We start from the raw sequence: 72,089 nt of genomic DNA on the forward strand, positions 1-72,089 counted from the left end.
GTGCCAATTATTGCTTCTCCTCCACGAACCTGTACATTCTGTGGGAAAATGAACAACTATGCTATCCATTGTTTTGAAAAGAGGACACAAATTTCTAAACTTCATAAGTTGCTTCTTTCCACTGTCAATGGAATAAATAGTTGATCGACTACTGCAGTGAATCGCATGCCCACAGAATACTGGAAACCTTATAAATATGATGTCTTTCCTAATAATCATCAAAGGGGTCAAGTGCATTCTAGTGGTATAAATTATTGTGTCGCTGATAAAAGCATTCCCTGTGTTTATAAGGCTGTTTCAGGTAAATCTAAGTCTATAAAATGGATCCCTCTCCACCTTGATCTTCTTGAACCAGTAGCAAGAGGTCCTAGATTTAGTCCTCAGAGAAAGCCTTCTGACGTATATGTTTATCAAGCTGTGTCTTTTTCTTCTGGGATGAATGTCAACCGAAGAAAGGAGGAGAACACAAGGATCAAGATGTCAGATGACATGTACAACTCAATTCTCAATGATCAGAGTGGGATTAATTCTCACTCTACTACCTGATTCCAGGTATTCTTTTCCTTGTTCCTAACTCGAGAGGTGCAAGGATAATAGTTGAGAATTACTCAAGTATGTTGTATATTTTTTTGTTTAAGTTTTTTCCTTTTTGTGTGCTGACGGTCCACAAACGTTCACGCCCTCATCTTATGAGTTCATAGGGTTTCCAAAACAAGAGTTTCTTTCTCCTGTTTACACACACATATTTATTACTCTATATTGTGTTTTTCCATCCCTAACAAAAATTATATGGAGAACTCTGCAGAATCTCAAGAGATTGTGCATCTTGTTATGGAGGAAGACACTCAAGGACGTGAGTCAATTCAAGAGCTGGTTCTAAAGAAGATGCTTGAAACAAAGGATCATAACTCCTGGATTGATGATTCCGTCAAGGATTTAACCCATTTTCAGAACAATTCAAAGGTCGAGTTTGCAAACCTTCAATTGCAAATTAACCAACTATTGGATGGTCAGGCCAGAATCCTTGCTAATCATAATCTTCTGAAACGGAATCAAAAGAAGCTCATCATGGACTGCGTCAAGGCTAGACAGCTTGCTCGGGTTGTTGATCGTAAAGTTGGTGTTCTAACTCACTAACATGGTGTATCTACGGTCAATAAGGTAAAGGAAATCAGTGACACCTTCTTTGATGGATTCATTGAAAGATATGAGATCCTCAGTGAACTCTGATTTTCTGTTTATTTTCCTAGTAAATCTTCTATTTTTCTTTTTTTATTTAGAAGAATAACTAGAGTTTGGAATAGCCATTATTGTGATTACACATAGCTATGTCCAACATTTTCATCTTCATGTTTTTAGATTTATTTGTTTAAATTCTAAAAAATTGTTTGGAAGATGATTTTTGTAGTATTAATCTTTATGGTTTTATATATTGCAATGTGTTATGGGATATGCGTGTTTGCGTCCGTGAACTATGATTGTCCCATACTTTGTCAAAAGTAAAGTCTTTCATAAGTCGCGTATTGATAAAAGAATGAATGTAATTTTGACAAATACAAAATTTAAGCCTATTATGTCAATTATTGATGGAAGATAGGTTAAAATCTTTTGTTTACAAGGATTATGTCTATTGTATATCGTTATGTAAATAGTGATGGAAAATAGAATGAATCCTTGTGTATTCCACAGTATTGATCTTCCCTGATCCATAATCTTTTATGTATTACTGTGAGGCTCCGTAAGTTTTCTTGTGTTGAGCACTAACGATTGAGTTGATTGTATTAACTTAGTTGTTTCTCCGTGAGAATCCTTAAAGATTGAGCATGACCAATTAAATTGATTACTTTTTGTGGTTAATTTGGTTGTGTATTCCAATTAGATTAATTGTGATTAATATAATTGAGTATTTTTGAGTCTCCATAAGTTCACTTATGTTGAGCACTTCCGATTAAATTAATCATAGGTACTTAGTGGCTCTCTAAAAGAGTCACAGAAATGATACCTGCAAGTGCACAGGGTCTGTTGTAGTGAGTGTGCAAGGCAGGGTCGAACCACAGAGACTTGGGTGTGAATTGAAGTAATGAAGCAAGTGACAGTTAACAAGAAAAATCAGTGGCAGTGAATAAGAACAGTGAAACAAAGACAAACAAACCAAGGCTGTTAGCCAAGGGCAGTGATAAAGAAACAAAGGCAGGTCTTCCAACTATGTTCTTGTCCCTTGTTAGTTATCAGTCAGCTTCTAGGCTTTCTGAATAACTAGATGACAGTTGCGGTTCAAAGCCGGCTGTTCATCTAAGGGTTGGTCTAGAAAGGAGGCTAAAGGCACTAAGATGAATTCTAAACCTTGTGGTAGTTGGGGCTCTCACACTTCAACTACCCGCAGAGAAGCTTGCTTAGTGTTTTAACAACCTATAAGGATATTCAATCCTAGACAATTCAAGCACAACAAGATCAGAGCATGGATAGGATAAAAACAATTGAAGTTTACAACATCATTTAAAATAAAAACTAACCCTTGAGGCACTGGCTATTCCAGTCCTCCTGGGTGAAGCACTGGCTAGTCCAGGCATATCCCATTACAACACCCAAAGACCCCTATTTATACATACAATGGAAATCCCAAAAAATCCCCAATTAACAGCAAAATTAGGGTTTGTAAAAAAATACAATTAAACCCAAAATTGGTTCACCTAACCTACTGATAACAACCCAATCAATCAACCCATGCTTCAATTAGACGTACAATCATGTTCCCCCAATTATCCCCAAATTATGAAATTAGGGTTTATAAGAAATAGAAATTAGGTTTACCTAATCACTGCAAACTCTTGATAGCTCTCACCCATGCTTCCTTACGATCTTCTGATGCTTCCCACGCCTCCAATTGATCTATATCATCAACTAATTTCACCAACTCACTCTTAGGGTTCAGTGGTGAGAGAATAGGCGAAATTAGTTGTTTGAGAGAGATTAGAACGTGATATAGGTGATGGGTCGAGTGTGTATGATGATTTGAGAAGAGATGGTGGTGGTTGTGGTGATTGATAAGGAGTTGGTGGCGGAGCAGGTGGTGGTCGTGGAGTTGCAGAGGAGAAGAAAGGGGGAGAAGAAGGAGAAGCCGATAGTTTTAGGGTTAAGGTGTGTTTGGGTTAGGGTATAGGTATTTGGTGCTTAGGTGTTGAGCGGATGCATCAAGTCTCGATGATACGCGAAGCTGAGCCGTGGGATGCGGAAATGATAGATTGATTTAACGGCTACAAGTGAAGAGTCTGGTATCGACCGTCGGATGCCTGATACAACGAAACTGACGGCTCAAGATGGAGTTAGGTGTTGTAGTGTTAGACAGGAGCTTCAGACTTTGATGCACTATGATGAAGCGACCGTAGGATGCTGAGATGATCCAATCTGACGGCTGAAGATGAAGGCGGGTATGGATATTGGAAATGGGTTTGGGTGAGGGTTTTGGGCCTTGGGTATGCCAAGCCCATATCTTCTTTAAGGACAATTCTTCCTCTTCAAGCCCACTTCCAGTTGATCCGGCTCTTGTAAACATCATTCTTCGCTGCCTTTCTGCGGGAGTCTTTGCCGTTTCTTTGTTCTTTTCGCTCCGTGAGTTAACCAGGCTTTATTTAGTACCTAAAAATGCAAAATTAATTAAGAAAAGTATTTATTCTTGAAAACAATGAAAATACAGAATATGGGATAAAATATAGAATTAATGCACAAAAGATGAGTTAAATGCCAAGAAAAATATATAGAAATATGCACTTTTTAGCACTCATCAAATACCCCCAAACCTGAATTTTACTTGTCCTCAAGTAAAACAAAACTAAGTAAATCCTACCTATACCACTGTCGCTGGTCTCTCGAATGCATTTAGCGTATGCACTAAGCCTTTTAAACCACTAAGTGTCCCTAGTGGACGAGTGAAGTCTCGTGAAGGTTTGCTTAGAACGTACCTACAAAGTTCTAGGACAAAATATAAGCTCAGATTCCATGAAATGTGACATGTGCAAGACAGTAGAAGCTCACAACAAAATGGAGATGTCAATCTAGCTATCAAAGGCACAATCCTAGCACTGATAACAAATAAAGACATGTGATAAGAGTGTAAAGTGTATCTACACATGTGTAAAGAAAGATCGGATGTTATGACTACTAATCACCAAGAGATAGTTTCTCAGGCTAAGAACCGAGGTCGAAATCTAGCTAGTTGTCCGGAGTTTACGAGAACTGTGAATGAGTTGGAGGTATTTCACAATTTCTCGCGTTGTACATCAATGGCGTACACCCTTCCTTGCTTACTAAAACAAAAAATGACTCTTATTTACATTGACTACTCTCTTTTATTTTTGGACAAGAGAGAACTATTTTCTTTACATGACACAAATGGAATTCGATAAATACTTATTTTTTTTGTATTTTTTTTTCCTGATATTTTTTTTTTCTGAATATACATCATATTATTATTTTTTTTTATTTTTTTTTAACAAAAAGAAAGAGTTTAGTTTTCAATTATAGCATGTGATCGTGGTATCTATACCATACCCCCAAACCTAAACTAAACATTGTCCTCAATGTTCCAAAATATGAAAAGAATTATAACATACGAAGAGGATTATGGTGAGTAGAGAAAAAGGAAAGAGAATACCCGATTTGACGGCGAAAGCAAAATTAGAACTCCGTTATTCAAGGCAAAAATCCAACATATTTCAGTTAAGAGTCACATTGGATTAGCAAAATATGTACAAAAGAAACAAAAGATTTAACTAAGAAACTATCTACTAGATTCTATACAAGAAAATTTGGTTTTTAATGGGATTGGAATTTTTGGGAAAAATTTGGTTTTGTCGGGAGACATTTGGTTTTGATGGGAAAAAGAAAATTTTTGGTCTTTAGGGAAAAAGAAAATTTTGGTTTTTATGGGAGAAAGAAACTTTTTGGTTTTTTAGGGAGAAAAGTTTGGTTTTAAAATTGGGAGCAAGCCCACATTGGCGGCAAAATACACAGCCCACTAGGAAATTTGAAAACAGCCCACAACTGCTGTGCAAAATGAAGCCTAGCTGAGTGTGAAGTGAAGCCCAACGAATCAGTTTGAATTGAGCCCAGCAAAAGGTTTTGAATAAAAGAGCCCAACCGTTTGGGGCAAAGCTTGGTCTGAAGCCCATATGGGTTGTTTTTTGAGCCCAAATTTGTTTTAAAAACTTTGATTCTTAGGCCCACTGTTGGTGAGTAAATCTCATCGTTGGTTTTTTGGAATTTTGAAAGTTTGGCCCACTCGAAGTTTGGTTCAGGCCCACAGTTCAGAAACAAGCCCAGAGTTCAGAAACAGTTGGGTTTTTGGGCTAGCAGTTAACTGGAATGCGAGGCACAGCTGGGTTTTAAAACTTTAAAACGTTTTTCAAATTTTTGGTCTGGGTCTAAGCTCACAATGTAGGGGTTTAAAGTTCAGTTGAGTCTAAGCCCACGAATGGTTGGAGCCCACAGTTTAAACAAATTTCAGTTTGAGGCCCAAAATGTAACTAAGTCCACAGTCCAATTCACAAGCCCATAATCACTTTTAGAATTTACACATCCCAAAAAGAAGTGCAACTGGGTTTGAAAATGGTTGTCAACTTTTGTTTGGGTCAAGCCCACAGTTCAGGCTTACTCTTGTAGCACAGCCCAGCTGTTCTGTTTTAGTTGCACAGCCCAGTTGGGCTTGGTTCACAGCAACAGCAACTTCAGCAAGAGCACCAGAGGCTCATCAGCAACAACAAGAAGAAGAAAAAGCAGCAGCAGTAGGAGGCAGCAAGACAGCAGCAGCAGCAACACAGAAAACAGCAGCAGCACCAGAGGCTGGCTGTAGCAGCACCTGTTGGCTCAAAAGAGAAGATCAGTCTCTTTGAAGAAAATGGGTGAGGCCAAGAAGCAATGAGGAAAAAGGGCAAGCAGCACAGCAAGAAAATAACAAGTATGCTCAGGCAGCAAGTTTCAGACAAGGCAATGCTATAGGTGCTAGGCCACAGGACAATGCTGCAGATGAAGCAAGGCTGCAGAGCATCATGCATACATGGCATGGCAAAGCTTCAGGCAATGAGCAAAGCTGAAGAGCAAGGATGCAAATGCAAGATGCAGATATGGAGAAGATGCAGGCATGCAATGATATGCAAGTGACAGATGCAAGTTATCATGACAATATGCAAACTAGAGATGATGCAGGTATGCAGATATGGATGCAATGGATGCAATGCTTACAGCTAAGATGCAGATGCTAAATGATGCAGATATGGATGCATGAGATGCAGAACTACAGTTACAGCTAAAGCTAAGTTACACTAAGAGCTACACTAAGTTACAGATGCAGTTATACTAATATAGCTAAGTTATACTAAAACTATTACACTAATATAGTTATACTAAGTTACAACATCAAAACACTAAGTTACAGCTACAACAGGCTAAGTTACACTAAGACAGGTACACAATTTTTTTTTTCTTTTCAACTACACAGCACCAGTCCCCGGCAGCGGCGCCAAAAACTTGGTGGCTCTCTAAAAGAGTCACATAAATGATACCTGCAAGTGCACAGGGTCTGTTGTAGTGAGTGTGCAAGGCAGGTCGAACCACAGAGACTTGGGTGTGAATTGAAGTAATGAAGCAAGTGACAGTTAACAAGAAAAATCAGTGGCAGTGAATAAGAACAGTGAAACAAAGACAAACAAACCAAGGTTGTTAGCCAAGGGAAGTGATAAATAAACAAAGGCAGGTCTTCCAACTATGTTCTTGTCCCTTGTTAGTTATCAGTCAGCTTCTAGGCTTTCTGAATAACTAGATGACAGTTGCGGTTCAAAGACGGTTGTTCATCTAAGGGTTGGTCTAGAAAGGAGGCTAAAGGCACTAAGATGAATTCTAAACCTTGTGGTAGTTGGGGCTCTCACACTGCAACTACCCGCAGAGAAGCTTGCTTAGTGTTTTAACAACCTATAAGGATATTCAATCCTAGACAATTCAAGCACAACAAGATCAGAGCATGGATAGGATAAAAACAATTGAAGTTTACAACATCATTTAAAATAAAAACTAACCCTTGAGGCACTGGCTATTCCAGTCCTCTTGGGTGAAGCACTGGCTAGTTCAGGCATATCCCATTACAACACCCAAAGACCCCTATTTATACATACAATGGAAATCCCAAAAAATCCCCAATTAACAGCAAAATTAGGGTTTGTAAAAAAATATAATTAAACCCAAAATTGGTTCACCTAACCTACTGATAACAACCCAATCAATCAACCCATGCTTCAATTAGACGTACAATCATGTTCCCCCAATTATCCCCAAATTATGAAATTAGGGTTTATAAGAAATAGAAATTAGGTTTACCTAATCACTGCAAACTCTTGATAGCTCTCACCCATGCTTCCTTACGATCTTCTGATGCTTCCCATGCCTCCAATTGATCTATATCATCAACTAATTTCACCAACTCACTCTTAGGGTTCAATGGTGAGAGAATAGGCGAAATTAGTTGTTTGAGAGAGCTTAGAACGTGATATAGGTGATGGGTCGAGTGTGTATGATGATTTGAGAAGAGATGGTGGTGGTTGTGGTGATTGATAAGGAGTTGGTGGCGGAGCAGGTGGTGGTCGTGGAGTTGCAGAGGAGAAGAAAGGGGGAGAAGAAGGAGAAGCCGATAGTTTTAGGGTTAAGGTGTGTTTGGGTTAGGGTATAGGTATTTGGTGCTTAGGTGTTGAGCGGATGCATCAAGTCTCGATGATACGCGAAGCTGAGCCGTGGGATGCGGAAATGATAGATTGATTTAACGGCTACAAGTGAAAAGTATGGTATCGACCGTCGGATGCCTGATACAACGAAACTGACGGCTCAAGATGGAGTTAGGTGTTGTAGTGTTAGACAGGAGCTTCAGACTTTGATGCACTATGATGAAGCGACCGTAGGATGCTGAGATGATCCAATCTGACGGCTGAAGATGAAGGCGGGTATGGATATTGGAAATGGGTTTGGGTGAGGGTTTTGGGCCTTGGGTATGCCAAGCCCATATCTTCTTTAAGGACAATTCTTCCTCTTCAAGCCCACTTCCAGTTGATCCGGCTCTTGTAAACATCATTCTTCGCTGCCTTTCTGCGGGAGTCTTTGCCGTTTCTTTGTTCTTTTTGCTCCGTGAGTTAACCAGGCTTTATTTAGTACCTAAAAATGCAAAATTAATTAAGAAAAGTATTTATTCTTGAAAACAATGAAAATACAGAATATGGGATAAAATGTAGAATTAATGCACAAAAGATGAGTTAAATGCCAAGAAAAATATATAGAAATATGCATTTTTTAGCACTCATCAGTACTCTTTTGGTTAATTTAATTGAGTATTTTTGGATTCAAATTCATACTCGTATGTGGTTTATTATATCCAAAGAAATCCTTATTTTCTTTTGAAATTAAGGTCACTCTCGTTGTTCTTTCGGGAATGACATCAAATGGGGGAGAGTTGTTTTGAACTTGTGCTTAATTGCCAAATCATTGTGGGGAGTGTGCGACTGTGGAATATTATAGAGTTTATCTTGTATCTTTATAAACTCCTTGATGAATGCATTTAGCTTCGAATTTATGAGTGCATCTAAACAAGTTGATATGTGCTTCCTTTGGTCATAAAATGTCTCTTATGGAAATTTCATTAGGATCCCGTTCTTGTACCTTTGCCAATTTTATTGACAAAAAGGGGGAAAATTAATATGTAGTTCACACTACAAATACATATGGTTTTCGGATCATTATGTACGGGGGAGTGGTTTCCATGTGAGATGGAGTATTGACTAAGGGGGAGTGATGATATCACCATAGTATTGTTGTCAAAGTTGTGATACAATTAAACTTTGATAGTGTGCAATGATACTATGACACTGTATAACAATGATCGAGAACTTTGTTTTCTCATTGTTATAGCTACGGATTTTCAACAACGATGATGCCGAACTTACAACCTTTGGGATCATTAGAGTACTTGGAAGTGACGAAGATTTCGAGTAATGTTGAAGATTAGGCATGTGGAATAGGATCTACAAAAGTTTATGTATTTATTTTTGTATTCCATATGTACTAATAGTTTTGTCACTAAAATTGACAAAGGGGGAGATTGTTAGAGAATTGCTCGGTCGACCTCGCATGCGTTGCTATCTCAAGCATGTTTGTCAATGTTAGTGATCAAAACTATAAGACTTGATTTCTAGTCTACTATAGCTAAGGTCTCGGACTAGGATAGAAAGTGTAGTTGAGCTCAAGAACTCCATGGCGATAATCATACAAGACGAATGACCGTTCAAGTAACTAGTGGATCTTCATCGACTAAAAAGTATGTGGAGACTTGAACTTATTTATCACTCAAAAGTCTATCTACTCTATCTCCTATCTTGAGACAAAAGTCGTTTTGCTACATAGACTTTGATTATACACATTTGCTATTTCGAGCCGAGTTTATCTCGCCTATCTATTTCTCGAAATATGCGTTGGTAAGCTTTCTCTTTGGTCAAACTTATCTTTACCTAGTGACGAAAGTCATGTTATGTTTCAATCACTTTGAAAATGGATTTGATGACGATAGTCGATTCTTTATGTCTAACGATTATTATAACATTATAGAAGAATGTTTCAATGATTGAAATGAGAGTTTAGATTATATAACCAATGGTGGATATAAGCATTGTTGTGGAAACACATATATGTATAAGTCCTTATTCCTTGAACCGAAGTTTGCGAACTTTGTTGATCAAGAGAACCGGAACAAGAGTCGTGAACTCAGTCCGCGAACTGGTGGCCCGAGAAAATCTACTGGAGTTTGAGAACTCCTTCCGGGAACTTAAGTCCGCGAACCCAGTCCGTGAACTTGAGTTAGGTTATATCTAAAGATGATTGTTTGTGAACTCATGTTTATATAAACTAAGGAATGCAAGTTTGCAAACCGTGGCTATAAAGTTCATAAAACCGATTCGAGTGAATCAAATCGTTTTTGCCTCAATTGTGTCTTGTGTAGTTACATAAGATTTCCTTGCAATTGAACAACTCTCTAACTAGTTCATTTGAGTCATTTTAACTAGTTATGGTGAAGAAGAGATTGGTTGATATGAAAGTACTCATATGGCTAACCATTTGGTTAACTATTATTGAACCAAAAAATGTACATGTTTGGGTACGGTTACACAAACCTAAAATCGTACATTTCACTTGTGTGTAACAAGCTAGGTTTTTCGATCTGTTGAAAGATATTAGCTTGAATCTAAATCAGGTTTTCATCTAACGGTGAATATTGAATGCTTTATTACCAGGCTAACATTGATTGCAAACCCTGATTTGAAAGACTATATAAAAGAGAACTCTAGCAACTGGAAAACCTAATCCCCACACCTTCTGTGTGATACTAGTTACATAGCTAGAGTCTATTCTCCTTTAACCTTTGGTTTCTTCTTCCAAACCAGGTTAACGACTTAACGACTTCATTGGGATTGTGAATCCAGACCGATACTACTTTCTCGTAATTGTGTGATCTGATCTTGCATATTCTATCGTACGAGTACAATCGCAAGGATTGGCTTGAGATTAATATCTCCGATAGGCAAGATATAAAAGTAATCATAAACATCTTCGTCTCATCGTTTGTGATTCCATAACATCTTGTTTCGCCGCTTCGATTAAGATTGTTGTGAGGTGATTGATAATACTAGGATGTTCTTCGGGAATATAAGTCTGGTTTATCAATTGGTTCCTTTTCACCTTGATTTATCAAAAGACAGAACAAAAACTCGTAGGTATTTCTGTGGGAGACAGATTTATATATTACTATAGACTTTTCTGTGTGATACAAATTTGTTTATTAAAGTCTTTGACTTTGGGTCGTAGCAACTCTTAGTTGTGGGTGAGATCATCTAAGGGAATCAAGTGTGTAGCATCCTGCTGGGATCAGAGACGTAGGAGCATAATTGTCCCTTGGATCAGTGTGATATTGATTGGGGTTCAACTACAGTCCATACCGAAATTAGTTTGAAGTGGGCTAGTGTCTCTAGCGGCTTAATACAGTGTGGTGTTCAATCTGGACTAGGTCCCAGGGTTTTTCTGCATTTGCGGTTTCCTCGTTAACAAAATTATGGTGTCTGTGTTATTTCTATTCCGCATTATATTTTGTTATATAATTGAAATATCGCAGGTTGTGCGTTGTTCAATCAATTAGAATATTCGACCTTTTGGTTGTTGATTTAAATTGATTGACACTTGGATATTGGTCTTTGGTACCATCCAAGTTATCTCTCTTTGATAAAGACTCGCAGACTTCTATTTGCTTGAGTATAGATCAAATCGAGAGATTGAGATATTGACTCTTTGATATACTTTTATCTAGATTGAGTCTGACTATCTAGTTGATTCTCTAGAAAGTATATTGGAGTTTGTCCATACATATTGCTAAGCGAAATATTGGGTGTGGCTGTTAGACCCCCGCTTTTTCACAAACTATTTTTCAATCAAAGCGATTTTCAAGTGATTAAAACTACTATGACTTCGTCACTAGTAAAGACGATCTTGTCCAAAGCGAAAGCTTACCAACACATATTTCGAGAAGTGAAAAATATTATAACCCCTTTCCTATATGGGTTCAATATGTAGAAGCCCCATAAAATGGATCGTACATTGTCAACTCCATACTTTCAGAAAATTATATTACTAGGCGCAAAATATCAAATTTGCTTCAGATCTGGCCTATAATTAATTATTCCGAATTTTAATAATGACAAACTAAACTTTAGTATTTATACAAGAGAAATATCAGAAGATATTTTTATTTTCTATTTCATTTTCTCTCTCTGTCTAAAACCAGAACTGCTCTCATAGATTCATTTTCTAGGGTTTTATCCATTCGGTTGTACAAGATCTAATTCTTCTGATTTGATTTCATATTGATTAGCAAGCAAATCGATCTGTGATTAGAAAGAATCAATTATGTATACATATTTCCATCCGCTCCTTCTATACCTTTGTAATTTCATAGATCGATTGCATCTGATCGAGAGACAGATCATATGGAAGACGAAGAAGATTTGTTTGATATGAAAGAAGATCAACTACATCTGAAGATTCATCAACAGAATCAAATCGACCTGCAGGTAAGTTTCATTTATCATCATATTTTAATTTAATTGAAGTTACCTTGAAATTATGAATTTCAACTGATTTTTCTTTATGAACTCATGATCAGAGTTTAGATATGTTATAGTCTAATATTTATCTAGTTATTTAAGATGAAAATATTAAAAACATATACAATTTCTTTTTTCTAGGTTTCGTTAATTGAAATCAATCGATCTCTTTATCTTAAATCTCGATTGAAAATCGGCTTTAGATTCGAAATCTGCGGATCATCATCTCTATTACCCATCTATTTGTTACGAGCTTCATATACTTTGACTGAATTGCTCAATTTTGTGCAGTTTACTTCTGATTATATGTAATTTGTTGTATCTCTGTGAACGAAATTGAATTTGTTACACTAGTACTATTTATTGGAAATTAGTGGTGGTGAGATTAAATTTTGAGCTAAACTAATTGGAGCTTATTGATGGAATTTTCAGAAGAAAGGATTGGAGATATGGTGGTGACTGAGATGTAAATGCACAAGATAGCCGTGGATATGAATGGCTATAATGTGTTGTTATTTTAGGTTCCATTTGTTGTTTTTTGTATTTCAGTTTGATTTTATAGGGTTGATTAATAGTGGTGGTGATATTTTTGATAGGGAGGTTGAATAATAAGTGGATAGAATTGAAGGAGAATATGAGAAGAAAAAGGATGAACCATATTTAGTTTCTGGTGCTGGTGTTGGTGGTGTTCACAGGTAATTAACTTCTTTCAAGAACTGAATCATGTATCTAATCTGTAGTTTCTGTTTCATTTTTTATTATCAGTTTATGTTCTCAACAGAAATCCATTAGTGATGACGAATTTATCGATTCACAATGAATACTAGTTGAATAGAACAACAAATAATCTCATTAATATCTGTGGTTATAATTTGTAGCCTCGCAAACTAAAAGTTGTTAAGGTTCACTTAAATTGTTTAAATCATGTGGTTTGAATGTATCATATTGAAATTGTATAAACTTTATGGTTTGAGTTTACTGTTATTTTGTTCAGAAGTTGATTAACATTTCAATGTGATTGAGTTTCTCATTTTGATGATGGTGTATAACATGTGTAACTTGTGTCTACACATCCAATTAGCTTGTGTAACTTTCCTTTACACCTCCACTATATATTCCAACTTTTAATTGAAGTGAACCTTAACAAATTTTAATTTGGGATAATTGCTGATTACATTGATGTGTATTTTCTAGTTACACATGCTTCGAATATGTTTGAATACCTCTCTATATATTTACCGCGTATGCATGTTGTTATTTACTTGTTGAAATAGAAATATATGAGTTAAAGTAAACTATGATAATACGATTGAGTTGTGTCAAATAGAGAAGGAAGTTGCAGTCTTTGGTTGTAGAAACCCTGAAGAGATCTCATGGGCTGAGACTGAATCTGGATACATTATTGAGCCAACTGGAGTGTTCACTGACAAGTACAAATATGCTGCTCATTTTCAAGGTTTGATATCATCCCATACTTTTTATTTTCAAACCTAAGTTCCTATTGAGAAATGAACTCCTAGTTATACTAGTCAGTTGCATGTGTAACTGAAGTATATAGTATTATAGGAATTGGTTTCTTTGAGAAATGATGTGTTGATATGCATGTGTAACTCCTATTTACACATGATATATTCATGTTTAAATCTTAATCACACTAGTCAGATGTATGTGTAACTTCTATTTACACTTTTTCATATGCATGTGTAACTCGTAGTTACACAAGCTAAAACTAAAAAATCTTGCAATTATTTATTTTACAGTACTATGATTCAACTTATTATATGATGCTCACAGTCCTCTTACTATAATATATGATGTACTATGATTCAACTTATTTTATTACTATGAAATGGTAAATTGGCACTGTAGATGGTCAATCTGATAGCATCGTTGCGAACATTGAGAAAAGGGTTCGCTTATTTATTGAGAAGGTATATCCTATAACCCATAAATTCATCTTTATGACAGTGCTGAAGTTCTTTTGTGTATATTCTTATGTTTATATGAACTTTATAATATATCGTGTTCCCTTTTCGTCTTTTATGAACTCTACACATTAGATATAGCGATATAAGGTGATTCATGCTAGTATAACTAGATGAATGGATATTGTGCTCTATGCATTGGATTTGTTCTGCTAGTATATTTTTCACAATAGGTATACAATCCAAATTATGAATACATGACACACTTGGCCAAATTATCTTTATCCATGTTTTTCATACTCAGTTACCCTTTCTTAGTGTATTTTTCTTTTGATTGATCGAAAAACTGTGACGTTATGCTTTAGGTAACTTAAGCTTGCAAGTTCATGATAAATGGCATATTCCATATGCAAGTGTAACTCCTAGTTACACTAGTCATATGCATGTGTAACTGAAAGTTACACAAGCCAGATGCATGTGTATCTCCTAGTTACACATGTTATATGCATGTGTAACTCTCAGTTACACAAGTCAGCTGGTGTGTAACTGCTGAGTACACATCATATTTTATTAAAAGATGCATGTGTAACTCCCAGTTACACTACACAGAGTATGTGTAACTCCTAACTACACTTGCTTAGATAAGTCATTAAGTATCTTTTTATTATATTTGTTATTCACCTTGTAATTGTTCTATACTTTTGCTTCTATGGATTTTTTTTTCATCCAACCTAACTCGTGGATGTTTATTTTGTTGCAGATACGTAAGCATTTTGGAATTGAGGAAGATAAGAAGGGAAGATAACATTTTTATTAGAAGATCTCGTAGCTTATTTCTAGGATTTCGTTTTACGTATTTCGTGTTTTAGCTCGTTTATTGTGTTCAATAACAATTGATAAATAGAGAAATTTTTGTAGATGAGATTATTGTTTCAAATACTGAATACAGGTGTGTAACTTCTAGATACACATTTATTATGGATGTGTAACTTCAAAATACACATGCCATATGCATATGTAACTTTTCGTTACACATGCCATATGCCCATGTTAATTGTTTCATGACGTATGAATGTGTAACTTTTGCGTACACATGCCATACAGATGTGTAACTTCTCGTTACATATTCCATACGGATGTGTAACTTCTAGTTACACATTCCATATGGATGTGTTGGGAGGTGGTGGTGGTGGGAGGCGGTAGGTGGCGGTGGTGGTTGGTGGTTGGAGGTGGTGGTGAGAGGCGCTGGTGGTGGTCGGAGGTGGCTGGCGGTGGTGGTCGGAGGTGGTTTGACTGACGGTGGTGGTCGGAGGTGGTTGGCGGTGGTGGTCGGAGGTGGTTTGACTGGCAGTGGTGATCGGAGGTGGTTGGAGGTGGTTGTGGTGGTCGGAGGTGGTAGGAACATCATAACATAATATTTTAATGATTTTGGGCCTAAGTTTAAATTTTATTTAATTATGGGCTTGACAAGATGCATAAGGGTATCAAGGTCTTTTAATATTTCGGGGCCTAGATTTAAACTTCTTTTAATTAAGGACCTCATATTTTGGGTTACCCATGGGTGGGGCCGGAGCCTAATTTTCCCTTTCATAGATAAGCGAGATAAAATCAGCTCGAAATAGTACATGTGTATAATCATAGTCTATATAGCAATACGAATTTTGTCTCAAGATAGGAGATAAAGTAGATTTTTGAGTAATAGATAAGTTCAAGTCTCTACATACCTTTTTGTCGATGAAGTTCCACTAGTTCCTTGAGTAGTTATTCGTGTTTGCAAGATGAACACCGTGGAGTCTAGAGCTCAACTACACTTTCTATCCTAGTACGAGACTTAGATATTAGTAGACTAGAAATCAATACTTATAGTTTTTGCAACTAAACTTGACAAACAAGCTTGAGATAGCAACGCTTGCGAGTTCGACCGAGCAGTGCTCTAACAATCTCCCCCTTTGTCAATTTTAGTTACAAAACTATCAATACATATGGAATACAAAATAAATAAAGTTTGCAGCTTCTCTTCCACATGCATGATATCCTTGGTTCTTCAACATTACTCGAAATCTTCGTCACTTCCAAGTACTCCAATGATTCCAAAGGTTGTAAGTTCAGCATCATCGTTGTTGAAAATCCGTAGCCATACCAATGAGAAAACAAAAGCTCTCAATCATTGTTATATAGTGTCATAGTATTATTACACAACATCAAAGTTCAATTATATCACAACTTCGATAACAGTACTATGGTCATATGGATCACTCCCCCTTAGTCAATACTCCCTCTCACATGGAAACCACCCCCTCTTACACTAATGAAATTTCCATAGAGACACTTCATGACAAAAAGAGTACATATCAACTTTTTAGATGCAATCATATAGCCGAAGCTAAATGCATTCATCAAGGAGTTTATAAAGATACAAGATAACTCCTATAATATTCCACATCCGCACTCCCGACAAAGGTTTGGCAATTAAGCACAAGTTCAATTAAGAACTCTCCCCCATAAAATGTCATTCCCGAAAGAACACAAGAGCGACCTTATTTTCACAAGAAAAGAAGGATTTCTTTGGACAACAAAAAACCTCATAAGAATATGAATTTTTATCCAAAATACTAAATTAAATTAACCACAAGAGAACCCATGATTAATTTAATTGGAAATGCTCAACATAAGATAACTTATGGAGCCGCACAGTACATATATAAGAAATATGGATCCGGGAAGATCAATAATGTGGAATAGACAAGGATTCATTCTATTTTCCATCACTATTTGCATAATGACATACAATAGACAAAATCCTTGTAAACAAAAGTTTTATCCTTTCTTCCGTTAAATAATGACATAAAGGCTTTAACTTTTGTAAGTCAAAAGTTCATTCAATCTTTTATCAATACTTGCACATCGACATATGAATGACTTAACTTTTGACCACGTATGGGACAATCATAGTTCACGGACGCAAACACACATATCCCATAACAAATTGCAATATATAAAACCATAAAGATTAATACTACAAAAATCATCTTCCAAACAAACTTTAGAATTTAAGCAAATAAATCTAAAAACATTGAAGATGAAAATCGTTGGACATAGCTATGTGTAATCACAATAATGGCTATTCCAAACTCTAGTTATTCTTCCTAAAAACACAAGAATAAAATTCTCATAAGAAGATTTCATAGACATTAAGACCTTTGAAAAATTCTTTATCGTCCCCGAACTCCTTGTCATCAACAGCCATGGGAACATATGGTTCTTGAAGAAAGGAGTCAATTCCAACAAACCTTCTAGGCTGAAGATGTCGAACCAGGGCCTTCTGAATTTCAAGAGATCTCAAGACACAAGCCTTTATTTGTTGAATATCCTTTCTTGTCTCCTTCAACTCTTCAAGAACGTCAGAAAACTTCTGAGAATTTGAAGGAACAGCTCTTGGCTTCCTCAGATTCCTTCTTTTTCTTTTCAAGGTTGGAGGTAACATAGATCTTTCTTTTTCCTTCGTGATTGATGGTTTTAGAGCATAGCTCGGTTGAACCCACCAAGCGTTGGTATGTCAAGTTTGGTTGTCATATTTTAGTTAGTAAAACTCATTTTAAGAGTTTCTTTATTATGTACTAGAGTCAACTTCGTATAAGTTAGCTTGAAAGTATTAGGATATGAGACATTGCAAGTATTGCGAAGACTTGAAGATGTCAAGAAGCAAGGAGCTACAACGACAACAATCATCCTTCCACTTGAGGTTAGTGATATTTGACTTGAACTGTTTCATTCCCTAACGTATCTTTCAAGTCGTGCATATCGAAAGCAAAACTGCGAAGCATATTTGAACTCTAGATAGACATAGTATTAAGGAATACAATACGAGGTTTATTGCTTAACCATTAAACTTTGTAGATAAGACATCTCCATAATCATTTGAATGCTATTGTGATTGTGTATGGGTATGAGGTGAGGATTTCATCCTAGGGAACAATTTTGTACATCTTTTCTAAGGAAGTAAGTTCATAAACTTGTTTGTGAACCAAAAAGGAAATTTCCAGGTGTTATTGGTTTTTTTATTCATTGCTTATCTTATGAACAACCAATATGCGTAATTGAGTATAACCGTTCACAACTTGTTTGTGTTCTTGGTAGAACTATTCACAAAGTCCTGACTTATGTAGTGGTATGAGTTTTATTAGTGAAACCGATCTTAAGTAATCACCTTAGATGGTATGATCGGGTTTGTGTTTTGTATGACCAAATTTGGGAAAGGGGAACCGATCCTAGTAATAGGTGCAGTACATCACAAAGGGAAATCGATCCTTGTACGTGGTGTAGCAAGGTTTATATCATAAAGGGAAACCGATCCTATGAACATGTGCAACACGTTTTTAGGCAAAGGGGAACCGATCCTATGGACATGTGCAACACATATAAGTTAGATACTATAAATATTTGGGGAACCGATCCTAGTACCTAGTCAACTGAATTTTGGAAAGCTAGTGTGACTATGCACAGTACTCACATGGAGGTAGAACCGAAAATTGTTTTGGTAGAACCGTTAAACCCATGATTGTAATTGAATGTTTGTTTGATCAATCGCATAGTTCTTGAAAGTCAGATGAACCAATTCAAAACTTGTCTGGAAGTGTGGCAAATCGGTCTCAAGGTTGTAAGTGTGAAAGGGAACTTACAAAGTAAGGATATCGACATACTTTGGACACGTGCTGTGAATGTTTATTTCTTTAATTGTTCAAAGTTATTCCTTAATAGCTAAAGGAAGAAAACCCAGGATCCAAACATAAGTAAGTTAAAAATCTTTTAATTAAGGTTATTAATTTCATTTTGTAGGAAAATATAAGAATTAGTAATGTGCATTTACTAATTAGATTTTCCGAGAGATTTCGATCATTATTTTTGGACAGAGCATTTTTAGGAATTATGGAAACCGAATTTGTGCTTTAATGAATATCTTGGGAATATTTTCGGTTTTGGAAATTCCTTGGTGTCCAAACTTCCTTGTCTATAAATACTTGAAGTTTGCCTTTCTAGCAACCTAATCCTTCATAACAACAGACTTCCTCTTTGTTGTTGTTACTGGTGTATCCGCCTATTGGGAGAGGAGAGTTACCTAATTAGGCGAAATCTCTTACGGCCGCTCAGTTTAAAGTCTTCTTTGGGATTGAGAAGCTCTAGCGTGTACCGTTGGTGGAAACTAGATAATTACGGTTTATATTTTGTTTTCGATTGATTTGATTGACTAACGGTGGTTGAAATCTGATTTCACCTAGTTTGTTTATGCTTGAGAATCTTCTCTTCTGATATAAGATTCACTCAAACTAGTTCAGAGTTTCGACAGGGATCTTTAGACTGTTGTTAGTGCTAAAGACGATCTTATGATAATCCATTCTTAACAGACTCCGTTCTGTGCATGATTGATCACAAGAGATTCAAGTGATTGTGTGCAGGTTTTTATTGAAGATCTAAGAAGATTTGAAGACGGAGAAGATATTGAAGATTTCTGATTTGTGGGTTCATAATATTGGGTATGCACAATACTTGTTTCGGTAAAAGAGGATCCAATTAATAATCAGTTTATCCTTGTGGTAGATTGGATTGATTAAATGAGTAGATCGGCATAAACACAATTCTTTGGATTAAGAGTGTTGTTGGCTTAATCTTAAACGATTACTTCGGTAATTGAACATAAGATAGATCTAAGGACCTGACGAAGGAGTTTATGTTAAGATAAACAGAAGAGCCTTTGTTGGTTGAATAGAGTTGATACCAAACAGATTTGTTGTTCCTTTACTGTTTGGAATATGAACCAAAGGAATTGATCCAAGTACGTGGCTTATTTATAAGTTAGAGGCGTGGGAATACAGACGGAACTAGGTAAACTATAGGTTTAGTTGCTTGGTCTCAACTATACGAAGTTGGTGTAATTTTGTGTAGCGGCTTAATCCTGAGAGTATTCAATTTTGGACAAGGTCCCGGGGTTTTTCTGCATTTGCGGTTTCCTCGTTAACAAAATCTTATTGTGTCATTTACTTTATATTTCCGCATTATAATTGTTTTATTATAATTAAAGTAAATTACACAAATGTTAATTCCTATTTACTTGATAAGTGAATCCTATTTTGTTTGGTTAAGTCCGAACCTTTTTATCAAGTAACATATTTCGTTGTTTTATTGTCTCGATCTTGTATCGATAGACGATCACACGAAGTGTGAACCGATTAGTTGTATTGTCTCCACTCAGTCCATAGACAATCACTTTCGGAGAAAGGACTTATAGGTAGGAAAAGTTTTAGCTTGAGGTATATTTGGGTACCTTCGCCTTTTCAGATGGCTTAAGAATCATATTAACATCTTTTCCATCAGAAGACATGATGCTTGGAGTATCCATAAGTGTACGAATCTGTGAGAGGAAATCACTCTTCAACAAGCAGTCTAAGTTAAAAAAGAGTTTCAGGAAGGAAAAAAGGAATGTAGGGTTACTGAACCTTTATACACTTCAAAGGATTCACGTACGCATAACTCATACCCTATAAAAGGCTGATTGTCAATTTTAACCCTCTTTTATTGATTAACCAGGGAAGACCTTTCCAATATCAATTAGATATGGAAAAATTCCAATCTTGCAAAACCAGGCAAAGCTCAAAAAAGAAAAGAAAACAAATTTAAAACCATTTTTCTTTTTCAAAAACCTGTGATGTGCAGAATCTTGTCTCTTTAATCGGGCACCTGAGACAAGATGCACTAACCAACACAATTTTAAGTTGTGTTGGGATGAACAATAATCTGTCCATCACATCTTTCTTGATGGGAATTCATAGAACCATGTTTCTCATATTTTTTAGACCATAACTTTCTTTCCAATGGTCTTGTCTTATCCTTGGAAACTAACTTCTTTGACGAAGATAAAATCTTACATACCTCTGCGGTCTTTTGAACAAGTTTAAGCTTGTTTGCTAATCGATTTGCTCTTCGTTGAAGTTTGTTGACATGTCTCAATTTGTGTTTGTACTTGTAACACTTTGATAGTTCATGACCCTTGAATGAACAATATGAGTATGTCAACCTATAATATGATTCAGGTATCCGAGATGTGCAAGCTGCTAGACACATAGTAGAACCTGAAAAATTAGACAGAGAGTTTCCAACTAAAAGGTCAATTTTTTCTTCCAGATTGGTTGAATTCTCTTTTGAAAGGATATCAAGATTGATGTATGTATTGCTACAATTATCAAAATCAATATTTTCATACATAAGTAAAACACTTGATTTTTCGTCTTCATTAGAATCATAGTTATTAGACATTTCATCAAGAGTTACAGCCAGACCTTTGTTCCCAGTGTATTTTTTACGATTTGGACACTCATTTGCAAAATGACCAAAACCTTTACACTCAAAGCACTGAGGCATATCCTCGTCATCAGTCTCATCATTAACCCTATTTTTAGGAGGAACACGATTATGGGGCTTAACTGATGAACTGGATTTATATCTGGAGAACCGTTTACTTATCTTCAAAAGAAGATACCTAAACTTCCCAGTGATCAACGAGACTGACTTGTCAAGATTTTCATCTGATGAATCAGCCTCAGAAAGATCATCTTCAAAGATGCAAACACTTTTACTTTTATCAAATAATTTAGTGTTCATTTGTGCTTTGAAAGCAACATCCTTCCCAGATTTGGATGTATGCTCATGATCAAAGAAAGATCTTTAGTTTCCCAACCGGAGTATTTCTAGAGAGCATTGCGAGATTATTTCTTTCAACGATGACATGCTTCTTAGAATCGTATCTGGATGGCAATGATCTGAGAATTTTTCATCACAATGTCCTTTTCAGGAATAGTATTACCCAATGCAAAAGATGTATTAACAATTTCACACACTTTGTGATTAAACTCATCAAATGTTTCTTCATCTGCCATATGAAGGTTTTCCCTATCAGAATTTAGGTTTTGAAGCCTAGCTTTTTTCACAGGTATTCCCTTCAAATAGGGTTTCTAATATCCCAGGCTTCTTTAGACTTTGTGCACGTAGTCACATGATGCTGAAGATCTGAGGTAATGGCATGTATGATAGCATTTAAGCCGTCAAAATTTTGCTTTGTAGCAAGAATTTCTTCTGGACTATATCTACCAATATCCTTAGGTATAGATACATCGCCTTATGTATTAACCAGAGGATCATAGCCATTAACAACACATACCCATGTTTGAAAATCACAAGCTTGAAGAAAAGCACGCATAACGATTTTCCACCGTAAGTAGTTTGAGCCATTGAAGACTGGTGGTACGTTTATGGAGATAGAATTTCTCTCCGTAGAGTCAAACCGCTACAAACACAGACTTATAAGGTCTTAAACGTGTTTTCCTGCTCTGATACCTATTGAAAAAGCGGGGGTCTAACAACCACACCCGATATTTCGCTTAGCAATCTGTATGGACTAACTCCAATATACTTTTAAGATAATCAACTAGACAGTCAGATTAAATCTTAATAAAAAGTATATCAAGGAGTTATATCTCAATTTCTCGATTCAATACTTACTCAAGCAAATAGAAATCTGCGAGTCTAACTGAATACAAGAGAAATCACTTGAACGGTACCAAAGACCAATGTTCAAGTATCAATCAATTTTAATCAACAACCAAAGGTTGAATTTACCAATTGATCGATTCAACGCACAACCTGTGATATTTCAATTATATAACAAAATATAATGCGGAAAAGAAATAACACAGACACCAGAAGTTTTGTTAACGAGGAAACCGCAAATGCAGAAAAACCCCGGGACCTAGTCCAGATTGAACACACACTGTATTAAGCCGCTACAGACACTAGCCTACTACAAACTAACTTCGGTCTGGACTATAGTTGAACCAAAATCAATCTCACACTGATCCAAGGTACAGTTGAAATCCTTACATCTCTGATCCCAGCAGGATACTAGGTACTTGATTCCCTTAGCTGATCTCACCCATAACTAAGATTTGCTACGACCCAAAGTCGAAGACTTTAATAAAAAAACTTGTATCACACAGAAAATCTACAGGAATAAATAAATCTGTCTCCCACAGAAATACCTACGATTTTTGTTCCTTCTTTTGATAAATCAAGGTGAACAAGAACCAATTGATAACCCAGACTTATATTCCCGAGGAACATCCTAGAATTATCAATCACCTCACAATAATCTAAATCGTATGATGGCGAAACTAGATATTGTGGAATCACAAACGATGAGATGAAGATGTTTGTGACTACTTTTTTATCTTGCCTATCGAAGAAATTAATCTCAAGCCAATCTTACGATTGTACTCAAACACGATATAAATAACAAGATCAGATCACGCAACTACAGATAAAATAGTTGGGTCTGGCTTCACAATCCCAATGAAGTCTTCAAGTCGTTAACCTATAGGGTCTCGATAGAAACCTAAGGTTAAAGGAGAATCGACTCTAGCTTATACAACTAGTATCACACAGGAGGTGTGGGGATTAGGTTTCCCAGTTGCTAGAGTTTTCCTTTATATAGTCTTCAAATCAGGGTTTGCAATCAATGCTACCTTGGTAACAAAGCATTCAATATTCACCGTTAGATGAGAACCTCATTAGATTCAAGCTAATATCTTTCAATCGTTAGATCGAATCTTAGATTGTTATACACACATGAAATATAACTTCATTTAGGTTTGAGTAACTGTACCTAAACTTGTACAATTCGTTGGTTCAACGGTAGTTAACCATAGGTTAGCCATATGAGCACTTTCATATCGGCCTTATTCTTCTTTACCACAACTAGTTCAAATGACTCAAATGAACTAGTTAGAGAATTGTTCAATTGCTTAGATCTCCTAGAAGTATACAAGACACAATCGAAACAAAAACAGTTTTGATTCACTCGAATCGATTCATGAACATTATAGCCACGGTTTGCAAAGATTGCATTCCTTAAAATATAAATGTCTTAGTTCACAAATTAAACTGTTTTTAGAAAATAACCTACTTAAGTACGCATACTGGTACGCGGACTTAAGTACCCGGAATAAGTTTGTTTTCAGTTCACAAACTCTAGCAGAAATTCATGGGATGTGAACTTCCGACAGTACGCGTATTGGTACGCGGACTTTAGTTCCGGTTATCCTGAGCAGCAAAGTACGCATAATTTTGTTCAAGGATATTGGAATTACACACATATGAGTTGTCTCACGATGTTTATATCCAACCATGGTTATGTATTCTAAACTCTCATTTCAATCATTGAAACATTCTTAGAGAACGTTATATAGTTGTTGTTCACAAACTATTTTTCGTCAAAGCGATTTTCAAGTGATTGAGACTATTATGACTTCGTCACTAGTAAAGATGATCTTGGCCAAAGCGAAAGCTTACTAACACATATTTCAAGAAATAGATAAGCGAGATAAACTCAGCTCGAAATAGTACATGTGTATAATCATAGTCTATATAGCAATACGAATTTTGTCTCAAGATAGGAGATAAAGTAGACTTTTGAGTGATAGATAAGTTCAAGTCTCCCCATACCTTTTTGTCGATGAAGTTCCACCAGTTCCTTGAGTAGTTCTTCGTATTTGCATGATGAACACCGTGGAGTCTAGAGATCAACTACACTTTTTATCCTAGTCCGAGACTTAGCTATTAGTAGACTAGAAATCAAGACTTATAGTTTTGGCAACTAAACTTGACAAACAAGCTTGAGATATAAACCGCTTGTGAGTTCGACCGAGCAGTGCTCTAACACATTGAAACAAACATGAGATACTTCAAATTTTATTAGAATATGATCAGATCCTATGTGAGGCAAATGGGTTAATAATGAGTCTGGATTTCTACTTAACTATTCATTCTTTATGTATGGTTTGTCCAATCTTTATTGTGTGTTCCTATGACCTTATCTCTGATTATTCCATGTTAAATTATTACCCGTAAATCCTAGGTAAATGAGTCCTGCACCATCCAATAGTCTCTTGAGAGTCTAAAGTATATGTACTTTAGCCTTTACTTTGGCAGTTCATTAGACTCACTAACAAGTGTTTCTATCTCAAGCTTGTTATTAAATTTTGTTGTCAAAACTATATCTAGATTTCTAGTCTACAATTAGTTAAGTGACTAGGATAGAAATGTAGTTAAGAAACAGTGGATCTCGACAGTCATCATTGCGTTCTACCATTTGAAGGTGAATATCAATCGAAGCTTTTGTAGAACTTCATCCACAAAAGGTAAGTGAAGACTGAACCACCTATTTCTCAAGTTATATTCGCTTTTCTATCTTTGGGACGCTGTCGCGTAACTAATTAGACTATCATGCATATACAAGAATTTCGAGTCCAGTTTATCTTGATAATTAGTTATCAAAATATTATGAGCAAGCTTAATGAACATTTGTTCATACTTGATGAATTTCGGCTAAGGACGATTTGTTGTTCGCAATCAAAATCATGATTCAAGTTTTATCATTCGAAAATAGTCTGGAACAGTGATATGTGTCATTGATGTTATTTGGGGATGTTTCTAATCGATTTAGAGAAATATAAAACTACTATTGATTCGGATACAAGACAGTTTTATCAGTCTTACAAACTAGGAAAATTTTTATAACTCTGAAGTCGTATTACATGTACTCGTACAGATTTTTGGTACGCATATTCTTATGCATATCATGTAAAAATCTGTTCAACTCTTGAACCGGATCGTTACGCATACTCGTATGCAAACCGTTAAGGAACTGTGGTCACGGAACCGGTTTAGTATCCATACCGGTACACGTACCAGAAAATTTATGTGTTCCAGAACTCGGTTGTGTATCCAAACTGGTACACGTACCAAAATAGTTATATGGACTCCAAAATCGGCCGTAGTCTTAAGGTATCCATACCGGTACGCATACCTAAATAGTTCTGTGAACTCCGGAACTTGGTTTGGCTTATTAGCTTACAAACCGGTACACATACTGTAACTAACTCGACTCATAAACGGCTATGGTATTTGTACACCTACTAACCATGTCGATTATTTTCAAGTGCGACTAAATTATTTCTAAGAGATAATTAGTATTTGATCGATTCTCTAAAAACACTAAACTTATTTGATCACATGATTGTGACTCAAGGTTAATGTCTTAAGTGTTCATGAAAATGAATATTAGGATTTTAAGTTCAAACCGGCTAGTTTCGGCTAACCACCTTGAACATAGTCTTTATACACGGTTCGGTTACGGTTTCACCTAAACAGAGTGTATATCTTGTTTATATAAATCAGATTCAAAGATTCATCTAACAGTGGATACTGATTGCTTAGTTCCAAAGTTATCTTAGCTTAAACCTAAAGCAACCTATTCTTTGAACGCCTATAAAAGGGGAACTTCAAGCAACTGGGATCTTTGAATCCCGACACTACTTTGGTGTATCCTAGTTGTAACTAGAGTCGTCCTTTTCCTAAACCTTTTAGGGTTTAACGACTGCAAAGACTTCATAGGGATTCGTGAAGCTAGGTCCAGTTATGTTTTCTTGATAACTCGGGTATCCTGATCTTGATTGATTGTTGAGCTGCTCACTTGATCAAGATAGATAGAAATCATCAAAGTTCTCTTCGTCTCAAACTTTTTTGATTCCACGAGTTTTATACTTGTGAGGTGAACAATAATCTAGGCTGCACTTCGGGTTGCATAAGTCCGGAGTTTGAGGTTAGCTAGACTTTGTCTATTGCTAACGATTTCCATCACCTTTGATCAAAATTTTTGATTGTAGATGAAATCATATATAGGTTTAATTTGTGGGAGGAAGATTGGTTTAAATTCTTCAATTGAGTTGAAGCAACTCTTAGTTGGTGTGACGTCAACTAAGGGAATCAATTGAGTGAAGTCCTTCTGGGATTCAAGAGGCGTAAGGAGCGTGACTGTACCTTAATCAGTGGGAGACTCGATTAGGGCTCAACTACATTCCAGTCTGAAGTTAATTTGTAGTAGGCTAGTGTCTGTAGCGGCTTAACACAATTTGATGTTCAATCTGGACTAGGTCCCGGGGGTTTTCTGCATTTATGGTTTCCTCGTTAACAAAACTTCTGGTGTATGTGTTATTTCTTTTTCCCCATTATATTGTTTATCTTTATAATTTAAATATCACAGGTTGTGCATTGATCAATTATAGTGGATACATCCAACCTAGTTTATTGGATATGACTCGATTGATTCTTGGATATTTGTCTTTGGTACCGTCCAAGTAATCTCTTTGTGATCATATTCACGGATTTAATTCTGTAAACGTTCTAATCGTAAGGGATAGAAAGATATAACTCTATATTTCCTTGATTGAGTTTAAATCTCGGAGTTGCATTGAGTTTTTCCATACAAATTTCCTAAGAAAAAGTTGGTGGTGTATTTTGGAACCCCCCGCGTTTTCAACTTGAAACTCCTTAATTATAAATTTGTTCTCTTTTGGAAGATGGCTTTCAACTTGAAGTGATTAACACTTCAGACAGAGTCATGCCATTGTCAATAATATCCCTTCCAAAGGGGAATGATTCTTGTCTCGTATTTGTGGAACTCCTTATAGAGATAAACAAGTAGATTACTGGCAGAGTATAAAAGACTTGAGTGAGAATGTGCATATACCATGGGTTGTAATCGGTGATATGAATATTACCCTGGTTATAAATGACAGAGTTAACCAAGTGTCAAGCTCTATATCTGAACCAATGTCTCAACTTATTATGGATTCTGACCTAGGTTTTAGTGGCAATCCGTTTACCCGGATTATCAATTCTCATAGAACATGTAGATTAAAATGTAGACATGATAGGGCTTTAGTCAACAGTAGCAGGTATATGACCTATCCAACCCCTACCTTGTCTCACCTGACTCAAAATTGATCAGATCCCACGCCAATCATGCTTAACCTTTATAGCTTCATTGTCTCAAAATGTAAAAACTTTTTTTTTTAGAACTGGTTACTAAACTCTACTTGTGTTGATGAAATAAAATTTGCTTAGTCTCCTAAGTGTTTATGAAGCTTTCAATCTTGTTTCTAAACAATCTAAATCTATGAAACAATTGGCTAGATTGAATGAAAATACTTTTGGGCATATACAGAAAACTATTGGGGGTCTTAAATATTAGGTGGGTAATCTTCAAGGTTCTGATATAAATGGTTATATTACTGATAAGGTACTTCAGTTAAAGAAGGGGATAGAGCAATGAGATGAAACTGAAACAAGTTTTTGGAGGCAGAAATCTGGTAATCACTTCTTTAATGATATGGACATAAATTCTAAGTAAGTACTTCCGTATTAAAGCTAATAAAAGAATAGCGAGGAATAAAATTAACTTTTTATTACAATCCTCTAATGGGTCTTGGTGTCAGGACATAACTTTTTTAGAAAATATGCTCACGGGTCATTTTTCTCAACATCAACACTACTTCTTCTCCTTTTTATAGTTTTATCTTTTTCCAGCATATCCTAAGGTATATCTGTTGAAGACAATGACGAACACTTGGTTCCACCTGGTGATGAAGAAATTTGTGAGACATTTATGACTATGGAACCATGGACCTCTTCATGTACAGATGTTTTTCGTCTTGGCTTTTATCAGACTCATTGGGCACTTGTGAGAGATGATGTTGTCAAAGCTTTCTTTCATTCTGGGTTTCTTCTCAAGTAGCTACATAATACTAAAGAACCCTGATTTTGGGCATACCAAAATTTTTCAAGGCATACAAAATAATAGTCCCATCTTGGGTGACCTTATAAGGGGTACCCTATGGGTAGTTCAATTACCTATATACCCTTAATATAAAAATTTAAAATCAGTTTTCTAATCAAAATCAGTTTCCCTTAACATCTCTTCTTCTTCCTCCTCCTCTAGCCGAACTCTTCCCCCTCCTGCGAAAAAAAAATTCATCATCGTGATTAATTGTCGATTCGTAAAAATTTGATCGTCGATTAAACTCAACCACATAAGGACTCGTACAAAGAAAACTAGGGACTAGGCAAATCAAATCGTCTTTTAATCCATCAATTGAAGAAGAAGAACCAATTGAAGATGAAGGTGTAGAAACTGAAAATCAACCACCAATTGAACCAGAAACTGAACCAACTGCATCTCCAACTCCGGAAATAAGGATAAGAAAGTAAGTTTTACAAACCCAATCTCCTATTTGTTGTTTTTCATCGATTAAATGGCGGTTACAGTGTTGGGTTCGGCTCAAAATTGAGTTGCATTTTTAGCCGAATTGTTCATCACAAAAGCTTCCTGTAAGTGTATATGAACAATTTGGCTTAAAATTTCATGACATTTCAAGCCGAACCTAGTCACAGATAGAGATGCATAGGGGTTCGGCATATTCGATAATCATAATATGTGTCGAACCTAGCAGATTTATGAGGTTCGACTATTACGATATTCTCAATATGTGCCGAACCAATAACAATATTTTAACCCAAAAAATAACAAATTGATGTTCGGCTCATACGATTTTCGAAATATAAGCCGAACCAGTAATTATTATTTTTCTGGGCTATTCAGGATGTTGTTCGGCTCATAGATGTGAGCCGAACCGTTCATCAATTGGTAGATTCGGCTCATAGATGTGAGCCGAACCTCAACATGTTTCGCCGAACCATGATCAAAAAAATCATCTAAACAACCTTTTATAATTCTGAAAATTATCTTAATCACTAAACAAAATATTTAATCACTAATCAATATTACTAACACTAATCATAAAGGGCAGATTTGCCATTAAAAAAATTGGGTTAAGGGGTAATCTGATTTTGCTATTTCACAACCTTTTTTGTCTTCATGTGGTATGCCTTGAAAGATTTTGGTATGCCCAAAATCAGGGTTCATACTAAATTGGGTTTGATATCAAAGAATGAAACTCCTCATAGGCCCGAATACTTTAGGCTTATTTCCTTGTGTAACACTGCATACAAACTTATTTCCAAGATCATTTCTAGAAGGATGAGGAAACAAATCTAGAATACTATTTGTCTAATGCAGGAAACCTATGTCCCAGGGAGGTTATCTCATAATACATTGCTATGGTTCAAGAAATAATTCACTACATCAAGAAAAAAGATGGTGAATGTGGCAATCTAACTTGGAATGGTCCTTTATAATTGATGCTCCCAGGCAGTCTAGGCTTGCAGAAAAATGGTGTCATCTTATTAACCAATGTCTAGTACAACTCAGATTGAAATAATGTTAAATGGGTCTCAATGTAAAGCTTTCAAGCCAACCAGAGGTACAAGGCAAGAAGATCCTCTTTCTCCCTACCTATTCAACATATATATGGGATCTCTTTCAAGATACGTCTCTCATTGTGAAATCAAAAGAAATATAACATGTGTAAAGATTGCTAGGTCTGTTTCTAATATCAATCATCTGTTTCAGGTCCAGTGATCAACTTTGGTAAATCTGCAGTATACTTTAGTAAAAACATGGATCCTGCTGACAGTTACGAGTTATCCGGGATTCTTCAAGTTCAACAAATGGAAATGAAGGAAAGGTTTCATAGTTTGCCACTTTTTTTTATTAGCAGAAACAAAAGGGTTTCACTTTCCATTCTTGTGGATAAAATGGAAAAGATAATTTCTAAGTGGAAGGAGTCTAATCTTTCACAGGTGGCAAGAGGTGTTATGATCAAGAATTTCTCAATCCCTTACTCGTTCATCATGTGAGTTCCTTTAAATTGCCTAAAACCACTATCAAGAGCATGTACTTTATCATGGAAGTTTGGAGGAGAAAAAAATAATAATAAAGATGTTCATCTTATCTCTTGGAGAAGAGTTTGTAAACATAAAAAAGATTGCGGACTGGGTTTTAGAGATATTTAATTGTTTAACAGAGCTTTATTTGTAAAATCTGCCTAGAGATTATGCACTAGGACTAAACAAGTGTGGGCTAGCTAAGGCCCTGGCTGCTAAGTATTTCACTGGTGGAGATCCTTGTAATGCTGAGTTTGAACAAGATTCCTCTTGGTCTTAGAAGAGTATTAGCTCATAAATACATTAAAGATAACAATGCTTGAAGTGTTGGAAGTGGTAGGAAGATCAAAATATAGACACATGCTTGGATCTCTGGACTTAATAATCATCCTAGAGACAATGCTGTCAATCCTTATGCTTTGACGAGTCTTAATAATCATCAGCTTTTCAGTGCTAACAACTTTTTGGAATTTGAATCCACTATATAATTATTTTTTTTGCCAGAAACTGTAAGACTCGTCAGCAACATTAGTATTCATAACCAAGCTCAGAATTGTTTAATCTGGAAGCTTGAGAAGCACGGTCAATTCACTGTTAAATCTGCATATATAAAACTTTATGTTGAGACGTATCCCTCTCAAAATGCTGCTAATATGAACAAATTCTAGGTTAGATTATGGAAGTTATATTCTGCCAAAAATACAACACTTTCTATGGAAGTGTTTGAATAATATCCTCCCCACAAGAGAAAGGTTATTGATTATTCTTAGAAATATCGGTAAGGTGTGTCGTTTTTGTGGATCCGTTTCTGAATCTCCATCTCACATTTTCATGCAGTGTATTTTATCTAAATCTATCTGGTTTTCCATTGCAGGCATACACAGTGATCACCAACAAAGTCTTCAGCAGCATGCTCTTAGTTGGTTTATAAGCAGTACCCAAAGCACTATGTCAGATGAAGATATTGGAATTAGAGGCACAATATCTTGGCCTCTCTGGAGAGAAAGATGTGTTAAAGTCATTCGAGAAATTCATCTTGATTCCTCAACTGCTCATTAATAAAATTAATTCTTTGATGCAGGATAATAAACTAGCTTGAAATATAATAACTTCTAGTCTGACTACTACGACTTATCTTAAATGGTTACCTCATGTGCAAGGAACTTTGACTCTTAATTGGGAGGTTCTTTCTTAGACTTAATTAGAAAAAGGTGACACCAGACTGATGCTATGTAATTTTTCAAGTGAATGCAAGGGAGAAAAATGTATCTTCATCAACGGTGCAGTGAATTCAGAACAAGTGGAAAGACTAGCTTGGTCCCAGGCTGTTACTCCCTGCTTCTTTTATCAACTGTCCTCTTTGACTAAGTCGAATTGTTATGGAGACCAGAGGAAATGTCAAGACTAACCTTATTAAATGCTGCATTATTACCAAAATTAAAACTAATATGTGTATATAAAAAATATATCGGGTTATTATTTTGGGAAATGTTTAATAGAAAATAAAAACAAGTATCTTGATTATATTACGGGTTTACATTTGGCCAGATTATAAGATCACGTATTTATTCCTTTTAACTTCTCATAAATATTTTTATTTAAAACGAGAATGAAGATTTGAAACATATTTGTTTCTGTATATATAGAGATATTATTTACAAGAAAATACCATATGGTCCCATGAATAATATATTAGAGATTTTGATTAGGTTTATATTAAAAATAATTTTATAATTATAAAAAGCAAAAAATGTATTTAATAGTTTAACGAGAAAACATGTCTAAACATAACGGACAAATAAAAAAAGATAGACGGAATATATTTGGAAGAACGAAATTAAGTAGCAGATATTCCATTTGGAACTGCTAAAATTGGAAAACTTCGGAAAGAGAGAATTTTAATCCACTTAGTTGCATTAGATCACAACTTTCAGAAGATTCAAATGATGTAACCATTCGCTAACCGAAAAAAAGTAATTTAATAAAAGCCGTTTTGGGCGTTCGTTTTTCCAGCCCATCTCTTATCACGCTCCACCTGCTCTCTCGTGAAGTCATATTCTCATTGCCGTATATATTCTTACAGTAAAGATTCCGAGTAGTCTTCCACAATGCTATACCAAATCCCAAATCCAAGAAACATCGATTATTCAATGCAAATGGTCGTAGAATGAGCAGCTTTCTGCATTGCAGCATAGGAGCAAGAGAGCTGCCCATTTAGCAGAAAATGCTGAATGCCTAGTTGCCTACAAAGTTCTTGGTACATTCATCAAGCAGATCTAAATTCTCAGATAGTATAAGATGCTGAATCAGATAGGGAGTTTAGAAAGAAGGAAAAACACATAAAATTCCAGCAAAGAAAGAACGGCCACAGAAGACATCAAGGACTTTTGCTTCAAAATCTTTCAATGTTACAGTGAGATTTCAATAGTCCAGCTGGTGACCTTTCTAATTGCTGAATGTGTTTTTGGTTCAGATTTAGCATGAAGATGAGCCACCTAGACTGTATTTGCACGTTCTTTTTTTCTTTTTCTTTTTTCAAAAGATAAATCTAATTTTTCGTTTTTTGAAGCAAAATCTAAAACATGACTGATGTTCAAAAAACATTCCTCAAGCTTTGAGTACAAAAAAGAATAATAATTAATTACTCCATACGAAAAAGAAAAATTACAACTAACAAGCAACTCATGTTGTCTTTGGCTTTGGCTTAATCCCCTTCACCCTTGAATATAGAAATACGCCAGCAAGAGCTATTCCAGTACCTGTTATAAAACACATAATGATATGATAAGATTTCCATGCAATTATGTAACAAAATACAAGTAACAATACACTTGAAATACTAGAGATTATATATACTCCCTCCGTTTCTGATAGTTTCACTTTTTCAATTTGGCCTAAAAATAGGCCAAATTGAAAAAGTGAAAGTATTTCTTTTCCAAAAACAGAGGGAGTATTTTTTTTGTGTGCCAATTGGTTGGGATAGTCAATTGGCCAGAGGCCTGACTCTAATACCTGAGATTCGGTGATTTGAGTCCTCACTGAGTCACTCAATAGTGTTGATTTCTCAAAAAATAACTTCCCTTCCAAAAAGAGGATGATAATATGCAATTTCTGAGAAAAGAGAGACTTAGGAATTACCAAGAGAATTGATAGGGGATACGGGTGTTCTGAAAAAGAGAACCGAGGTCACAATGACCACCACCCTCTTTACACAATTTCCTACTGAATGTGTAACAGGAGACACTCTCTGTAATATCATATAAGAAACCTACAAGATCAAAAGTAAAAGGTGTTAACAGTTCACAACAAAACAGGTTGTGCCAGTGTGAAAACTGAAAATTAAATGACGAACGCAGACGGAAAATATCAAATCTTAGAAACGAGAAAAGAATGGAAATTAATTCAAATGAAAATAGGAGTTACCTGTTGGTATGCATGGAAGCAGAGTCCAGCAAAGAGAGCTCTCGTAAATACCTCCTTAACATTCAAGCCCTATCATTCAGGATAAGGCAAGAACCAAGATCCATTTAACGCATGTATTTATGAGTAAGAAAGCAAGGTGAATAATGAACTTCCAAGAAACAAATGCAGCTTAAGATTCTTATACTCACAACTGATGTTAAGTGTGCAGGAGTAAACTTAACGCCTTCCATTACAAGAGCCACAGGAGCCAGGAGGAACAGTGACATGATTGTTATTATTGAGAACAAGGTTATGTTATCAAGAGATGACTGTATCAGAAGAAAAAAAGAGGTTAAACGCCAATTTAAGATATGAAGTGCTAAAATATTCTAACATGAAGTTGCACAACAAATAAGTGAAAATGTGATCAAGGTGTGACAACAGTGCTTCTGTAATTTGTGACAAAAAAAGTAACAGAAAGTTGCATCTTGTCGAGCATTACCTCTTTCTTAACCATGAATTTTTTGCTCAGTACATTACGTGATTGGAATGTCACATTGGATGCCATTGCACTCCAAAACCCTGCCCTGTTTTCAAAAGAAGCATTGAGAACTGGTCATACATCGACTGCAAGATTCAAAATCCGAACCAATTGACGAAATTATGACAACTGAATTAATATTGACATTAACCAGAGAGATCAAGTGATCAACCACTAAATCTGTTGCCATTACCAATTGAAAGATGCTTCGGTCATTGACGCCAAACCCACTCCACCAACAATGGGTACAAGGGATGAGATCACCCAAAGGGTAGGAACCTGTTCATAGTTGTTTAGTAAGCAGGACAATAAAACTTTACAGCAGTAAAACTTTAGAAACATTTACCTCACAGAAATCTAGTTTATCACGCGTGTTACAGGAAACAAAATCCTTACCTCCCCAAGAAACATTGAAGAGAGAACAACCGAGAAAAAAGGCTCCATAGCTTTGATTGTGTGTGTAAATGACACGGCAACTTTCCCTAGACTCATGTTAGTGAAAAGGTTACCCATCGTATGCACTACAGCCAATGGCAGGATTGCTACAAGCTGCAACACAATTAACAAGCACATTTTAATAGGTAAACAAATAGCCAGAAACTACCAACCACAATAGAATCAGTACCTGAGATGTAGTAATCTTAGGTCTCTTGTACAAATTACTTGTCCACATGAGAAGGACAAAAACAGTCCCAACAAGAAACTGAAATGTTGTAATTGTTACCGGGTATGGGAAAACCTTCAATGTCTGTAAACAACCAGGCGCAATATTAAAAACCGTAATCCAACCAGTAAGCAAATAATCTATTTGTTAGCATATTATAATGTTATAATCCAAATTTTCATAACATTGCCTAAATTTATCATTGATATAAGTAACATAACACAGAGACAATAAATGCATCTTATATATATTGAGTTTTCAAAACCTTCTTTAGAGTTCCAAATGAATCCTAAAATGAGAATGTTGGTATCAAGATTTAAGCTAAGAATTCTCAGATCCCTCACAATTACACTAAAAACCAAAATAAATCAAACAAAAATCGAAGTTTAGAGAACAAAACCTGTTTGTTATATATGTTGAAGTAGATATTAAAAAGATACCAAAGACCAAAAAGAGATCCAAGCTGTAAAGTCTGCATCAAACCACTAGATTTCTCTTGAGCTGTTTCTCCAGCACCAGCACTTTCAGGTACAGGAGTTGCTTTAATTCTAAAGTCCTTCTTGTTATTTTCACGATCTGAAGATACAAGTGAAGGTATCGAACTCCATGAAGAAGAAGATCTAGGGCCACAAAACGAAGAAACTCCATTACTAGAACTACTAATTAGATCGTTTGATTTCTGTGACGAAAAACGAATTGGATTGAAACTTAAACTTCGGGTAACAGGGTTAATAATTCTTGTTCCTCTTCCATTTATAAAGTTTCGTGGTTTGAGAAATGGTGCTGATGGCGATGATAAAGCAACTGAACTACTCATTTTGAGGTGAAAATAGAGATTTACAGACGGAGCTTATTTTTTTATGAGAAGGGCTGATGATATAATGGAAACCAAATTAGGGTTTTCAAGCGGAGAAGATCTTCGTATACTCCGTCGAAACCTAACGAACACCAACAACAACAATACCGTTGTTCTCTCTAGAATATACTACCCCAACAGTGTGTACCTAATCTTAGGTGAGCTTTAGATACACCATAATAATAATAATATATATTATTATTATTACGCATTCAAATATCTTTGAATGCACGTGATCGACAAGGGGCGAGGGGTTCCCCTGAAACAGCGTGTTCTCGCAGTACCGACCCAGTTTGCTTTAGGGTGCACATACCCAGCCCCTTTCTTCTTCGCCTCAAATCGAACACCGAAAATCCTAGCCCCTTTCTTCCCAGTTCTAACTTTTAACTTCTAACCCTAGACCTTACTCTTCTCAGTCTTATGTTCATCTTTCAGGGCCTTGAATTGGTTCGTTGACACTCTAATTCCGGCCCCCCTTCACCAAAATCTGATGGAGAAGACATTGTTCCAATCTTAGGTAAGCCGATAATCACATAAATATAATTTGTTTTTTAATAATCTGAATGGGTTTTTCTTTTTGTATCTGAAATATGTTGTATTGCTTGGTGATGTCATTTGTATATGAAGAAATCAGTTGAGTGATATGATTGCAGTTGTGAGAAATTGACATGCATGTTAACTGATTGATGAAATTTCTCATAGGAATGTAGTTTGTTCCTCATGGAGGACGAGTTTCAATGCGATTCTGCTAGGGATGGGAGCAAAAGGCAATTGAATGGGATTTAAAATTTCTGATCATATGTAAACTGATTGATAAATTGTCTCTTCATGATTTCTAGCTAAAACCCATGTCTTTGAATGTATAGATTTTCTATATTTCAAACTATATTTCAAACAATTTCAGTGAGATTTTGATTATGTGACTCTCAACCCATGTCTTTAAAGGCAATTGCTGCTCTTCACTTGTCTAATATTTTTGTTTGAATTTTAGGTGCTGTAGTAAGTGAGCGCGAGTCTGCTTATTGCAACCAGTGCAGGGCTAAACCAATTAAGAACGAGGGTAAGTGAAGCTAATCTTATCCTGCATCCGAATCCGTCGCATGTTTGATTCTTAGTTTTATTAGCCATGAGGTGAGATTAGAGCTGTTGTTAGGCAGCATAGTAAGGTGACACATAGATAGATGGAGACATGCTTTTTTTCCTACTCAGTATTAGCTTTAGCTTCTGCTCACAACAGTCTCGTCTCGTCTTTTCTTTAATTTCTTTCTTTCTCTGAATTTGTTTCTTTTGGGTTTATATGTAAGAGTAACTACATGTCTTACATAAGAAAATCGTTGATTTCATTGAACATTATCATCAGGTCAGGTGAGTGAGTACATTTAAGCCCTTTGCTAGGTGAGTGAGAAAAGGAGAGATTTGTTTTGTTGTTTCGTTGATTTCAAAAAAGGAATTAACCCTCTTTTGAAATTCTGTTATCTCAATCATTCTTGTTAGGTATAAATAACGTCACTATCAACGTTTTTCACTGTACTGTGTTTACGCGTTAAAAATCGAACAGATTTTATCCCTTGACATCGTTATTACTATCATCTGTTGAATTCCATGCAACCAAGTACTGAATTGCAGAGATGTTTCCTGCTCTATGAGGGAATGGAATAGAATCACTATAAATCCTATTCATAATTCCCGCCCTAATGGGTCTAAAATCACATACCCTTTCGGCTCATTTTCAAGTATTCTCGGTGCAGTTCTTATCCCTCTCATTGATATCAGTTCTTTTACATAGTCCAATTCCACTGAATTGCTTGTCTCGTTTAGTTCAATACATTATCTTATTATTATGTTAGTCAATGATAAAGCATCTAACCTGGGATGGTGATAATTTTATGCAAATAGGCAGTTGACACTGGAGTCCAGTATATATGCTTTTGAAATGTGACTGGACTATTTTTACTTCTATCATCATGATTTTCATATTACTGTGTATATGCTTGTGAAATGTGATTTCTAGTACTTTGACTTCTAGATAGCTTCAACCACGTAAGTAAGTTAAATCTTGTAGGACTCGGGACTAATTTAGTTTCTGTTGGGAGTCGGTTCAATTAAGTAGTAATGTAAAGGAGCTGTGTAATGCGCAGAAGGAGAGTGATTGGTGCTTGTGTGTTCCAGGTTGTGGGGTTAGTTTTATTGAATGATGGGGATAGGATTGAGAAGCAGATGGAGATTTATGTTTAAGTTACATTCTGCAGTGTGTATGAATCATATACACAAGAGCCAGAAATTTGTTTGGTTGACAATTTGTGTTTCCCATTTGACCAATGTAATTTCCTTTATGGAGCCATACACCTATCTCTAATAAGATCCCTAGCTGCTATACCTGGTGGCTTGTGCCTTAGATGATGATAGCGATGATGACGTATTTGTTGGAGGTTTTATTAGTTTTGGTATTAGTATTGCCTCTGTTCTGCACAGATCTTTGTAGCTTGTTATTATTATATGTTCTTTGTAACTTGTAAAACATATTCTTAAACCTAAAGTCCGACATTTGTGCATTACCATGAGCCGAATTAGTTGATTTCTGCTCTCTTTTTGTTAATATTGTTATGATCTGTTTTTGGATTCATATTGCTGGAGGAACAGTTAATTCCTCGAATGCTGAACTTGTCATGCGATAGTTTAGATGACGCAATGCAATGGGTTAAGATCATTGTTTGTTGGGTTTGTCACTGTTTAGAAAATATACGGACAGTATCTAAAATTGTCTTGAACTGTCACTGTTTTATTCAACTCACTGATATGTGCTTGTAGAGCAACAAGAAAGAAATTGCTGATATTTATGTTTTAGAGGCAGACAGAAAGAAATGAGAGTGATGCTGATATGGTTGAGGGTAATTTAATTTCTGGTTGGAGTACATCTGTGGTCTGGACTAGGATTAATAGTAAAGGAAACTAAATGCCCCTTTCTTGTCTTTTCGGCTTTTCCTGTATATCTATACAACACATGAGTTTATTCAATTTCTATTTGCTCATCTCTAGTTGGTATAGTAGGGTGGCGGGTAAAGTTTTCTTACCCGCCATTCAGCGGGTAGGGTGGCGAAATAGGCCATATCATACCCACCCTACCCAATGTGCAGCCCTAGTTGGGCTACACATTGACATCCGGTAGTCCTACTATTCAGTTTTAGTGGGACCCACATGTCCAACTGTGTACTTATAAAAGCTCTGATGATTTCACTTCAGGCCGCTTTTCTCAGGTATTCTGGTACAAATGCCGCAAAACAGAGATGAAGCTCCCGCAGTCAAAGTCTATACGGTTTGCGATGAATCTAGGTTTTTGTTTTTTTCTCTGTTGGTAGCTGTGTAATTCGAGTTAAAATTATTAGTGTTGCTGTAGAATTGAATAGCTTAAAAGTTAAAACTCAAAGAAGGGGATTCGATCACAAAAAAAAAAAAACCTAATTAATTTTGTCGGGGTGTGTGTGTTTGCAGGTATTTGATAGCCCGTAATGTGCCATCACTTGGATGTGAAGATGAGTTAGGGAAAGCGTTTCAATCATATGGAGAGATAGAAGAGTATGATTCTTCTTTATTTCTTACAGTTATGAATTTTGTTTACTTTGGTTTCATTGACGGTTTAAGAAATCACGAGCTTTGCAGAAAATTGAGTGAGTGTATTTGGTGATAACTGCTATGTTTTACCCAGATGTAAACCTATGGATGAAGAGGATTGTGAACCATATACCGATGTTTATTGGATCAAATTTGTGCGTGTCGATAATGCTAGGTAATTTGAAGATTTATTACCTTCTTCATTTGCCTGTTATCTATAACTCAAATTATTGCAGGATCGACAATGCTAGGTAATGCTAAGTTTTATATAATCTTCACTTATGTGTGGTATTGTGATTTAAGACTTAGACTGTGCACGTTCCATGTAAGTTCTTGTTTCTGAATTCTCATCAGACGTCTCACTAGCTGCTCATTTTGTTTGTTTAATTTTATCGTTTTCGTAGATTTGCAAAGAGAAAGCTGGACGAATCTGTTTTCCTTGGAAATCGTCTACAAGTGTCATATGCCCCTCAATTTGAGAGTGTTTCTGACACGAAAGAGAAGTTGGAATGCAGGAGAGGGGAAGTTCTAAAACGATTAAATGGTGAATTTCTTTTAAAACCAAAATTGCAAGATTTTAGTTACTTTTTATCAGGGTAGAAGAAATTAAAAGATATGGCTTGAGTTATCGATTGAGTGCTAAATGGGTTTTTCTACCTAGCACCTAATGCCCTGATCTTTTTAATTATAGCAGCTAATTCCAGTGGGTCTAAAGCTCATAACCCAGATTATCTCTTTGAACCTCCAACACTTCCATCTCCGGCACAAACCAGTATTAGCAGCCACGCAAACACTAGGCAAAGGTACATGCTTTTATTTAACATGATTTATGGGTTCTTCTGTTGCAATTTAATTGTTGTAAGCTGAGTTTTGCATAAATTTTTTGCTTTGTCTTCAGAGATTTCACGAAAACGGACCACACTTTTCACACGGCAAACCCTCCGATCAGAACAGTGTCCTCGAATGAGGTCCGTGTCTATTTTATTGTTGCATGATACACGAATAATTTTTTCGTTAGAGAGTGTTTTGTTTGAACTAGAGAACGTTACGTGCCTCTGTTGCATTTTCATGCATCAAATAGGTATTTCACCGGTTTTATATAATTTACTGTGTTGAGCCAATTTGCTTCACAACTGCTTCCAATGACTATTGTGGTATCTTATTTCCAAAATGCATTAACGCACTAAACAGTTATGCTGCTTTATACTAAATTCTATATGATATCTCTTTTACATTAATTAGAGTTGTATATTAATAAAAGGAACCAGAATAGTTCTTAGGTTCTTTGTGACTTTCCACCTCTTTTGAATTGACCATTTCCTAATGCCCAAAATTCTAGGGTTAGGTGATCTCAAGTTTAGTAGGTATTCATTTGGATGGTCAATTTGTTTGTCCAAAAGCATGGAAATTATTGAATGGCTAGGATCTTGTTGATTGATTTTGTTATGTTGAAAAGTAAGCAACTCTAGTGACTCAACATTTTGGGTCAGTTTATATGTGGAATCGCAAATGCGAAAAATCTTGAATAGTTCTTCTCCAACATTTTAATAGGCTTCAGTTATTTTCAGCCTTTTACATTCTTGCAATCTTCTGTTGAGTTGTTAAAGTTAGATATGTTATATTTTCTGCTTTTGATAAATCTTTCTCCCCACTGAAATATATCAGGAATACTTCCCATCGCCATCAATGAATGCAACAGTTCAATTGGTCAGAGAAAAGCTTGATAAGGTAAAAGGAAAAATCTTTTTTGAATTTATTCTTTTCTTTTAGCTTTTTTTTGAAGATTAATGATATCCATTATTCTAATATTACGGTCCATATGTTTTCTCAAGATACAATCAAGTAGTGCCCATGTAGAAGCTGGATCTGCGTTAAAAAAAGCACGTGTGGATAACCGAAGGAGAATCTGATTTATCTTCAGTGATGGAAACCTCCCCTCCTATGTCTTATTTGTTGCACATTGTTTAGTGGCCTTATCTCACTCAAGAAGCCCAACTTTTGTTATGGAGGATTGTATAGGGGCAGCATTTCGATTTTTGGCAATAACATACGCCCTGTAACTTGCAAGTGCTGGTACAGTTTTTCGCACTAGTTAAACATGTAAATAATTTGCTTTTGTATTTTCATCCTTTTTGAACTTTTATTACTAATCTTTTTTTATATCTGTAGTACTCTTATGCATTTTCATGTTTTCTGAATTCTTGTAGTCAAATGAAGCTTTTTGCTTAATTTTCCAATGAATGGAGGGTTTTGAAACATGTTTTAGGTAACCGGAAATGAACTTTAGCATGGCTAGTTTCTCTTATACGTCATGCAGGAGGCAAACAGAAACCGATGCTGAAGGTTAGCTCTTCCAAAATGACTCTTCAAGGGTTTCTTGACGTCTTAAAATGCCTTAAAACTTGGTAAAGTGTTTCTAGCATGATTAGCTGCTCTAAGAAGAAAAATAGTGGTTACAAAACAAAAGAAGCTTAGGAGCCTGTTTGGTACAATTTTAAAAACGGTTTTCAAAATTAACATACCATTTTTTTCCTTGTTTTCATTTTTCTAAATTTGTTTGGCAGGATAAAAGTTGTTTTTGAAAACCAAGGAAAATCAACTAAATCAGATCAAATGTAAAGACTCGTCTAAGAGATAGTGATACTGGTCATGACTCAATTGCAACCATTCCCCCGATCTCTTACTTTGTTCTGAAAAAAAAGTAGAAGAAACAAAAAAAAAATAGAAAACAATAATTTGATGTTTTCATTTAAAACAAATATTAAACATTTTCTGAAAATGTCCCTACCAAACGCATTTTTTCCTGTTTTTCTGTTTTTTAAAACAGAAAATTGTTTTTGAAAACTGTACCAAACAGGCTCTAAGCTTTGCAGAAAAGGAACCGAAACAAGGGTTTGCTAATCAGCTTAACTGGAAGAAAAAATTACTACTAATTTGGATTTCATTATGAGTCAAATTTTCTAATTCCCTCCTACAAAAATCTTGGGGCGGAATGCAGAACTGAAAACAAGGGCTTTCAATCACTGTAGTTCAAGACAGGTATACCTCCAAACTTGTGTTTTTTGCTGAATTGCAGACAGGGCAGAGTTCTACAGACCTCTCACAATTCTTACACAAGCAAAGGTGCCGACAAGGCATCAGCAGGACTGAAACTTCACTACTCTTGCAAAACCCTGCAGGTCATCTTCTGCTCTATTAAACCTTGGTTGTTCGTAGAGACAGATTTCACTCGTCCACAAATGTTTAAATGATTGGTTTGGTCCACATAAGAGGAAGCTGCACCATCAATTTCGCTGTCTCCCCATCCTTCTCTCCCTCGCTCCGCACCCTGAGCTATGACCATGTTAACGTTGCTCTTCAGCACATTTGCTGTATTCTCACTGTACTTTGCCTTGAAATGCCAAGAATGGACTTCTGTTGTCACTTGCTTAATCTTTTCAACCAAAGTGTTATTCCTTGTGATCATATTTTGTAGTTCGATTTCTTTCTCCATTAGTTTCTTCCCTACTCCTTTCTCTACAGTGTTAAGGAATGATACCGTGTGTCTCTGCTTCAATTCTCTGATTCCCTTCGCCAATTGTTCCTCCTGTTTTACCAAAAAGTTTCACACTAAGCATCCTGAAAAACTATTTAAGAGCTAATCGCACAAAGAGAAACAACGAATGATTTCAATGTTGGTATAACATTTGTTTTCATTTAATACCTGGATGCGGATATAATGATCGAATTCCACCTTCTGTCTGTCAATTTCACTCCTCACATTGTCCCCGAGAGATAAAATGGCAGGAAGCTTTTGCATTGTACTACCACTTGCCGATGTAACCGAGGATTTATGTTCGTCATCGTCACAAGATAGCTTCAACCCAGTCGAAACAGGATTCTGTTTAATTATATAGTTGGTTGAACGATTGTTTTCATCTTGATAGAAGTTATTACTATTCAAGCACATTTGATGTTTCTGCTTCCTGAAAGAATCTTCTACTTCCCTGGGTCTTTTAATTGGACGATTTCCAGCGTAAACTTGTCCATTTATCATTTAATTCATTGGATCAACACCGCAACCTCCTGGAGCTGTATAGTCGATAACAGAATCAGATTAGGATCAATACAGTCGCAAAATCTATTACAATTAAAAACACCGAATGGCGTCAAGGACTTATAATTCCCATACTCCAGCTGATTGATCAAAAAAAAAAGGACTTACAATTCCCGTACAATTGCAGCTGCATAGACGCATCGAGACCATATTGCAGTTTATTTCCTGCTAACATTTGAAATACAGGATTGCCTGCATCGCTTCCAATCATCTTTCTTTCCCCGGTATGTATGAAATCCGCAATTATGCGTTTCCTTATGTTTCTTCGGATTCTAGAATGACCCTGTAACAAAATGTGGACTTATAAGAATTCAACAGATCTAGATATCTTTCACAGGAATCTCAAGAGATCACAATTTAATCCCAAATATCACAAAATTTGTCCGATTCTGACAACAGTATTAACATTAACTGACACCCAAGAATCCGAATAATTTCGAAACAGTAATCTTAAATCAGGTTGAAACCATCTCATTAAATGATGAAAACATAGAAGAAAGAAATCTTAAAATGCATGATCTCATTAAATTTCATTCATTCGAATCCAAAAAAGAAAAGAAACTTATATTAGTCTCAGAATGCATGTTAATATAGTTACTTACCCCTTGTAAACAATGAAAGGATTGTCCAGAGCTTAACGAAAGATGGAAGACAGGAACCGTGTAGATATGGGATTGAGATATTGATGAAGTATATGATTAAGAATGAATCTGGTTTTGAAACGGAAATCAGTTGTTTGAGTGATCATAGAAATGAAATGATGACTAGTAAACGTTGTATCGGGAGAGTCGTTCATATTTTTTGCTTTGTTTATGATGAGTTGATCGGATCTCTCTCTAACTTCTCAACACCCACTCTTTTCGTTTTCCCACCAACAATTCAATCTCTCTTTCTCTTTTTTATTGTCAAGAGCTTTAATTGCTGCTGGTTTGTTTGTCATAGTGGATGGATTCAAATCTAACTTATTTTTAAAACAAAAACGAATCACTGTTAAAATGACCAAAATGCCACTAGATTTTCGATGCCATCGTATAATCTTAAAGTCGTTCGATTTGGATTTATTGATGTGACTTGGATTCACTTGACACCATCCGGTTTAGATTGGATGTAATTCTGGTGAAAAAGAGTTCAGTAGTCATTTGTTCATCAACCGCCCTTTTACCTAAGCAGTTTGGTTTTGGATTTAAGCTGGAGGACCAAACTTTCAAGAGAGTTTCCAGGACAAAAATTCTTTACAAACCGTCCAAATGGACTCCCTATAAACCGTGTAAACACAAGAATACCCAAAAGAGGGGCCCTCTATTAGCTCCAGATGGGCGGGCCCACTTTTCTTGTGTCTTGGCGGTTTTGTCATTGTTTATTTAGATGGTTCCTTAAGAATCACTCTTTCCAGGATAGGGTTTGAGTAACCATGGGTCCGTCAAATGGGTTAAATTTATTAAATTTAGTTTCATTCTCAATAGACGTGTTTGGAAATATAGGAATAGGAAAATTTTCGAAGGTCACATACTAAACCTCGGACAATTGATGATGAATATTAGGACCAAATTTCAAGAATGAAAGGTATCCACTAGCAGAAGTAAAATGAATTCCTTAAAACCTTATGTGGAAAAACTTATATTTAGACTTACAAGCTGGAAAAATAAAACTCTATCTCCGGTGAGGAAAGCGACTATGATAACAACTAGTAGTTCAACTTATAGCAAATACCAGATGAACTGCTTCAAACTACCAAAACAAGCTTAGTGAGTTGAACAAAGCTCAACGAGATTTGTTTTGGAGAAAGGATCCTAAATAATGGGAGGGTAGCTACTTCAAGGCTTAGGACTCTATCTGTAAGCCAAATAGTTTAGGAGGTCTGGCATTCATGAACATGGAGCTCTTCCATAATACTATGATAACCAAGAAAAGTTAGAGATTAATTCAAGATAGAGAATCATTATGGTCCTCAATCATGAAAGTTAATTAAATATTCTAAAAATGAGGATATTTTAAAGATGGGCACAACTTCCAAAGGTACTTATTTCTGGATTAGGAAAGAGATTTTTGGGGGTCTATACAATATATATACGGGATAAAAACTTATGAAAAATTGGTTATGAAAATAAGGTGAACATTTCAAAGGATAAACTGATAAGAGGCACTATCATCAATCTATCCAGACTTCCTAACTGTCCAATTACTCACTGCCAGTGGTACTTGGGACACTAAGAAAATGGAGGATTGATGCAGTCAATAGGAATGTACTGCCACTTTGAACACTCCCAAAAATCTTCAGGAGGAAGATCATGTGATATGGGGTCTTACGGATAAAGAAAATTTCACTGTCAAATCCGTGTACCGAAGAAAGTTGGATAACAAATACAAGGATGATGTTTAAAATACTGAATGAGCAATTTTTTGCAAGATGAACATTATTCTAATAATTCATATATTCTTTTACAAGTGTGCTCATGGAATACTTCCTTCCAATGATAAAAATGCTAGCATTCTGAATTACACTAATCATGTTAGAGCACTACTCGGTCAAACTCGCAAGCGTTGCTATCTCAAGCTTGTTTGTCAATGTTAGTGATCAAAACTATAAGTCTTAATTTCTAGTCTACTTATAGTTATATCTCGGACTAGGATAGATTGTGTAGTTGAGCATTATACTTCACTATGTTCATCATTTGAAGACGAAGAACTACTAAGGAGAGCTTGTGGAACTTCATCAACAAAAGGTATGTGGAGACTTAAACTCATCTATCAATCAAAAAGTGTATTTCTACTCTATCTCCTATATTGAGACAAAAGTCGTATTACTATATAGTATTCGATTATGCACATTTGAGATTTCGAGCTGAGTTTAAGTCGCTTACACATTTCTCGAAATATTTGTTGGTAAGCTTTCGCTTCAACCAAGTTCATCTTATATTCTTGACGAAAGTCAAAAGATGATCATGTGAAAATCGATGAGTAACATCTTACATGGTTTGTGATATAATAATTTGGTGTAGACTTGGAATGTTTCGTAATGATTATTTCAATAACTTGAAAATTGCTTTGATGCTAATAGTTCGTGAAAACAGCTATTGTCATCCTCTAAGAATGTTTCAATAATTGAAATAGAGTTTAGAACACTTAACCATCATTGGATTATGAACATTGTATGTGTTCTTGCATATATGTGATCCATGTCTGGAACTATAGTATGCATACCTGTATGCGTACCTGTTAGTTGTGAAATTCCGGGAGCCTAAGTACACATACCCATACGCGTACTGGCGAAGGGTTTGGGTCCAGGAATTTCTGCTGTGTTTGGAAGTATCGTACCTGTTTTCATACTGGTGAACCCAAACTCAGTCCGGCTACTTAAGTATGCGTACCCGTTTGCATACTTGAGTGGTTAAAGTTCTTAAATCGGTTTGTTCATGAACTAATACATTTATATAATAAGGAATGCATTCTGTGCAAACCGTGGCTATAATGTTCATGAATTGATTCGAGTGAATCAAACCAATTTTTCTTCAATTGTGTGCTTGTATACTTCTATGAGAATATAGCAATTGAACAACTTTATAACTAGTTTCATTTGAGTCATTTGAACTAGTTGTGGTTAATATGAATAAGGTTGATATGAGAGTGTTCATGTAGCTAACTTCGGTTAACTACTGTTGAGCCAACCTAGTGTACACGTTTAGGTACGGTACATTTTATTTGTGTATAACAAGCTAAGTTCGATCTAACAGTTCAAAGATATTAGCTTGAATCTAATCAGGTTTTCATCTAACGGTGAATATTGAATGCTTTGTTACCAAGGTAACTTAGATTGCAAATCCTGATTTGAAAACTATATAAAGGAGAACTCTAGCAACTGGGAAATCTAATCTCCACACCTTCTGTGTGATATTAGTTGCGACTAGAGTCGATTCTCCTTTAATCTTAGGTTTTTCACGGAACCCTGTAGGTTAACGACTTAAAGACTTCATTGGGATTGTGAAGCCAGGCCTAACTATTTTCTCTGTAATTGCGTGTTCTGATCTTACTTCTACTATTGTGATTGAGTATTATCTTTCTAAGATTTGCTTGAGATTTATCTCCGATGGGTAAGATTAAAAGTAGTCACAAACATCTTTGACTCATCATTTGTGATTCTACAATATCTTGTTTTGCTTCCATACGATTAATATTATTATGAGGTGATTGATAATACTAGGTTGTTCTTCGGAAATATAAGTCCGTTTTATCAATTGGTTCATTGCACCTTGATTTATCAAAATACGAAACAAAACTCATGGGTATTTCTGTGGGAAACTGACTTATCTATTCCAATAGACTTTTCTTTGTGAGAAAAAAATTGTTTATCAAGTCTTCGACTTTGGGTTGTAGCAACTCTTGGTTGTGGGTGAGATCAGCTAAGGGAATCAAGTGCGTAGAATCCTGCTGTGGTTCAGAGACGTAAGGAGCGCAACTGTACCTTGATTAGTGTGAGATTGATTAGGGCTCAACTACATTTCAGTCCAAAGTTCATTGGTAGTAGGCTAATATCTGTAGCCGCTTAATACAGTGTGGTGTTCAAAGTTGGACTAAGTCCCGGGGTTTTTCTAAATTTGTGGTTTCATCGTTAACAAAATTTCCGGTGTCTGTGTTATTTCTTTTCCGCATTATATTTTGTTATATAATAGAAATATCACAGGTTGTGCGTTAAGTTCAATCAATTCTTAAATCCGACCTTTGGATTGTTGATTGAATTGATTGACACTTGGATATTGGTTTTTAGTACCGTCCAAGTTATTTCTCTTATTCAACCGGGCTCGCAAATTCCTATTTTTTTGATTGCAGATTGAATTGAGAAATTGAGATATAACTCTTTGATATACTTTTCTATGGATTGAGTCTGACTTTCTAGTTGATTCTCTTGAAAGTATATTGGAGTTTGTCTATTTAGATTTCCGAACGAAATATTGGGTGTAGTTGTTAGACCCCCGGATTTTCAAATCATATATGCAAAATCTGCAATTGTAAAGAAGAAACTACATCTAATTTCATGACCTACCCTTTTTCCATGTCAGTTTTGCATATGCTTGTTGGATTTAACAACCGGCTCGTTGGTACTTTCGAAAAAAAAAATATGATTGGTTGGATTCCTAGTTCCAAAAAAGCTACATTACTAGGAACGGCTCCAATATATTCTAAACATGATGGTTTATTTGGAAAATTATATGTGATAATATCTTCAGGAAAGTTGTTATAGATGTTGCTATTGTCAACAACATAAAACAACACATTTTTTGTGACAGGCTGGAAACTTTCGCCTAACTCGCCTGGTATTGCAGGCCATAAATTTCCCGATGCGCCACTCTGATGCTACTAATTGGGCCTTAAAATTAGGAAAATGCACGTTCATCTTTCCTTGCAAGCATGATCGTGGAGCATGATGCAACTAACTTAGATTCCGTACCTTTCCAACTTACCCTCGTTATGCGAAAGGTTTAAATCCTGTGAGGTTAGCGCCAATTAATTATTGCATGCATCACTGGCTTTCGGGTCTATCCTAGGCATAGTGCATGCCTTGAACTTGCGCATAGGCCATCACAGGCATAATTCCACCTCTTCACTTAGATTAGGCATTACTGAAATCATGCACTTGTTTGCCTCGTGCTAAATGTGTATCAATCAGGCTCATGTCGTACTTTCGTTAGGCTTATGCAAGCTCCACTAACTTGCATATTGATATAGCTTACTTTCTTGGCCATGCCAAATTTGCAATTGATGCATATGCCTACTCTGTGTAGCTTGATAAGTAGTATGAGCATCCAGTGAATGGCATGCAACTAGCGTCATCAAGCGTGGCCACAATCATCTCTTGCGTCTCTATACCGAGCCAGATGATGTGAGAGGCCAATATGCCGTAATCATCTCGCAATTGATGATATGAGCGACAATGTGTTGGACCGGAAATTTTGCAACTTATTGCGAATGCCTACGTACCCTTCCCTACTCTAAATGGATCAAACACTGACCGTAGTTCATCCCCGAAGGGACAACAACTTAAGTCAACTCGTTTGCAAGGCCGTGGCCAAGCAATAATGGTAATGACCTAGTCCGTATAGGACGTTCCATCAAAATGCATAAAGTATGCGCATTAATGAGTCTGCAGCATGGCATAATGATGCCTTCGTATCATGTGCCTTATTGGAAAGGATACACAGCTACAAATGAGGCCTAAGCATCACTTATATTGTTCCGGCTTAGCTATTAAGCTTACTTAGCGCATAGTCCGCATATGCACCTTCAACCAACTACCCCTCCCTATATAAGTTTTATAGACATTTTGACAACTTAGATTATGGGAGGAAAATGACATTCACCAAGTCAGGTCGTGATAGTTGTACATGGCCAACTGCAATATACAACCACGATGGTTATACATTCAGTTTTGGCTTACAGGTCAATTCCAATGTCTGGCCATGATGGCTGAACATTTCCTAAGCCAGATCCAGAGAAGGTACATGATGGTTGTACTTTCGTCTTTGTCCCATGTGCTACTCCAATATCCAACCATGATGGATGTACATTGTCAAGGCCATCCTGCCCTGGCTCATTGCACCATTGATGCGAGATTGGCCATTGGACAATATGCCTTCGCAATGCATACTTGGCGCTATATTGGCATTAGGTCAATGTACCTCTTACACAACAGAAGCTTTGGATGAAGCTTCATCCCAGGACATGGCGCATCTTTGAGCATGCGCCGTACTAAAAACACAAGGTGTTACAATGGTACAGGTTTAGTTCGCTTGAAAAAATAATACTATTTTTATGTGTAATATGAATAAGAAATAACAACCGATGCAGGTTTAGTTTAGGCCAGAGCTCTTCAACTGGTTGTAAGGTACGAAAGGACAAGAAAGAAGAACAAGTCATCGTTTTTTCTACAGTAGGGGAGTGGTGTATCATACATCAGGACAAAATTCAAATTTTTCTAGAAAAACCATGGTTGCGATTGATGACTTGAAAATATGCGTTTTGGTTTTAATTATTTTAAACTTGTGTATATAAATAAAATAGTAGATGACTATGCAAATATTGCTAAGGTAAAACATCTTACTTAAACTGATAAAAATATGCATATTCAGGATCAGATCAAATATTGTAAGTGACGTAAACAACGGCGTAAAGCTGACATATTTTGCGATATATAATCAATAATCCCTTTTTATTAATAAAAATTAATTGTGACTTATGATGACCCTAAAAATTAATCAATAATCCCTTTTTATTAATAAAAATTAATTGTGACTTATAGCTTGAATGCTACATTCATTCAAGCTATATTCATATCCAATGCGAGCGAAAGTATGTTTGATGACCCTAAATTTACCTTGTGAACACGTATCTGCTTTGTATGAAACTCAATTAATTAATTTATTTGTACTTATAATAATATTTTAATCCAACTTAGTCAAAGTTGTAAAGTAGTAGTCTCGCTAAATACATTAAGTAATCGGTGAAATAATAATAGAAAATAGTAATTACGAAACCCTATGGAGAAAATAAAATAAGATATATATACAACAAGTAATATCTTCCTAAATATTACGTCTAAAGTTATATTATTTTTTATTCCCAATTATAAACTAAAATGAACCATCATTATCAACACCTACAATGGTTATCTATTAGAAATACAAACAATGTTCATATATTTTTATTTAGCTCTTCAAAACCAATAGCAGTTTAACCACTGGTGAGTCTTAGGAAAGAAAAATATTAAGGTGGACAGATAAAAGGTAAAAATATATGTAGATATATAAAAACAATTATTGGCGAATTTATGAAAGAATGAATACAATGGTTAATAATCGGCTTTGTAGCCTATCACCCAAAATATATTATGTAACCAATACATGCATTTTTCCCAATAAAGTTCCATATGACCAGAAAAACAATATTGTAACTCAACTTTGTTATTTGTACGAGATACAATTGACCCGAGATTCATATTATGTTATGTGACCAAATATTTTATGACCGAGAATGTATTACGTGACTCCAAAATTTTCTTTGTGACAAGAAAATATTGACATCTAATTCGTGACCTAAAAATTTATTATAACCCAAAATATTCTATTGTAGTAAAAAGAAATCAGGACCAAAACTTTGTCTCCCAACCTAAAGATTACATAGTAGCCATAATGGGTTATTTTGACATAAAAGGAAAAATTGACGTAAAAAAGTTATAGTTAAATCATCATTGTAATCCAATACCCACCTAAAGACCTAAAGATTACATACAAGCCAAGATTTGTCTTATACTCCAAAATCGCTTAGTCACCCAAAACCAATGATACGACCCGAAATTTATTTCGTGACCCAAAATTCACACTTTGCTTCAAAGAATTGTTTAGATATGAGTTGTACCCAAAATTAAGTAGTTTGATAATATAGTTATACTCACTCTTCGTATCATGCTATGTTGGGAGCGAAGACCTTGGATAAGAAACTCGCAACTACTCGGTTACAATGTTAGAATCACCTTAACCACCCACCTATAATATTGATTCTAGCATTGTTGATAAAATCAAAATTTTAAAAACTCATGACCATTTAAGCATAACCAATATCATTTTCTCAACTTTCCTAATTTCTTGACCTTAATTCCTAATCTCATAAAGATTTTGAGGACGATAATATGAAGAAACAAAATTGCATTCGAGAACCCTAATTCCCAAACTTTGGAATGAGGTCGATCCAAGTGTTTTATTACAACCCTAATTCGTTTTGTTAAAAAAAAGGTGAAACTCAGTCAGTTTTGCCGATTGACACATGAATCATTGTCGTTTGAGAGAAATAAAAAACTGTCTCGTCCAAGTAGTTAATATGGAGTACTTGCAAGTGACTCAAACGAGTTTCCTAATTGACCTATATTTTTCATACCTCAAGTTTTTCTAGTGATCCAAACTTTGCATTTAACTAAAAATATGTCACGTGACATTAAAAATTTCCTCACATCCGAAATCTACTACATGACTCAAAGATTGATCGTGACCCAGAGCTACACAAAAAATAAATTTCCCATAATATGAAGTGTAACCTAAGTCTGATTCGTGGCCATATAAATACAACACTGATCCAAAATATGCCCCTTTACCTACATATAGACACTGTGACCCAAAATTTTCCTTGTGAACTAAAATACGCAACTTGAAATCTATATCATGATGTACGCATAATATTATAAAACAAAATATACATTGTGATCTGAAATATGCCACACGGCAGAAAAGTTCCATTGAGACCACAATTCTGCATTGTAACCCAAAATCTAATATTATGAATTGAGATTGGTCACATGGTCGTAAATGGGCCAAGTGGTCTATAATTTACCTCACCAGACTAAAAGTTCCTCGAAATATCAAATCTATCCCGTTAACCAAATTTGTACTACGATCCAAAATCTCTCTTGTGACTTAAATTTTTCACATGAATCCAATATTGTCTCATGACTGGAAAGATGTTTAATAACCCTGAACCTTAAATTTTCTTTTTGGCACGTACTTTTGTTTGTGACCGAAATACGGATTGTGATTTGGTATTTACCTAGTGACCTACAATTGGTGCATCAACCAAATATATCCCGCGTGATTTATAATGTTCTTACGATATAAAATCTGTCATGGGACCCAAAAACTATATACTAATCTTATATATGTGTGTGTATGTATATACATTGTAACTCAATATCCCTTTATAATCCATAACTTCACTTATTATGACTTAAAATTTGCATTGTTTAAGAAAATGTGTCATTATGACCCAGAATTTTCCATATACGACAAAAATCTTCCCCGGTGACCAAAATCTACTTAGTCTAAGGACCATGAATCACATAGTGAGTAGAGATATATCTTCCCGACCCAAATTTACAACTACAAATCAAAGAGATAAAGTTGGCTCGTGGTTTCATTATATATGTAATGACCCAAAATCAACCTTGTTAAAGCATGGTATGTCAAACTCTATTTAGGTCTTAAATATTTTAACTTGTAGTTGTCATGATTATATAGTATACTTTGTGCTTTATTTAGAGTCATAGTTCACTAATATTGATGCAAAGTTTGAACATATAAAACTGAAAAACAAGTGATATATGTGAAAAACTTCACCAGCAACAAAGTAAAATTTAAGAATGAATATCGAAGATTGGAGACTATCAAAAAAAACTAAATCTTAACTCAATAAACTATACCAATTATGATAAAATAAAATAAAATAAAATAAGGGTTATATTTTATATATATACATGTCCTAGATCATATTGATCATAGCCTTAAGCTTTGTGTTAGGAGCATTGGGATGATTCTAGTGTAACTTTATCCGGTAATTTTGACCCTGGATGTATCTTAAAATGGTGAACCATGTATATATGTATCTAAGGTTCTAATTGTTTTTTTCATGTGTTTATTGTATTCCTCATATGTTGGTTTATTCATATTATATTGGGAGAAGGATCCAATGACATTATCATGACATGGTGACGTCACTTTTGTGCAAAATCCAAATGGTAATGAATTTGAAGCTAATATTTCGTGACATGCTTCTCTTGTAAGGCTCTGCACTCCAACCAAAATGAATGGATTTCGAGACGTATAAGATTACCATCTACCATTTTGAATATCATTCATTGAAGATTAATGGTTAAAATTCAAATTTGTGGATGGTGGAGTTTCGTATTCCGGAATAGTCTCATTATTTGTAGGAATTTAGAGCTTTACAAGAGGAGCATAACTCCAAAAGATTAGCTTCAAATTCATCGTCGTTTGAATTTTGTAAGAAAAATAGCACGACCATGTCATGATAATGTCATTCTAACCATGTCATCGGATCCTTCTCTATTGTATATAAAGTCTTTGATTCATATTTCTCATGTGATAGGTAAATTACAATTTGTGTTATGGTTATGTTTTCCAATTTATCATTATAAAAATGAAAAATCAAACTATAATCGAGACATTTATCTACGCAATTGAAGAAAAAAACTAACAATGTTGTTTAGATGGAGTCACTTGTTCAATAATTTGTCTATAAAATAATATTATTCAGCCACACTTCAAAAGAGTGATGATGTGTGAGGTAAATGTAAGCCATAATGAAAAAGTAAGTTCTTGTTGACACCCACACCAGAGGCCAAGCATAGTTTGGTTGCCTAAGTGTATTTTTTTCATCTTAAGGTAAGTCATCTTTTGCACGCATTTTTTTTAAGGTTACCAGAAAGAACAAACCAAAAAAAATTACAGGGATAAAGAAAGCTCATCTAACAAATGAGTAATGCAGGATTGAGAAGATAACCACTTGGTAGACAGGTGGGTTGATACAGCAAAAGCCGCTAAGGAATGCGCCACAACATTGTCATCCTTTTTGATAAAGCTGGATTCAATAGAAGTTAAATAATCTAGCTTGTCCCTAATTCTGGAGATGTAGTTATGGATGCGCCAATGATAAGTGGAGTGTTTCCAGATCTGATAGCGAGTTCGATGCCTATACGAGCACCATGAGCCTCAGCTTTAATTGGTGAACTAAATTGCATATCTTGAGTCTGGCGCCCTATAAAGCTTAGTATTATTATCTCTAGCAATTTCTGCACAAGCATAACCTCTAGGACCCTCAGCACCATCGAAATTGACTTTAATCTTAGGTTCAGGTGGTGAAGATCAAGTGAGTTTTTGTGTCTCCAAGATATCTTGCTCTCTGGGAACAATGATCTTTTCCTGCACATTTATATCTATGTTGTACCAACAAAAAGCATTTCGAAGCATATTCTGAATGTTGATCTTTCCCTAATGGGAAAGAATATCATTCCTGGTCTTTCAAATAATCCACAGAAGATAAGCACCCATCTTTGAACTATTATAATTCCCTTCTTCAGCCATCCAGCTCTTAATATGATCTCAAACTGTTAGATTGGGGTTCTCTACAGTTGTCAAACTTTAGTGAGGCAAACAGAAAAGCTTGAGTAACATGAAAATAAAGGAACAGATGGTCAATGGTCTTTAGATCCTAGTGACATAGGTTACAATCTGAATTAACTCATTTAATGGTCTTCATTAATCTACTGCCCAAGGTCAGACCCATATTTAGAAGTCTTCATAAGAATAAGTGAATTTCCACTGGAAGAACCTTTATGTTCCAGAACTTCTTCCACAACTGAGTATTATTACTAGTGGAGGAAGAAGGTAATCTATCATATAATGTTTTTTAAAAGGACTTAGTTGAGAAATTACCATTAATATAATGTATGAACGATTATTTATCCGCCACTTGCTTTGTATGCTCACTTGGGATATATAGATATCTATAATTTTGCTGACTTCATTAGGAGAAAAAAGTTGAGGGAGTTTATCTTCATCCCACCCAATGAGGTTCTTCAGAATAATATCACTCACTTTAGATAAGTTTTTTGTTACCGTAAAAATTCATCATCGGAGTCTTGTGTTGCAGCTTCAGAACCCAAGGATCGATATTAATATTTTCTCCATTCCCAACAACCCAGCAGTAACCCTCCTCATATCAGCTCTATAACTCAAGAATGCAAACCATGTGGAAGAACATTTGTAAGGTTTTTTAACATTCCAAAAGTTTTTATTATTCAGGTACTTGGATCTCATTAGCCGTACCATAGACAATAAACATTATTCAGAAACTTTCATATGAGCTTAGCAATCATGGCCTATTCAGATGACGAAGAGATCTGATGCCTAGACCACTCATATCCTTAGCTTTCTCAAACTGATTCCAATTTATAAGATGCTAGTTTCTAGTCTCTCGAGCATGCCCCCACCAGAAATTATGCATAGTTCTTGGAAAAGAATGCATAATCTTCTTTTTTGGTGAGGGATGTGACCATATAGTACGGAGGAATTAAACCAAGTACATGCTTAATCAAAATTGTTCTACCTGCATGCGAGAAGTGATATCTTTTCCACTCTGCCATCTTAGCATCAAATTTATCAATTATAAAATCATATATAAGAAGCGTTTCTATAGGCTGGTTTAAGAAAATAATGCCCGAGATACTTATCAGTGAGACCTATTTGTTGAACCGCCGGCTTATGAGAAATCTCCATTCTCTTATCAGGTCTAACACCTTTACTGAAATGGATAGCTGACTTCTGAATATTAACAGCTTGACCAAACCAGGAATCATAAGTATTACGAATCTGTTTCAAAGCATTCATCTTCTAATGTCCCCAAAAGCAAGAGGTCATCAACGAACATCAGGTGAGACACAACAGATACATTCCTACAGATTGTATAGCCATTGTAAAGAGCATTCTGCTCTATTATTCTCATCAACCAAAAAAGACCTTGAGAGCATAAGATAAATAAATATGGAGACAGAGGGCATCTTTGTCTCAATCCTTTCTCACTAGTGAAAAAAACCTTCCGCTTAACCCTTTACTAGAATGAAAAAAAAACACAAAATTGGTCAAGTAGCCCTAAAACAATAATTCCTAGGTGAAAAAGACATGTAAAATTTGATACTCTTTAAATGGACGGGAATTAAAAAGATACTTTTCTACTAATTGGGTGCCCAGAAAAATAAAAATAAAAATAAAAATAATTCGTTTACCTAAAATATCCCTTAAACTAAATTATTTAACCTCAGTGTTATCAATGGAACTGGGGGTTTTAATTTTGTACAAGATGAAAAGGTATAAAATGATGCAAAATTTATATGGTGATAGTGATCAATCAAAAGAAAAGGCATAGTTTGGTCATGGATTACACCTATGGTCTTAAAGGTTTGTCGAAGTGTAAGTATGGTGGTGTAAATATGAAACCAGTTTTCATCCAGTGATAGCACATGATGTACACAGGTTTCATCCACTGGCAATACATGATGAAACCTATTTCATCCTGTGATAGCACATGAGGAACATATAAATGCATCAGATATACAGTGAGTTTATCCAGTGAATAACAAACACACTATAAAACTTTGTTTCATCCACTTGAAACACATGATGAAAGCAGTTTCATCCAATGAATATACATATGGCGTCCACACGGGGGGTGGGGGTGGGGTGGGGGTGGGGGGGTATTTCTCGGGATCGGGCCACTAAACTGGTTAACGCGGTTTCTTTTTGTTCTTCTGTTTTGAATGTTTAAACTACATTTCTCTAGAATCTAATCATAGAAAAATCTCCTTATGTTTGTTGTTTCACATTTCTAAACTTAATTGATTGTTTTCACAAATAGTTTAATCGTCTTTTAAATCTTCTCTTGTTTTCTCTTTTCATGGCACTATAAAAAAGTTTTATGATTCCTCTTTTCGTGTTTGCTTTATGATTATCCTCTAATAGCTTTTACCTCTTTTGTTGTTGTGATCATAGCTTTTGCTGAGTATATTAACGAGCTTTTGCTTAAGGGTTCAGAGTAGATTGGTTAGGTAGATTTTGCTCATGGTGCTGTGTGGAAGAAGTCTCAGATCGACTCCAACTCAATAGAACTAGGTAGAAACTCGTCCCGCCATTTAGTGAACTCAAAAAATTTCAAAACTCATAAAGTCAGCTGCATGCAGTTAATCGGTTTCCTTATTTTGTTGCTTCCGTTCACTGCTGCCAGCTGTTATCCTTCATTGTCTAGGAAAGATTCTCGGCCTAGAGATTATCCGCAATTACACACTATGATTATTTCTAACAAATTATATCTTCGGAACCTTAATATTGGTTATAATTTCAGCCTTAGTTTTCATCATCTGCCATCTCACAAATATCTTCTTTGTGAGAGTTTTCCCTACTTGTGTGTGGAAGTTTTTTATCAAGAGAACTACATAATGGTAGAGGGTAAATCCAGTCAAGTTGTGGATTTAGTTAACAAGTTCAAGCAAGCTACTTTAGATTTGGGTGATACTAATGAAGTTCATCAAGAACAATAAGAAGAAGAAGAAGAAGAGAAGGATGATTGGAAGCTTGTGTTATTGGCAAGATTACCATTGAAGGAAGAATGAGTTATGACATGGTGGAAAAAGCCATCACTTTCACCTGGACTTTTCTCAAACTGGGGAATTTAAAAATTGTAGAGGTGGAACCAAATCTGATGATTTTCAAGTTCAATCAATGGGAGCTTCTCAACAAAGTAATTGATGAAAGACCATGGAGCATTAACAAACATCTTCTAGTTATTCATGATTATATTCCGGGCATGATTTACACTGAGAAACATTGGGGTTTTCAACTTTTTTGGATCCAACTCAAATACTTATTTTCGGAGCACATGAATGTTTCATCTGTTACCAAAATTGGTCAAGTCATGGGTGAAGTTATTGCCATAAAGATGCAATTCCTATTGGTAGTGATCCTGTGAAAGTTTGTGTTAATGTAGATCTCTCAATGCCACTAAGAAGAGGTGTGAAATGTACTACCAATGCAAGAGTTACTAAGTGGAAACAATTCTTTTTTGAGCGTCAACCTAGAAGCATATGTACTGCGTGTTACAACATCAATCATTCAAAAGATGTTTGTAAGGCTGCTGCTATTTTCTTGAAGAAAGCTCATGAGAAGCCTTATTTTGTTGGAACGATTAACAATATTCGCAAAAACATAACTATTGTTGCTTCAAACAATGATACTTTCGCAATTAAGGCTCCAGCAGTGAATAAGAATCAGAAAAAGTTTATCAAATCGACTGTTTTTGTTCCTCCAATAAATGGTGAAGTCATCAACTTGGATTCTCTGCTCATAGAAGAAGGGGCTTTACCTGATGAAGATAGTATACTAGGCAAAAGACACAGAGTGGGTGAGGCTTCTTCCCCTATTCCTCCACCATCCGAGACTTCTTCTCAAAGCAATGTGATGATTCCAATCTCAACCCCAATGAATTCTCAAATGATCACAACTGGAGATAGTCAATCTATGCAAGCACACAAGAGGAATCATGTATCAATCTTATTCTATACTTTTTTCCTTCTTTCAAAAAATTTATATTCGGTAATTTTAATATTACGTAGGTTTCTTTTTTTAACACCTGCATTTAATACAATTACTCAGAGTCTAACTCGAAAGTTCAGTTCAATTAAAGTCTTTCATGCAATTTTCAAGATAGACATAAATTCTTCATGCATTTTCTTCTTTAGGTTTTACGTTAGAATTTTAATCCTGCTTTATATTGGTTGTTTTTTGTATCTCAACTATAAATTCAGTTTGCTTTTGAGAGAAGACTTGGGAATTGACAAGGAATCAATCTTCACCAAGCTGGTAGAACTACCATGGTTAAAGCAGTTCTTAATGTTGTTCTCATATATCAGATGAGTACATTCAAAATTCCTAAGACACTTATTAAGAAGCTTGATTCTTTGCAAAGGAAATTCTGGTGGGGTTATAAGTCTAACAGAGGGTTAAACTTAATTGCTTGGCAGAACATGAGCTTATCTAAAGATTTAGGAGGTTTGGCATTCAGGGATCTGGAAATGTTAAACCATGCTCTTCTCACAAAAATTGCATGGAGAATATGTCAAAATTCTGATCATTTGTTAACTAGAATTATCAAAGCAAAGTATTTCAAGAAAGAAGAATTTCTATATCTTGAAGGTGAAAAAAATAATTCCTCATGGACTTGGAAAGGTATTGAACTTGGTCTTCCATACTTCAACAACACTATAGCATGGAAGTTAACAATGGCAAAGGTACCAAAATATGGATAGATAAATGGATCATTGGGATTGATGTCAAAGTTAAGCCACTTCATCCATCTCATCTTCAATTCGTGTTTGTCAGTGAACTGATTTTTCCTGAGTCCAATGACTAGAATATTCCTCTTCCCAATATGCTCTTCAACCCAGACATAGTAGATAGAATCAAGAATATGCGGCTGTTCATGATGAAGAAGATATAATTAGATGGAATCCTTCAAAAGATGGCAACTTTTCTTTCAAGAGTGCCTATAATAAACTTACAGAAACTAGAGTTCAAAATCAAGCTGCCTTAGATGATGTTCCAACCTCAGTCTGGAAATCTCTCCGGAGAATGAAGTTACCCCATCGTGTGAAACTTTTCATATGGAAATGCTTGAAGAATATAATACCTACAAGGGTTAGATTATCTCAGGCAATGCAAGACACCGAAACTCATTGTGAGGTTTGCATGCAGGAGGATGAAACTCTCTTTCACATCCTTATTAGTTGCTCCCATGCTAAGGCAGTGCGGCGATCTCTCGGCATTAATATTGATCAGATCATCATTCAGTGGCATACTGTCAAGGAATGGATTATATCTTGGTTCCATGATGTTCAGAATATAGGAGGAGATGATATTAGCATCTGGAGAAGCTTGTTAATTGTTGGGAGTTGGATAATATGGAAGGAAAGGTGTGGCTGTGTTTTTCAGGATAAAACACTCAATCCTGTGAACACTGTCTCAAGGATTGAATATCAACTAATTAGTTAAAATGTCTCTTCTCAAGATAGAGCAGATGATAATTTAACTAATGATTCTATGTTTCCGGATATACTTCCTAGAATTTTTTTTTATGTTTGCAGGATATTTTGGATGAAGCAGTTGTCTTTAAATTCTTTGTGGATACATATTTTGATCAAGACACTAACGAATGTGGTACTGATATTGTCTTATATAATACTGCAGGTGCATGCGTTGGGTTCAAAGGATCTCATGCAGCTGGAACAATTGATGCAGAAGCAGGAGAATGTAGAGCCGTGCTGGAAGGGCTGAGATGGGAAAAGGCAACAGAAATAGACAGAATTCATCTAGTAGCTGATGCTGAGACTGTCGTAAACTCTATCAATAATTGCACTCTTCTTATGATATGGGAGAATAGGAAGATCATTCAAGAGATTAAGCTTTTGTTAGATACTTTTACTTTCTCTAAGATTTCTCATGTCAGAAGGAACTTAACTCTATACATGATTCCATTCCAAAAGTAGTTAGAAGAGATAAACTACTCATTGAATAGTTCAGTCATGTTATTTTACATCTTGAAACTTTGTTATCCAGCCTTTTAGACCCTGGTAATTCTTAATAAATGCATTCTCCTTTTATCAAAAAAAAAAAAAAATCCAATGAATACACATAATGCAACTAATGTAATCAAAAAACAATTAGGGGTTGGAAACTTACGAATTTGAGCATGTTCTTCATTTACCATCTTGTGAAATTGTTTTAGCACAAAACCCTAGTTCTCCTAATTTACAAATTTGAGAAATTTCAATTAAATTAGGGCATTAGAAAATTCCCTGTGGATGCTGGATGTGTTAGTGTTGTTGATGGCTCTGAAGAAACTTGATATTGTCGATAGTGGTATTTGTGGCGACGGAGATGGTGGTGGCGTTGGCGATGGTGCTAGAGAAATGATATTTTTCATGGTAGTGTTGGTATTTGTGGTGGTGCGGATGGTATTGGTGGTGTCGTTGATGGTGGTGGGAGAACATAATGATGTTGACTATGACGGCATTGGTGTTTTTTAGTGTTAAAGTTGGATGAAGGAAACTAGAATTTCTGAAGTTATTTTTCGATTTGGAGAATATGATGTTTTGGTTGAGGATATATTTGTCAGTTTATAAATAATTTGTCTCTCGTCCATTTCACCCAACACAACAGTTTGCTCGTCCACTACGACCATCTTTATTTGTTATCTGTGCATTTAACTATACCTTTTGAATCTTAATGCTAGAATCTTGGAGATAGAAAAGGCTTTTTATTTATTTTTGATAGACAAGACAGTTTATCAAGTTTAAAATCTTACTAGATTAGTGCCCGTGCTACGCGCTGGGTATATTTTTTCTTAACTTGGTATGCGCGGGGCTCTGTGCCGCCCTGTGGCGATGCATTTTTTATTTGGTGTGAGTAGGGCTTGGCCCCGTCCCGTGAAGATGTATTTTTGATCTGGTATGTGCCGGGTTTCACCCCGCCCGTGGCGATGCATGATTTGGTGTGCACAGGGCTTTACCCGTGGAGATGTATTTTTGATTTGGTGTGGGGATTCGTCCCGCCCCGTGGCGATGCACGATTTGGTGTGCGCAGGGTTTCTCCCCGCCCCGTGGAGTGTACTTTTGATTTGGTGTGGTGGGGAAAATACATTAAATAGGTTGAAAATATGTGCAGATTTTATTTTCTTTTTCTTTTTACCTCGGTGTGCGCGGGTCTTCTTCCCGTCTCGTGGAAATGCATTTTTGATTTGGTGAGCGCGAGGCTTCACCCCGCCCCGTGGAGATCTATTTTTGATTTGGTGCGGCGTGGCAAATACATTAAATAGGTAGAGGATATGTGCAAATTTTATTTATTTTTTCCTTTTATTTTCGCAGAAAATATGTGGATTTTTCTCCTTTATTTATTAATTTGGAAAAAGTAATCTAAGTATAATAATTACTCGATTTCCAAATTAAATTTGGACTTTCATAAAATCCAAACACGGTAAGTTAGGTTTTTCTTTTAAGTTCGGAATTTTTAAATCAATCATACATTGCCAAATGTCTTCACTTTATAAATTACAAATTCAATTTGGTTTTCCTTTTTTAATCTTTTTCCTATTCTTTTTAAACCAATCATACATTGTCAAGTGTCCTCGTCAAAACGCTCGTTTCACAAAACTCAAAAAAGACCTATTATGGCCAATAAAAAAACGAGGATTTCTTTACCGTTCAACGTAAAAACTTTATTTATCTAAGCCTTTAATTCTTTAGATTTCCTCCCGCATTCTAGTGGATCGCTCATAAGATATTCGTCCAACAGTACCATAAACGTTGACGATTTGATGCACAAGACATTTCATGGGTGCCCATATACTAGATTCAAGAGGACCACAAATAAGGAATTAATCGGACTAGCAATCATGGTCCTTGGAGCACTCTCGCAAGGAACCTCATAAAGTGACGTTTGACGGGGTAGAACTTGAAAGATTAAGGACAAGGAGCATAAATAGATGTGGAAGCGTAATTTAATTCAAAATATGTTGCCATATTCTATGATCGCCCAGTGTCGATTTTCCGGCCCTAGTAAAATGCTATTTTGATTTTCTTCTCCACACGTTAAAGGTGTCGATTTTACTCTCTAAGAAAAAAAATAATCCTTTTTCGTCGATTAATAATAGCGCGGTCGATCATTACTTAAAAATTTTAACGGTGGGGAAGTAGCCCACAAATGGAATTACATTCTCTCTAGACAAGTATTATAACATACTCTATCTTGGAAGCTAATGGCACATTATTGGAGTCACTTTCTCTTTTTTTGTTAAGCAACATCTTCTTAGAGGTATACACTTTGAAAAACTCATTTCCCTTATCTGTTGAGATAGATAGATGAGATGAGATGAGATGAAATGAAATCCTATACTTTTGGATTTCTAATGGTATTTTGGCCTTTCACTAAAGATATCTCTGGATAGCCCATCCTCTCCTTTTCTCTTGTTTCCTAGTTTCTTTTCCCTAAATATCTTTTTCCCTCCCACTCACACACAATAGATCTCTCCCTAGGGGACTTGGGTATTTGTTTGTTCTTTGAAAGTATTTTATTCTAGCTCTAATTTCTTTTATGGAGTTGCACTATTTTGTCCACTACAATTACAAGCATCGAACAAAAGAAGAAATGTCCCATGAACACCATGATGAGCACCGACCATGTCTGTATTGCCAACCGCATACTTACATTAGAATGGTATGCAATAACACCTTAGTTATAGTACATTTCTTTTGGTGAACAAGGAATTGTTTATAAACTACTAGTAAAATATAAGGTTGGTATACCACTAAGTATTTTTTTAATGGAAATGGAAACAGGTTCAACACTTGATAGAGAGATGCCTACTGCTTCACATGAGCCAAGACCAATGTATTGAAGCACTTTCTACGCGTGCTAATATACAGCCTCTAATCACCCTAACAGGTTTCTTTCTATCTTTATGTGGATTTAGAACTACAATATTTTGTTGGAGATCTCTCATTTAGTTCATTGAACTTGTATACAAATTGCAGTTTGGAAAGAGTTGCTCAAAGTAAATAGAGATTTCTTTCGGTCATATTCCGAAAACTCGACTTCACCAAGGTCGACTCTCGATAGTAAGTTCACAAAGACAGCCTGACCTTTGAAATTATGAAATTACATTTGATACGGCAAGGCTTTCATAGAGCTGTTAATCTAATATCTCTTGTATTCGACATTCTTATAGGTAGATCTGATCAGTGGGAGTCGAGATTTAAAACAAGGAAAGAACGGAAGTAGCCAAGAATGGGAGTCGTGCATTTGAAACAGATTTCATATTGAGACGCGGCGATGGATGTCTAGTTTTACAAGCAAAAATAGTATAGGTGATACTGTAATAGTGGTTCTCAACCTATCTAAGCCAGATCACATTTGGACGGTTGTAATTTTGGTTACCTGAAGATAAATCAGTATGACAATAATGCACCAAAACGTACTAGGCTTGAGCATCAGATGGGATCCAATGAGTTTCATCCCATCTGCAACCAATCTGCCCAATGTGGATTTTGGATTTGTCATCTACGTCTAGTCTGATGATGTGTGTCATTCAATAGATTCAGATCAAATGGATGATGAGATGGGCAGATTAGACGCGAGTGAGCCTAATGGGTTTTTATAACTTTTATTCTTGGGAACCCTTCCTTTTTTGTTTTTTTTATTTAGAGGATCATCCCTCCGTTTGGGACAAGGATGGTAGAGCAAGTTTAGTGTTGCGATCCTATAATCCTAAATTGCTATCCCATGTATAGTTTTTTATTTGGGAATTTAATTATGTGACGCACTAGGCAACCAAGCAACGTATTTTAAAATTTTGTTTAAAGCGAAAAGGATTTTATAAAACTGTTCAGTAAAAAGCAATTTATAAAACCGTCTTATTTTCACTTTCTATTTTATAAACAACTCAGTTTATAAAGCCGTTTACTTCGAACGCATTTTATAAACACTTTCTATTTTATAAACGAGTTTATAAATTTGCGTTTGTGGAGGAACGTTTTTTAAAAATGAGTTTAACTTGACACGGCTTTTATAACACCGTGATGCTATATTTGAGAATTGTCAAATTCAGTTCTCAAATATGGAAACCCAGTTTGGCAATTTGACAATTTGGCTACGAATATAGCTTTTGACAATCAGGAGTACGGTACGTTTTGTTTCCAAATATGGCTTTTGGAAACAACGCTGCGATTGCTCTTATGAAGTCAAAATTAAAAAGCGGAAATGTTATGTATACCCCTGATATGAATGAGCCTTCCTGAAAACCCTTATCAACTGTAATTATACCCCTCATTTAATAAAAGAAAATCAATTTAATCAACAATACCAAATATACCCTCTCCACATAAAAGCTTAGATCTAATTTCGCTCTCTATCGAGTAAATTAATCGTTTCTTTTCTAGTTCTCTTCCTTCTCTCTCAGCGACAACCACCAATACCATCTGCATCGTCGCCACCACATTTCCATCGCCGCCTCTACTACAACACCACCTTTACTTCATCCACCGTCTCCTAGTGCACTACCTCTAGAAAACCCACAACCAGTTCCAACACCACTTCATATATGCCCACTAAATCCATTACCAGTAGCAACATCACCATCACCTCCTTAACAATCGATTTAGATCGATTTTCACTTGATTCAACTAACAATCTTAAATCTAGTGATGAATCGGCGACAAACTAATCTCGAACATCAGAAGAAAAAAAAATAGTTTCATTTCAATTTCAACAAGATTTGCTTGGAAAAACCTAAGATTGATGATGTTAGTTCTTAGAGAATTTTCTCTAATTAGGAAGAGATGATGATAATTATCATGAATAATTGAATCTAAGATTCAATCATAAAAAGAAAAAAAGAGGTAAAACAAGGGAAAAGGAGTTTCAATTTGGTACTCATTTTGATTTATTTTCGACTAGGGTTTATTTTGTGATTTATTTCGTTGTTTTGTAGCGATTTTGTATTGGTACCTATATGATGGCTTGATAAAATTAATAAGAAACGCATTTTTATGTTTGACTTTAGGATGTAATTTGAAGTTCGAGAAATAATCGAATGAACAGAAGGAGGAGTTCAAGAGAAGAAGTAAAGGAGTTGGAAACACTAGCGGAATCGAGGTTGGAGAAAAAGTTGATGATATACTGTGTTATAAAATTCATTGCGTCATGTAAAAAGAGCATCATTGGGTTCAAAATCAGCTTTTAGCACTTGAGATCCAAAATTATTAGAACTTGAAATTTCTAACCAACTGTCATGTAGTTATCATTTAAATACATCAGGTATTATTCACATGCAATAACTCAATTTCGCAACTTCAAGTTTCTATTATATTCTGGCTCACACTTCGGCAAAACTTGTCTTGTACTAAATTATTTTTTTGACTCAATACTAAAACTGATATGATATCTAATTTTCAAAATGAACCTGGACAAACTCGAGCAACTAATTTAAACCATCGCAAGCAAAACACATGGTGTGAGCTGTTGCATTTTCATGGATGCACCACATTAACATAGCTAAAAGACACTGTAACGCAAGATGAATGAGAACAGTGGGAGTTATATCGAAATTACTCCCTCGTTAAATATACATTTTTTTTTTGAATCTCGGTGTTAGATTGTTATTGAATTTCTTGTTGATTTCAATATGTTGTCAGAATCAAACTTCACCCGCAGAAAGCCTACATGTATGTCCATGTTTTGTGACGTTGTCTCATTATGATTTCTCATTCTGGCAGAAAAAGTATCCATAATTTGACCAACTGCATAATGGTGCCTCACGCGACATGTATTCTTTAGTTAATCCAGAATAAGATTAAGATAATCAAGATCCATAAGTTGTTGATTTTAGTAGATGCTGTGGTGGTGATGATGGTTGGTGTTGTTGGTGGTCATTGTTGTTGTTATGCATGTGGTTGTTGTGTTTGCAGCAGTGGTAGTGGATGTTGTGGTGGTGGCAGTGCTGGTGATTTTTGTGTTTGCAGCAACGTTGTAGGTGGTGGATTTTGGTGCAGCAGATGGTGGTGGTAATAAAAATAGTAGTGCTTATGATGTTGTTTTGGAGGTGGTGATGGTGGAGTTTGAGAGAGCTATTTATTTATTATTATTGTAGGAGCAAAAATAAAATGATAGTGGAAATGGTAGCAGTGATATAATATTTATTATTATTGGATAAATAAAAAGAGCACCATTATACCTGTAGAAATTGCACTGACAAAAGCATGGTTCATATGGAAGGAGAGATGCAATCTAGTTTTTGAAAACAAACAGCAGACAAGTGCACAATTAGGTACGGAAATCCGTAGATACTTAAAATTCTGGTACAAGGATCACCCATTACTAAATCAAGTTAAAAAAGGAAAATTTTTAACCCCTAACTGGAATCCTCTTAAGAGATCTCAACCGAAATTAAATATTGATGCGGCTTGGATTTCAGCTAATTTGCCAGCAGGTTTCTCTTTAATTCTTAGAAGTGATGCAGGAACTCTTGAACAAGGAAGAGCAGGAGCTTTCACAGCCTCTACCCCTGAAGAAGCGGAAGCCCTAGGTCTGTTGCAGGGAGCTAAATGGGCGGCAGAAATTGGCTTGTCAAATTTCTCAATAGAGGGTGACTGCAAAAATCTTTTTGATTACCTTAATGGTATTGAATCTTCGTTAGAATGGCAGAGTATATCTATATTAGAAGAAGCTACCAATGAACTTAAGTCTTGTAATAACTTTTTAGGTTTCTATTTTGTTCCAAGAACAGCTAACAATGTAGCTGACTTAATGGCCAAAGAAGCCAAAAACTTCAGATCAACTCTTAATTGGAGAAAAGAACCTCCTGAATGTATTAGAGTAGCTCTAGAAGTAGATAAATCAAATGTTAAAGTTGATTCATCAAGCCCAACATTAGATGGCTCTACTCATCGTGTTGTACGGATTACTAACTCCCAAAGTTAGTCTTTTGAATGCATTATTAACTTACAAAAAAACAAAAAATGCTACTATGCTAGTATGTTTTCAATTTAAATCATGGGCCACCCTGACGAAATATTTTTTTATTTTTTTATGGAAGAGCAAATATTTATGGGGTTCGGATCATGGGACTCAGAATTTTGACGCATGGTTTTGACACAAACATCTATTCATCTAATGATTCATTATAATTCATCTAATGGCTGTCAAGTATGATAAGGTGGCATGTTTTCAACCTACATAAACTTTCCGGCTCCAGCCAAACCGAGCCAATAACATAATACAGTATAATTCGACGTGGAAAATTAAAACATCAAAAGTTTCTGCCAATATCTGTTCATCTTCTTCGCCTAATTGGGAACTCTTTTATCTCCATTTTCAATAAATTGCTCAAACGAATAAACCATAAATACAGCTCGAAGATTTGAAATCCATTCATGAGATTTTAAGTCTATCATTGTGTTTTTCGCTCAAAAATCCATTCAGATCATTACTTTCACCAATCAACACTTGATTGTCATCAGCTTTGTCAAGTCATCCGTGGATAATTGTCCTGAATCCAAATGAAAAACTTAAAATATATGCATAACATCCCCCACAAATGAAAGATACTTATGATAATTGAATAACGATACAAAAAAAGTATGCAATCAACAGACTACTCTTGGCCATTATATGCTAACACGACATAGCCTTGCCCGATCTAGTTTAGGAAAAATCTTTACTTCAATAGAAAGAGAAAAGAAAACAAATGATGTTAAAATAATCTATGAAATCACAAGTACAAATGAGAATAGGAAGAAGAAATAAAAGAAGTTATCAGTACCGTAATGGAAAATTGGGGAAGAAGACTAAACTACTTAACCCGAAAACGTCGCAAGACAAACTTTGTTTTCCTTGGCTCGGCTTAGCTGGAGCCGTATAGTTTATTATGACTAAAACATATGCCAACTCATTACACTTGACAACCTTTAGATTCACCGTAATGGACGGTTAGATGCTTGTGTCAATATCATGCGTTAAAATTTTCAGTCCCATGATCCGGACCCTTATTTATGTTAAAGAATGTTTACAAGTGGGGGATAGGGAGCTGCCCCAAACATAAATACATTAAAGGGACGTCTCCGACCAAAAGAATCCGCGAAGTCAGGTGGTATGCAATCGGATTAACCTGGCTTCCTAGGCTAAACTGTCGCCTGCAGCAGTGGGAACCGAGAAATATGTGTGCAAGCTATTTGGGTGGGTTCTGCATGAAGCAATCTGCCAGAGGCAATATGCAGTTCTTTATTGTAGATTACTAATTTACCGCCATAGGGTTATTGCTGATCTTTGATAGTTGTTTGCAGTCAGTGTGGATACCAAATGCGATTGTGACTACTTGGGCCTCTGCATGAAATTGTGACCAAATTATGACCATCCTGATCCGAAAATGAAGTCAATAATGGAGTTGCCAATCACCAAGAAAAGCAGAATAGCTTAACCGACGGGTTGCCATCGACCTTGTAGGACTTGTCGATCGATTTCTAGGGTGCAGTCAGCAGAGGTGAGAATAGAGTGGGTAGTAAAGTGGTAGAAGAAGAGAGGATGGGTGATGGAGGTGACAGAATGGAAGGTGTGGAGTTCCAAAACAATCTGATGCGGGTGACTAGCTGTGTAGGACAAGCGTTGATGCCGTCAAAATGGATAGAACAACGATTTTCTGATGAACCGAAGAATGGTCTCAATGAGAATCTGATGGTCAGAAAGGATATGAGAAGAAATCCAACCCGCTATCCAGTATCCAGTCTGGGAAGAGTAATAGCAGGGGAACCAGAGGAAAGATGTGATGCTTAAGGTGCTAATTCGCCTAGAATCCGTAGTCACCAAGTCGATTAAACTCCAAAAGTAAAAACAAACGACCGACAACACATAATTAGTTACAAAAGAAGGAGCGGCAAGAGTTTACCTTGCTGATACGAACCTGATTACTGATTAACTCAGAACCTCACATAGCGATAAGTTGCAATGATTCAAAATGAAACCAAGTTCAGTTTCTGAAGTTCGAGGTTCGAGTCTTGCAAAACTGGCAGAGAGGAGAGACAGCAGGGACAAAAGGTCTAGTCTAGCACAAGGGAAGCGAGTTTCCAAAGTGATGTTGGTAGCACAAGCCAAGCAAATTTCCGAAGGAAACAAACGGAGTAAGATTTTTAGAAAGTAAGCCTGCAAATTGGGAAGATCCTAACCCACCAAGAGGAATGGAAGAGTAGGAGATGAGCATTACTAGAAAGTCTAAAACGCTCAAGAAGCTCCGGACTCAGTTTTCTTCTAAAGCTCAAGAAGTTCGGGATTGAATATTAATTTTAATTTCTACTTTAATGTATGCTTGGGGAGATGGCAAGAATCTCTATGAAATCTGTGAAAGCAATCCTATCATAGCACATGCTCTTGACATTTACAAAAATGAAGTAAGCCATAGCCAGAAGTAGTAGAAATAACCACATCTAAATTCCAGGACGTCCAATTAAAAAAATTCTCCAGCCTCAGAGTCGAGAACAAGCAATACGATGCTAGGCCCAAGTGGTAACCAAGTAGAGCATACAAGGTTTGAGAAGAACCTAAATTTTGTTATGAAAAGAAAGTCACATCTACTTTTGTTATGAAAAGAAAATCACATCAACACAGCATTCAACTGGTTATTTATTTCTCTTCCAAAAAACTTTAAATCAGAGTTCAGATGCTTTATAATAACTAAGAGCTAGAGAAATATAACTAATCAAAAAAATGCTAGAGAAATATAATGAATCATAAGAGCTGGAAAACTTCAACAATCATTATCTCCTTTAATCTTGTTTTGCACAGTAATACTTGTACTGTTAATCTTATTTTGGAGCACCCATGTAAATGTATTTATCTTCCTAGACAAAACGGCGCAAATGGAAACACCTAGTTGATCAACACTTAAAGTGGCAAATTTCTCATTTTACTTCGATAACCAAGTTGAAAATTCTTAAAACTACCAACTTAATGCACAAATAATGCAGTAAACAACTATTGTTTGCAACTTTCTTATATAAAAGAGTTGCAGATCTTTCTAGGGTATAAGACTACATAGTCTAGATTTTTCAGGTTTTCTAAGTAGAATGATTTTGTTCAACCTTAACTATAACTATAGTTTGAAAAAACTAATGCG

General features: G+C 35.7%; 3 protein-coding genes and 1 pseudogene across 5 annotated transcripts; 2 read left to right on the forward strand and 2 right to left on the reverse strand.

Moving 5' to 3' along the window:
* Positions 1-33,332: 33,332 nt before the first annotated feature.
* Positions 33,333-36,444, reverse strand: LOC113276471 (phosphoenolpyruvate/phosphate translocator 1, chloroplastic-like). Its single transcript, XM_026526071.1, has 9 exons — positions 35,837-36,444; positions 35,398-35,520; positions 35,169-35,321; positions 34,966-35,051; positions 34,734-34,818; positions 34,441-34,560; positions 34,253-34,321; positions 33,968-34,097; positions 33,333-33,588 (listed from the first exon to the last, which is right to left on the reverse strand). The coding sequence occupies exons 1-9, from the start codon at positions 36,251-36,253 to the stop codon at positions 33,512-33,514; spliced, it is 1,260 nt and encodes a 419-aa protein (XP_026381856.1). The 5' UTR covers positions 36,254-36,444; the 3' UTR covers positions 33,333-33,511.
* A 79-nt stretch (positions 36,445-36,523) lies between these two features.
* LOC113276472 (RNA-binding protein 48-like) lies at positions 36,524-42,136 on the forward strand. 3 transcript variants are annotated; one of them, XM_026526073.1, is made up of 10 exons: positions 36,524-36,809; positions 37,284-37,352; positions 39,533-39,622; positions 39,782-39,865; positions 39,996-40,076; positions 40,306-40,445; positions 40,596-40,704; positions 40,800-40,869; positions 41,567-41,629; positions 41,734-42,136. In XM_026526073.1, the coding sequence occupies exons 3-10, from the start codon at positions 39,561-39,563 to the stop codon at positions 41,809-41,811; spliced, it is 687 nt and encodes a 228-aa protein (XP_026381858.1). In that variant the 5' UTR covers positions 36,524-36,809; positions 37,284-37,352; positions 39,533-39,560; the 3' UTR covers positions 41,812-42,136. The 3 variants fall into 3 exon arrangements, with proteins under 3 accessions (XP_026381858.1, XP_026381859.1, XP_026381857.1); XM_026526074.1 differs by having other exon boundaries at positions 39,533-39,605; positions 40,593-40,704; XM_026526072.1 differs by having other exon boundaries at positions 36,525-36,809; positions 40,593-40,704.
* Positions 42,137-42,755: 619 nt separating this feature from the next.
* On the reverse strand, positions 42,756-44,917 carry LOC113276474 (annotated as a pseudogene).
* A 19,525-nt stretch (positions 44,918-64,442) lies between these two features.
* Positions 64,443-65,758, forward strand: LOC113274239. The gene is made up of 4 exons (XM_026523691.1): positions 64,443-64,645; positions 64,768-64,873; positions 64,963-65,046; positions 65,157-65,758. The coding sequence occupies exons 1-4, from the start codon at positions 64,523-64,525 to the stop codon at positions 65,207-65,209; spliced, it is 366 nt and encodes a 121-aa protein (XP_026379476.1). The 5' UTR covers positions 64,443-64,522; the 3' UTR covers positions 65,210-65,758.
* Positions 65,759-72,089: the final 6,331 nt, after the last annotated feature.

This window comes from Papaver somniferum, chromosome 4 (genome assembly GCF_003573695.1).
Source record: "Papaver somniferum cultivar HN1 chromosome 4, ASM357369v1, whole genome shotgun sequence".
In the NCBI taxonomy this organism is placed as follows: Eukaryota; Viridiplantae; Streptophyta; class Magnoliopsida; order Ranunculales; family Papaveraceae; genus Papaver; species Papaver somniferum.

Coding starts and splice junctions, on each gene's coding strand:
- LOC113276471 (XM_026526071.1), bottom strand. CDS start 36,253: ATGAGTAGTTCAGTTGCTTTATCATCGCCATCAGCACCATTTCTCAAA. Junction 34,819..34,965: donor ACCGAAGCATCTTTCAATTG/GTAATGGCAACA, acceptor TTTTGAAAACAG/GGCAGGGTTTTGGAGTGCAA. Junction 33,589..33,967: donor ATCCCCTATCAATTCTCTTG/GTAATTCCTAAG, acceptor GTTTTATAACAG/GTACTGGAATAGCTCTTGCT.
- LOC113276472 (XM_026526072.1), top strand. CDS start 39,561: ATGCCGCAAAACAGAGATGAAGCTCCCGCAGTCAAAGTCTATACGGTT. Junction 40,077..40,305: donor GTGCGTGTCGATAATGCTAG/GTAATTTGAAGA, acceptor TCGTTTTCGTAG/ATTTGCAAAGAGAAAGCTGG. Junction 40,446..40,592: donor AGTTCTAAAACGATTAAATG/GTGAATTTCTTT, acceptor TTTTAATTATAG/CAGCTAATTCCAGTGGGTCT.
- LOC113274239 (XM_026523691.1), top strand. CDS start 64,523: ATGGAGTTGCACTATTTTGTCCACTACAATTACAAGCATCGAACAAAA. Junction 64,646..64,767: donor CGCATACTTACATTAGAATG/GTATGCAATAAC, acceptor AAATGGAAACAG/GTTCAACACTTGATAGAGAG. Junction 64,874..64,962: donor GCCTCTAATCACCCTAACAG/GTTTCTTTCTAT, acceptor TACAAATTGCAG/TTTGGAAAGAGTTGCTCAAA.